The sequence below is a fragment of the Lactuca saligna genome, chromosome 1 (genome assembly GCF_052625555.1).
Source record: "Lactuca saligna cultivar CGN05327 chromosome 1, ASM5262555v1, whole genome shotgun sequence".
In the NCBI taxonomy this organism is placed as follows: Eukaryota; Viridiplantae; Streptophyta; class Magnoliopsida; order Asterales; family Asteraceae; genus Lactuca; species Lactuca saligna.
Window position 1 is genome coordinate 5,063,216 of NC_136417.1, and position 72,089 is coordinate 5,135,304.

Here is a 72,089-nt window from a genome sequence, read left to right on the forward strand (position 1 = left end):
CACCAAAAGGCCGAGTGTCCTCAGCTTACTCAGAGATCAATTTAGGCTTCCACTCTTGTTGCCTTAAGTATTACTGATATCCAGCCGGCGAAGGCCGAGACCCCGAGAGCTAGTGGGAGAGCATTCCAGCTGACAGCGGAGGAGGTTCACGCAACACCTGATGTCGTGGCTGCTACATATTTTCCTTATTCCTGTTATTTTGAGATTTGTTTATGCTTATACTGTGTTGTATATACGTACTTTTCTTGTGAGATTTGTTTATGCTTTAGACTAATGCTAGGTGGAGGGAGATTGAGATAGATTTACAGGCTAAGGAGGATGTAGAGTCTCAGGGGAGAGACCGGAGACCAGTGCAGTCATAGCCTGCGACGAACCGGGCTAAGCCAGCTAATGCGAGAACGGAGGCCAGAAGGGCCGCACTTGTGGCAAGTACGACAAAAGCCACGAGGGGTCTTGACGAGCCACCAAAAGGCCGAGTGTCCTCAGCTTACTCAGAGATCAATTTAGGCTTCCACTCTTGTTGCCTTAAGTACTACTGATATCCAGCCGGCGAAGGCCGAGACCCCGAGAGCTAGTGGGAGAGCATTCCAGCTGACAGCGGAGGAGGTTCACGCAACACCTGATGTCGTGGCTGCTACATATTTTCCTTATTCCTGTTATTTTGAGATTTGTTTATGCTTATACTGTGTTGTATATACGTACTTTTCTTGTGAGTTTTGTGCCTGTTTTGGTGTTATTTTACTCGGGTGCGAGTCGATCCTCGTGTCCTTATCCTTTAGACGACACATTAGTGTTAGATACGAGGAGTTGAGCCGACCTCTGAGCGTTTCTATAGCCGACAAGCATGCGGTTTTTGCCACTGATGTGTTTTGGGGATGTGTGTTAGAGATTTTCGGTGTTGAGTTTCCCATAGATCTGGTGCCGAGAGCGATGGGTGATGTTTGTATCATAGTGGGCATGGATTGGTTGAGCCATTTTGGAGTTGTGATTGACTGCGAGCATCAGTTGGTGACTATACGAGACCCGAGTGGGGGAGTGCTTACTGTGTATGGCGAGGGGACCAGATCTGGATCCGCTTTCTGGTCTGCTGCTAGGGCAAGACAGAGTTTACAGTAGGGATGTATGGGATGTTTAACTTATGTGATGGATACGAGAGTTGCTAGTGAGAGGCCGAGTTCTACCTCCGAGGTTCCGATAGTGTGTGAGTTCCCGGATGTTTTCCCAGAGGAATTGCCGGGCGTGCCTCCCGAGAGGCAGGTGGATATCTGGATTGATTTGGTTCTGGGTGTGGCGCCTATTGCCAAGACACCTTATCACCTTGCACTGCCTAAGATGTAGGAGTTATCCTTGCAGCTCCAAGAGCTGCTGGGGAAGGGTTTTATCAGACCGAGTAGCTCAGCGTGGGGAGCTCCAATCCTTTTTGTAAAGAAAAAGGATGGATCACACCAGATGTGCATCGATTACCGGGAGTTGAACAATCTGACGGTCAAAAAACTATTATCCACTACCGAGGATCGATGATTTACTCGATCATTTGTAGGGGTGTCTTGGTTTTCCAAGATTGATTTGAGATCTGGATATCATCAAATGAGATTTTGTGAGGAGGATATTCGGAAGACGACCTTTAGGACTCGTTATGGGCACTACGAATTTGTGGTGATGCCTTTCGGGCTCACCAACACACTGGTAATGTTCATAGATCTCATGAACCGGGTATGCAAGCCCATGTTGGACAGGTTGGTGATCATGTTCATCGACGACATTTTGCTGTACTCGAGGTCAGGAGAGCAGCACGATGAGAATCTTAGGGAGATTCTTGGGGTATTGTGAGCGAAGAGGCTTTATGCCAAATTCTCCAAGTGTGATTTGTAGTTACGAGAGGTCCAGTTCTTAGGACACCTCGTTAATTAGAATGGGATCTTGGTCGACCCAGCCAAGATTAAGGCAGTTATGCAATGGGAGGTTCCGAGGTCCCCATATGAGATTAGGAGTTTTCTTGGCATGGCAGGCTACTACCGGAGATTTATCAGAGATTTATCCAAGATTGTCATTCCTCTTACCAGATTGACCAGGAAGGGCATTACTTTTGTCTGGGGGCCCGAGCAGTAGGCCTCATTGAAGACTCTTCGCCAGAGACTACGCAAAGCCCCGGTGTTAGCCCTTCATGAGGGAGTGGAGGATTTCGTAGTATATTGTGATGCATCTATATAAGGGATGGGTTTCGTGCTGATGTAGAGGGGACATGTGATAACATATGCATCGAGGCAGTTGAAGCCTCATGAGACAAGGTATCCCACCCATGATTCGGAGTTGGGGGCAGTGGTGTTCGCCCTCAAGATCCGGTGCCATTATCTCTATGGTGTCCGGAGTACCATATGTACTGATCATTAGAGCCTGAAGTACCTTATGGACCAGCCCAACCTAAATATGAGATAGTTAAGGTGGTTGGATGTAGTGAAAGATAATGACTGTGAGATCTTGAATCACCCTGGCAAGACAAATATGGTAGTTAATGCACTAAGACGCAGAGTAGTGAGTGCTCTGATCCACGACGTATGCATGAGGATAATGGTGACGACTTCAATCTTAGACACCATCCGAGAGGCCCAGGTGGTGGACCTAAGACACAAGAACCGAAAGAGAGAGCGGGTAACCGGTTAGATTTCTGAGTTTGGGACGGATAGTCGGGGGCTTATAACTTTCCATGGACGGATTTGGGTGTCATATACGAGTGTAGCTCGACATATTTTAATGGAGGAGGCCCATAGGTCGATATTATCGATCCATCCGGGAGCCACCAAGATGTATTTGGATTTGAAGAGGGATTATTGGTGGCCCTGCATGAAGAGAGATGTAGCATGGGTAGTTGAGAGATGCTTGACCTGTCGTCAGGTCAAAGTGGAGCACCAACATCCACATGGCCCGTTGCAGCCCCTAGATATTCCCCGATGGAAGTGGGATCAGATTTCCATGGATTTTAGCACCAAATTACTGAGGACTGCTGTCACACCCCCAAACCGGAATGGCAGAAACATTTGGGGGCGGATGACGTCATGTTCAGTATCATAACAATTTCATAATAGAAATCAAAGTACAATAACCATTACATTGAATAAAGTAAAGTTCTACAATTGTGTTCAAAATCATTATATATATGACATCAAAATGTATATCAAAAGTTAAAAGACATGAGTCTATGAAGCTCCGTCTTCTCAAAACCTATGGATACCTGCTTATTGTTTTCCTGATAATACAAGTATTTTTGAAAAGAATATTAACAATTAAGTTGGTGAGTTCATAAGCATGTTTGTAGTTAAAAATATGTCATTTGTTCCTTGAAAAAATAAGTATGTTTTTCCCAGAAAATCATATATTCTCTATTGTAAATGTTTTGTAGTCTTAATACCCTAAGACCGAACTGTTTAGTTGATATTGTACTTTGAAATAGTATAATGTAGTTTAAATTTACATAAAACCATGAAATATATGTTTTCTATGGACTGGTATAGCATTCTATATTTGTACTTGTATGAAAACTCTGTAACTATAAGTGCCTGGATTAACCTGTTGTATTGTAGAATATTGTATTACAGTTTTATTATTCAATAAAACAAAGTGAAGTTGTTTACATATTCATACACTAATTGTATTATTCAATACCAATTTATGAGTTAGCATAACAAGGTTTGATGACATAGGTTTGCATAAACACGACGTTCTTCAGGCGATGTAATTGGTACGCCATTTGTCACCCCAGGTCTACCGGCCTAGCTGTTGCAAACAACTCAGGTGTGAGATTATCAGTGTAGTATAGATTTATACACAAGTGTAACGCTCTCCCTCCAGGAGACTCTGGTTATAATTTCAGGACTTGGTTGATACTTGAAGTATGTCTCACAAAGCTATATCAACGGTTACGTGTAGAATAATGAAAAATCATTTTGAAATGAATAAATTGTATGTATGTATCATAAACTATATCTAGCATATGTTATATGTTTGTTTCTGTATTGTAACCTGAACTTGTAAAAGAGTACATTTGTTCCATAACCTATACCTATTATAGTTTATATGTTTGTTTTTGTATGAAATCCCAAACTACTAAAGTAGTATGTTTATCCTAGTAAAAATGACAGTTGAAAATTATTTGAATAGATTTGTTATTAACACAAGATTTACTTGTGTTTTACTTGTATCCCCCCCTCTTAAAATATAAAAAGATATTGAAAACATAGAGGTATGAACTCACTTGATAAAGTGGTGATTTCGGTAGCACTTCGCTACTTGAAATCACGAGTTTCTGGTGAAAATTGGGTTCTACGTGGACGGAGTTTCAATTGAAAAATATTCTTTTCTGGGGGACTTCGAGTGCTTCGGCTTTCTTCTAGTGTTAGGGGGGTTCCCTAAGCTTCGGGGGGTTTAAAGTGGCTTAAAAGAGTGTTTATAGGGAAAAGAGAAGTAAAATTGTAAAAAGAAAACAAGATCCATCGCATGCTATTTATAGTACCAGCCTGGTCCTCGGTACGTTGGGCGTACCTGAGATGACGTGGGGCATTCCAGTACGCTGGGCGTACTTGCGAGGACGCAGGGCATTCCGATACATGGCCTTTGTTCGGTTTCTGAGCTTCAAACGCATGAACATTGCAAGATACGTGTCTTCCGTCCGAAGAAATAAGCGACGTGGTAGACTCCGGGCCAAGCTTCCAAGTACGCGGGGCGTAACCTCGTACGTTGGGCATAAGGCTTCGGACATACCTCGAATTTTTTGCTTCAAACATCAAAAATTCATATCTTTCACATACGATCTTCATTTTTAACGTTCTTTATATTCACACGTAGGTGAGACCGTACCTTACAATTTTCGTTTAGATTCTGTTGGCATATTTTGAATTTATTTTTAAAGTTATATTTTTAATAGGCCGGGATAGGAAAAGTCCGTTAAAAATTCATAACTTCTTCATCCGATATTTGTTTTCATCTGTCTTTTTACTGTTGAACTTCTATTGACAAGATATCTGATTATCGTTTAGGTTATGTCAGCTAAAAATCGCTCGATCTAAAATTCGAATTCCTGGCTGGACACTACTATGCTAAATCTTAGAAAATTTATAACTTCGTCACAAGAAGTCAGATTTGGACGTTCTTTTTATGTACGCTCTCCGTTTAATGTATACTACGACTTTCATTTAGATCGTTAAGGTTAAAAAATATTTTATTGTAAACTCACTTTTTACGACACGCGGAGTTGTGCCGGTTCTGTCACGAAACTTTGATAGGCCATAACTTCTTCGTTATACCTCAGATTTCGGTGTTCTTTATATTTCTGGAATCTTCGTTACGACCACTACTACTTTCCTCATAGATATCATGTTTATGTAACATTTTATTTTAAATTTATTATTCCTTGATTACTTTAAAACAAATTACAAGTTAATCTAAACTATTACAATGATTTGAAATAACGAGTAGTTACATTATCCCCCCGTTAGAGGGAATTTCGTCTTGAAATTGTTTCTAAAGTGGTAGTCATGAACTAGGGAAAAAATGTGGGTATTTTTGTTTAATTTGATCTTCCCGTTCCCAAGTGAATTCAGGTCCCCTCTTAGCATTCCAGCGAACTTTCAATATTGGTATACGACTTTGTTTTGTTCTTTTGACTTCCCTATCCATGATTTCCACTGGTTCTTCTACGAAGTGTAGACTCTCGTTTAACTCGATTTCATCGAGTGGGATTACAAGAGTCTCGTCAGACATACACTTCTTGAGATTAGAGACATGAAAAGTAGGATGAATGTTATTGAGTTCATGCGGTAGTATGAATGTTATTTAGTTTTCCACTTTTGTCAAAACGTATCATTCTTTTCTAGGGTGAGACCTTTAACAAGACGCGGTCGCTAACTTGGAATTCCAATGGTTTTCATCGTTTATCGATATAACTCTTCTGTCTGTCTCTAGAAGCTTTCAATATTTCCCGGATTTGAATAATCTTTCATGTGGTTTCTCGAATGATCTCTGGATGGATAGAATATTGCCGGGTACTTGGTTCTTATCTAGTTGTGTATCACCCACTTTAGCCCAACATAAAGGAGATCTGCATTTACGGCCATAGAGGACTTCAAACGGAGCAACTTTAATGCTAGTGTGATATCTGTTGTTGTACGAAAATTCAATGAGTGGTAAATGGGTATCCTAAGCTTTACCAAAATCTATCACAAAAGCCCTTAACATGTCTTCCCGTGTTTGTATGGTTCTTTCACTTTGCCCATCAGTCTGAGGATGGTACGCTATACTCATGTCAAGATTGGTTCCCAAGGACTTTTGTAGTGATTGCCAAAATCGTGAGGTAAATCTACTATCTCGGTCAGAGATATGGATATTGGCACACAATGAAATCATACTATTTCTTTAATATACGTCCTTGTTAACTTCTCTATTTTGTCAGTTTCTTTTATTGGAAGGAAGTGTGCGAATTTTGTTAATTTGTAGACGATTACCCAAATGGTGTCATGACCACTCGTTGTCCTGGGTAACTTGGTTATGAAATCCATTGTAATCTGCTCCCACTTCCACTCAGGTATTTCTAGTTGCTGTAATAAACCTGAGGGTTTTTGATATTCTACCTTAACTTTGGCGCAAGTTACGCACTTGCCCACATAGGTAGCAATTTCAGCTTTCATGTTCAGCCACCAATAGAGTTTCTTGAGGTTTAGATACATCTTGTCTGAACACGGATGAACGGAGTATTGAGTTTTATGGGCTTCATTCAAGAAAACATTTTTGTAGCCACCAAACTTCGGTGTCCAGACCCGATTCATGAGATAACAAACTTCATCGCCCTTGACTTTCAAGTTCTTTTTCATTCCTCTTATGGCTTCACCTGTCATGTTTTCAGGTTTCAAGGCTTCTATCTGAGCCTTATTGATCTGAGCGGAAAGGTGTGAATGGATTGTCATAGTTAGAGACTTTACTTGGCGACCCGAGTACCCTTTCCAACTAAGGGCATCTGCTACTACATTGGCTTTTTTGGGATGATAGCGAATCTCACATTCGTAATCATTGAGTAGTTCCACCCATCGTTGTTGTCTCATGTTAAGTTCTTTTTGATTGAAAATGTGCTAGAGGATTTTGTGGTCTGTAAATACTGTATACTCCGTACCATACATGTAATGCCTCCAAAGCAAAAACCACTACTCCTAGTTTAAGATCATACATTGTATAGTTGACCTCGTGGTTCTTAAGCTCTCTCGAGACGTAAGATATGACCTTTCCTCGTTGCATAAGAACGCAGCCTAACCCTTACTTGTATGCATCATAGTAAACTACAAAATCTTATGTCCCTTCTGGGAGGGACAAGATTAGTGTGTTGCATAGGGCTCGCTTTAGTGTCTGGAAAGCAGTTTCTTGTTTCTCCTCCTAGCTGAAGGTTACACACTTGAGTCAGAGTGGTGAGTGGATGTGCAATCTTTAAGAAGTTTTCGATGAACCTTCTGTAATAGCCAACACGACCTAGAAGTTGACGAATCTCTGTTGGGTTCGTGGGGTTGCCTAGTTTTCGATAGCTTTGATCTTGGAGGGATCAACATGTATCCCTTCTTCACTAACTACATGACCCAAGAAATCTACCTTCCTGATCCAGAACTTTGAGAACTTTACATACAAATTCTCTGCCCTTAAGGTTTCCAATACTTATCGTAAATGTTGGCTATGTTCTTCCTTACTTCAGGAATAAACTATTATATCGTCAATGAAAACTATATCGAACTTGTCTAAGTAAGGTCGACACACACGGTTCATCAGGTCTATGAACACTGTAGGAGCATTTATTAAACCAAAGGGCATCAATACAAATTCATAGTGACCGTAGCGAGTTCTAAAAGAGGACTTTGGAATATCGGCCTTCTAGACTCGTAGCTGATGGTATCCTGATCTTAGGTCAATATTGGAGAAGAAATTGACTCCTTGAAGCTGTTCAAAACGGTCGTCGATTCGTGGAAAGGGGTATCGGTTTTTTATAGTGAGTTTATTTAATTTCTGGTAGTCTATACACATGCGAAACGATCAATCCTTTTCTTTACGAACAATACCAATGCTACCTAAGGTGAGAAGCTCGGTCTAACGAATCCTTTGTTGGGTAGTTCGTTCAATTGGTTGGACAGTTCCTGCATCTCTGATGGTGCAAGACAATATGGGGATTTGGCTACGGGGGTAGCTCCGAGAATTAGGTCGATTCGGAATTCGACTTGGCGTTCAGGAGGAACTCCTGAAAGGTCTTCGGGGGAAAACATTGGGGAAATCACAAAATTTAGGGATATACTTAATGTTTTTCACTTCTTGTGTCTTATCTGCCATGTGAGCTAAAAAGGCATATTACTCTTTGCAAAAATACTTATGGGCTTTGACACAAGAAATGATTTGAAGTTTAGTTCCGGGTTTGTCGCCATAAATAACGAGAAATTCATTACTTGACAGATTAAGACAAATGACTTTTTCATAACATAGGATATTATCACAGTGAAGACTTAATCAATCTATGTCGATGATGATGTCGAAGCTTTTAATTAAGACTGGCATAAGATCAATTTGTAAGAAATAGTTATTTAGAGTAAGTGCGCATCCTATGTATATGTTGTTTGTACTCTCAGTATTTCCATTTTCCATCTCTATGGTAAATGTATATTTCAATGTTTGGGGATTTTTTTTTAGTATACGTTTGAATCGATGGCTTACGAAGCTTTTCTCCGCACCACTATTGAAAAAATACATGCGTAAGAATTGTTGAGAGGAAACTTACCGGTAACCACAGTAGGATCTGCCATTGCTTCTTCGTGGCCCATTACCAAAATTCCCCCTACACTGCCAACATTCTTTAACTTTGGGCAGTTTCTCTTGAAATGTCCGATTTCACCATACTCATAACAAGCTTGACTTACTCCCATGGCGGGGACTTGAGAGATGGGATGTGCTTGTGCTTTACAGAAACGGGTGGTGTGCCCCTTCTTGTTGCGGTTTATGCAGTATATTTCCTTGAAAACCCCCGTATGATTGAAGTTACATTTATTACACTTTGGAAGATTCCCAGCATATCAAATGGGAGGTGTTAGAGTAGCAGAAATAGTGGTAGGAGTAACAGCAGGAACAATAACAGTATGAACTGCCACTATCTATTGCTTCTTTGAGGGCTCTTGTGACGATTGCCCCTTTTGCTTGTTCCAGAACTTCTTTTTGTTGCCTCTTTCTTTGGGTTTTTTAGAAATGACGGGTATGCAGTCCTGACTAACTCTATGATCTACTAGTATCTATGCCAAACGTTTGGCACTATCGAAAGTAAGTGGATTGGCGGTAATAACGTTCTCTTGAGTCGGGGGAGTTAATCCCCAGATATACCCCTCCACCTTCATACTCTCCGGGTGACCTTCCCGGGACACAGTAGAGCCAGGTTATTGAACCTAGCATTGTAAGCAGTGATATTAGAGCCCTTCATCTTAAGACTCCAGAGTTCCTAATATAGTTTTTTCATTTTGCCGCTCGAGCAGTATTCAGCTAGCATTATTTCTTTCAAATCATCCCAACTCATAGTGTTGGCTATCGGGAGAGTTAGGGACTTGACTTGGCTGTTCCACCAAGTGAGAGCTTTATCTGTGAAGGTACATGCTGCAAATTTCACTTTGCTAGACTCAGGGCATGCACATATTTCGAATATTGATTCGATTTTCCCAAACCAATAGGTTAATGCAATGAAACCTCCCATGTCATCAATGGATCAAGGTTTAGCGTTGGTGAAGTCCTTGTACGGACATTCCCTCGGGTGTCCATGACTATCTCCATGATTAGAAGGATGGGCGCCACTACCCTCCCCACTGGCGCCACTGGCATTGATCTGTGTCATGGTTGCTGTCAAGATGATAGTTACTGCTGCTTGGAATATAGCAGTATCATACTGAGGAGGTGGCGGCGGTGGTGGATTTTTTGGAGGGTTGTTGTTCTTTCTGTTGGACTTCTCTAGAGGCATCTTTCTCTATAATTATTTAAGAAAAATGATGATAAGTACTCTATAATGATCATGAGTCAAGTGATATTGAACAAGATATATCTTAGTTTTAAATGCATCATTTCCTGACTGATATAGTGTTCTATTAAGCGATTTACAATAAAAGTCTACTAATATAAGTAAACAATCACCAATTTCATTTATAGCAACACTTGTAATGAATTTGTATAATGTATTCTGTAGCGGGTCCTTCTAAATTCCATTGGTGTATACAATTTGTATGTAATTAAGATCGACTAGAATGTCGAACATAATAGGTCAGCCTTAAGTCCACAACCAAACAAGGAACAGGGCCTAAAGCGAACCTACCATTTCTAAGTCAATAGAATCTTAATTACATAATACTTTAACATATACACTAAATAATTATAGATTTACCATGAGTAAACAAAATGTTATGAAAATTGTGGTAATTCCCAATGAAATAAAATGCTTGTCATTTTCATTGATATATAGTTTTGTACATACAGTTGGGAAAATTTGACCGTGATATAGGTTATATTATATCAACATAAGGAAAAATTTGAAAACATTACGACCTATGAGCAATGTATTCACTTAATCGCATGGTGGAGTTTTACATATAGATAAAAGTAGTATACGTATCTGAGGTCCTAGTCTATATCAAAAATGGGAGTAGTGTAAACACTACTTGCGGCGGGTACAACTCTGAGCACTAGACTCTGCCACATGGTGCTCTTTTCCCATCAAACGCCTCTCTAATGTAGTTTGATGCTCCCGAAGTACTCTAATGTCGGCTCAAGCAGCAACCATCTCTTCTTGAAGCCTCTCAGTGTGGTTTTTGGTTTGATCCTGACTTCCGTCTAGACGACGAAGATCAGCGGCGTTAACTTGGGAGGTAGCGTTAGCTTCCATAATTCGGTTGATCAATATTCGTGATTGATCAATCTGGCGAGAGATGTGACGTATTATGACAGGGAGGGCCCTATCGACAGAACTTCCTCCTTCGAGGTTGTAGAAATTTCTCTCCATACCGAAAGGAGGGCGTTGACCCTGTTCTCGGCTCAATAATTTCAATTCCTCGGCCCATCGGGGCATCGGGCCCTAAAAGTGTTTTTCAGGAACGGGGAAATGAGGTGGATTGTAGACTTCAGGCTCCTCCTTGGAATCCTCACCCACCTCTTCTTCTCCCTTTTCTTCCTCCTCAGGATCCTCTTCGACATCATCTTCAACCCAACCACCATATCCTTTATAGTAGTTTCCAGGTGTTTGATACCTTGCCATAATGTCTATATGAGAAATAGAGGTAAGAAGCATAAAAAGAATGTAAGCTTGTTGTTTTATAGTATTACAAAATACTCATATAGTATTTTAAATTTGTATGATAAAGGCTCTTTGTATGGTTTGTTGGTAAGTTTTAGACTTGTTGCAATACCAAAATCACTCTCAAACACATGTTGGTCATATCTTAAATAAATATAGTTGATATGGCTATATTTATCCTGGATATAATTACATAATTGTCTAGGTTTGACTGTAGTTTCCAAAATCTAAATACTTCTATTTTGTTCTTCTTGTGATACTTTTCCTAGTATGTAAGCATGTATGTATACTTTTATAAAAATATTGTTATATTTTAACAGTATAACTCTTGGTCGGAGTGCTTTATCCCCATTAAATTTATAGTTGTATATCTTTTATGGTTAGATATACGTAGTTCATTATAAACAATGCTCTGATACCAATCCGTCACACCCCAAACCGGAACGGCGAAAAAGTTTGGGGGCGGATGACGTCATGTTTAGCATCACAACAATTGCATAAGCTTGTGAGTTATCATAACCATGCTTGATGACATAGTTTTCCTGAACACGACGTTCTTCAGGTGTAATAAGTGGTATGACATTTGTCACCCCAGGCCTGCCGGCCTAGCTGTTGCAAGCAGCTCAGGTGCGGGATTGTCAGTCCCGTATAGATCTATACACAAGTGTCACACTTTCCTTCCAAAAGACTCTGGTTATAATTTCAGGACTTGGTTGATACTTGAAGTATGTCTCACAAAGCTATATCGACGGTTACGTGTAGAATAATGAAAAATCATTTTGAAATGAATAAATTATATCTATGTATCATAAACTATACCTATAATTGTTTATATGTTTGTTTCTGTATTGTAACCTGAACTTGTAAAATAGTACGTTTGTTCCATAAACTATACCTATTATAGTTTATATGTTTGTTTTTGTATGAAATCCCAAACTAGTAAGGTAGTATGTTTATCCTAGTGAAAATGACAGTTGAAAATTATTTTAATAGATTTGTTATTAACACAAGATTTCTGTGTGTTTAACTTGTATCCCCCCTGCTCTTAAAATATAAAAGGATAGTGAAAACATAGGGGTATGAATGCTCTTGATAAAGCGGTGATTTGGGCAACACTTTGCTACTTGAAATCACGAGTTTCTGGTGAAAATCGGGTTCTATGCGGGTAGAGTTTCAACTGAAAAAGATTCTTTTATGGGGGACTTCAAGTGCTTCGTCTTTCTGTCTAGTGTTAGGGGGTTCGTTTAGATTTGCGGGGGGGGGGGGGGGGTGGGGGTGTTAAAGTGGCTTAATAGAGTGTTTGAAGTGAAAGGAGAATTGAAATTGTAAAAAGAAAACGGGAGCCCTCGCATGCTATTTATAGTATCACCATGGTCCTCAGGACGCTGGTCGTACATGAGATGGCGCGGGGCGTTCCGGTATGTTGGGCGTACTTGCGAGGACATGGGGCGTTCCGATACATAGCCTTTGTTCGGTTTCCGAGCTTCAAAGGCATCAACGTTGCGAGATATGTCTCTTTCGTCTGAAGAAAGAGGCGACGTGGTTGACTTCGGGCCAAGCTTCCGAGTACGCGGGGCGTAACCTCGTATGCTGGGCATAAGGCTTCAGACATACCTCAAATTTTGTGCCTCAAACTTCAAAAATTCATATCTTTCGCATACAATTTCCGTTTTAACGTTCTTTATATCCACGCGTAGGTGAGACTGTACTTTACAATTTTCGTTTAGATTACATCAGAAAATTTTAAATTTATTTGTAAAGTTATATTTTTAACAAGCCGGGATACGAAAAGTCCGTTAAAAATTCATAACTTCTTCATCCAACGTCTGTGTCTGTCTTTTTACCTTTGAACTTCTATTGACAAGATCTCCGATTCTCATTTAGGTTTGTCGGCTAAAAATCGCTCGACCTAAAATTCGAATTTCAGGATGCACACTACTATGTCAAATCTTAGAAAATTCATAACTTTGTCACATGAAGTTAGATTTGGATGTTCTTTTTATGCATAGTCTCAGTGTTGTGCCGGTTTTGTCACGAAACTTTGATAGGCCATAACTTCTTCGTTATAGCTCAGATTTTGGTGTTCTTTATATTTTTGGAATCCGTGTTACAACCACTACTAATTTCCTCATAGATATCATGTTTATCTAACATTTTATTTTAAATTTGTTATTTCTTTATTACTTTAAAACGAATTACAAGTTGATCTAGACTATTACAATGATTTGAAATAACGAGTCGTTAGAACTACACGAGGTGTCGACGTGAAATGGGTGATTGTAGACTGGATGACGAAGAGCTCACTGTCTGGCTATCAATGAGGGCTCTTTTGCAGAGAAATTGGTCGAGATCTACGTACGAGAGGAAGTGGCGCGACATGGAGTGCCGACATCGATAGTGTTAGATCGGGATGTGTGTTTTACTTCTAGGTTCTGGAATACATTTCATGTGGATTTGGGTACCCGGTTGCACTTCAATACCATATATCACCCATTGAAACATGAGCAGAGCGAGCGGACGATTTAGACGCTTGAGGACATGCTACGTGCATGTGTTATGGACTTCGATGGAATTTGGGACACTTAATTGCCCTTTGCTGAGTTTTCTTACAACAATAGCCACCATTCCAGTATAGGTATGCATCCTTTTAAGCTCTTATATGGGAGGAGGTTTCGGACTCCCATCTGTTAGAGGGAGGTAGGGAAGAGAGTGATGGGGAGCATTGAGATAGTGCTTAAGAGGACCGAGCAAATACAACAGGTTAGATAGAGGATATTGACGGCCCACAGTCCTCAGAAGAGTTACACAGACCGGCAACGGTCCGAGTTAGATTTCCAGGATGGAGATTTTTTCCTCCTACGGGTGTCTCCTTGGAAAGGGGTGATTCAATTCAGGAAGCGGAGCAAGCTAGGCCCCATATATATTGGTCCTTTCAGAGTGACTGCTCGAGTGGGGAAGGTAGTGTATCAGTTAGACCTGCCTGCAGAGTCGAGCCAAATTCATAACACCTTCCATGTATCCCAGCTGAGGAAGTGTGTAGCCGATGAGACGGCAGTGGTCCCTTTAGAGGACATTCAGGTGGATACGAGCCTGAACTACACTGAGAGGCCGATAGGGATTTTGGATAGGAAGGTGAAGGTGTTAAGGAATAAAGAGGTGTCCTTGGTTCAGGTTCAGTGGCAACATCACAAGGGATTCGAGTGTACTTGGGAGCCGGATTCCGATATGCATGAGCAGTACCCTGAGTTTTTTCCGTAGGATGACTTCGAGGGCGAAGTTTGATTCTAGTGGGGGAGAATTGTAACATACCGACTCCTAGGTATGATATTTAAATTATTTTATTACTTTTGACAGGGAAACTCGACAAGTTGGGGAGCACCAACTCGCCGAGTAGAGACTATTATGGCCACGGGATTTTTAGAGTCTACTTGACGAGTCCGAGGACCCCGACTCGATGAGTATGAGTTGTGTGAGGAAACCCTAATTTTCCAGGTTTGTGTCCTATTTAAAGGACCGTAAGCCCTCATTTCTGCCACCCTTTTCACCCCACTACACTGTGAGAAACCCTAATCGAGTTGTAACCTTGTGTGAGGGAAAGAGAGGCTAATTTTTTGGGTTTTAGTGCATTCTTGGAGGAGAGTTGAAGAGCAAGAGACCTTGGACGACAAGGAGCTTTTGGATCGGGTGGCCTTTAGTGATTAGCTTCTGTTTGGAGGTAAAAAGTTCTTACCTTGACCATTTCTTTTGTTATATCTTATTCTAGGGAGTTTTGGGGTTTTCTCCCATCCATCTTTTGATTATTGAGTCATTTGAGCATGTCATGAGATTGAAACCTCAATATGGACTGTATAAAGTCATTTGAGCCCAAAGATCCAAGCTTTATCAAGCTAGAGGCAAGCCTTTGTACATTAAACCCTATAATAGAGCTTGTTTTCGCATTTCGAGCCCTAGGTGCCATGCATGGACGTAAAGCTTGCAACTTTACGTGGTATTTCAGCCTTGGGGAGTTAGATATAGAGTTTGGGACAATTTTTCTTCTTTGAATAGATAGAATGAGAATTGGTCAATAGGGACTCGACGAGTGCAATAGCCCAATCGACGAGTTAGTTAGGGGTTTTCCTCGATAGGTTGGACGATTTACAACTTGGCGAGTTGACGAGACAACTCGACGAGTTGAGATGGAGTTTTTCCAATTCTTATGAGGACAAGAGGAACTCGACGATTCATATAGGTGCACTAGCCAAGTTGGGTCAACAGGGACTGTTGACTCGAGTGTTGACTTCTGTTGAATTTTAGGGTTTGGTCAAGACTTGGATTATGGAGACCATGGAGGGGTAAAATGGTCTTTTACCCATTCCAAGGGTTAGAGAGGTAGGTTGACCGAATTTATTTAGAGTTGTGGTTATAAGTGTTAATTAGAGATGGTTATAACATGTAGGCGAGGATTAGACTGTTCGAGGGGTACGAGGTTCACTTGCTTGCTTACGAGGTGAGTCTTTTCACTATACTTACCATGAGTGGTAACTTTATGTGACCGGAGGCTCTTGTTTGCTATTATTGAGTATTGTGATATCATGCATTATGTCTTGTGATTTATGTTATGTATTATATTGAGATTCATTGAGTTAGGACCGGAGGGTCCAACCCGAGTTGCGGGATCAAAGGGTCTCCACTGAGATATATTGACCAGAGGGTCTTTATTGAATTATAACCATGAGATGCTAATTAGATGTGTGTCGTATTTTGGGGAACTCACTAAACTTTGTGTTTACCGTGTTATGTGATATGTGTTTCAGGTACTTCTCGGGATCGTGGGAAGGTGCTGACTTGATTGTACACACGACATGGAGTTTATGTTTTTGAGAATTCTGGAATTTATTCAAACAATTATGGTTTTGTAATTTTGATAATTTGACACTTTGGGGTTTTAAGAAATATCTTGATAAGAATTATGTGATTTTAAAATGAAAAAAAATTGTTTGAAAATTTACGGTGTTACACCTTGTACCAGGATATGATCTGAGCATTCTAATCCGTTAACACAAGCACCATAATTATCATTTTCTATGTCAATCTCTTTGCATCTCAGTACCACTGCAGATGGGATCTTCCTTTGTATCACTCTCCATATAAAACAATTAACTTTGATCGAAGATATCTTACTACATTTAAAAGTTGGTAAAACACGATTGGGGTATTGTAAATATTCATGTTGTTTTCCTTAGATTGGTTGGAGTTTTGTTTTTAATAAGTAATAAATGATTACTTCAATTTCTTGGTAATGATTCACACAAAATATTCTTTGTCAATTTGAATTACAATGACTACGAACGATCAAACGATGATAAATGGTAAATATGTAAAAAAAAATGATATCATTTTCATGTTCGAAATGTTTAAGAACTAAATGTATAATTTTAACCAAACAATAAGGACGATTTTTGTAATTTAAATAAATTCTGAATTACAGTACGTATCCATAAATAAATTTACATGTATCAATTGGTTATTGGTTCTTAACATAATGCCTTAATTAACCATTTTCCATATAACCTAATTCTTACTTATCCTTATATACTAAATGTTGACCGGATTAGATTTTAAAACATAAAATCATTGTACATGAAGCAATAAAGGTTTGTACCTCTTAAATTTCAGTATTTGACCAAACATGCATTTTAAGGTGTATATATATATATATATATATATATATATATATATATATATATATATATATACTATCTTATAAAAGAAATCTAACTATTTCTAAAAATAGATTGATTATAATAATAATATTTCTTTAAGACGTCCAAATGATGAAGCTGATAGTACAAGTAACCATTAATAAAATAATATTAAATTTTAACCACATTTTGAATTCAAAAATTTATCATCAAATCTCCTTATATTTCTCAACAATTTGATATGGTTCCCTTAAATCCCGGATTCATTCAAATTTTGAACCCTTTTAGATATCCTTAAATTTAGCATGTTGATTCAAAATATTCCTCCAATCGCATATACGTCTTTGTTCCCTCCTCTGCTATAAAGCCCACTGTCCAGGAACAAAAAATGACTTCATCTCCCAAATAACACCATAGTTTGATTATTTTATCTTCGACATGTACTTTCTTTTGTAACATAACATTTTTGTAGATCAAACATATCACCGAAAGAATTTACACGCCCCGCCGCTTTGCGCGGGTACACTGCTAGTGTGTGTGTGTATATATATATATATATATATATATATATATATATATATATATATATATATATATATATATATATATATATATATAAATGAATCAATTTAAACCATAAAATAAAACAATTCATCTTGTCCGTTAGAGAACAATTGATCAACAGCAAAAATAAGTGTTGTATAATTAAAGGTTAGACGTAGCAAAAAATCCATCTCTTTTTTTGTTTTTTTGTTTTAAGATTTACTTTTTATTTAAAGAAAACCGAATATTGCAAATTTCATATTTTTTTTATCCTTTTTCTATAAACATCAATATTGATAAATAAATAAAAACTCGGAAAAAAAAAACTCATTTTATTTTGTTATTATTATTTTTTTCTTAATATTTACACTTATTTTTTATCGAAAAAAATAAAATTAATATTTCAAAATTCATAATTTATGGTAATATTTAAATAGATATTCATATTGATGTAAAAAAAACTTTGGGTCATTTTTTGTCATTTAACTTTTGTTTTTGTACTCATTTTATCACTTAACTCATTTTAAGTCTTAAAAGGTTACTGAACTTGTAAATTTATGCTACAATGTTCATTAAACTTTTGGTTTGGTCACTTATTTCTTGATTTTATACCCATTTAATTACCTAACTTTTAAAATCATGTTCATTTAGTTACTAAACATTTAAAATAAAGTCATAAAAAATGAATTATAAAAAATTTTAAAAACGAAAACGTGACAAAATGATCTCAAATTCAAAAGTTGAGTGACCAAAAAAATGTTTCATGACCATTTTGACACATATTTACAAGTTCAATGACTTTATAAAACTTAAAATGAGTTCAGTGACTAAATGAGCATAAAACAAAAAGTTAAGTGATAAAAATGACCTTGAGTTTTTTTTCACTTTGAAGGTCCTATTCACACTGTGAACAAATTCACAACGTTAATCTGAATTGCAAATAATTTTGTTCTTAGCATTCATAATATGAATACGATTTACTATTTCAACACTTTGATCATTCACAAATTAATTTAGTTAAATTTACATGTGAATCGAAGTATATTTCTTTATAATTTTATAATATTATAACGATTATTCATAAATTAGTTTTGTAAAATTCAGAAGTGAATTTATTCATATTGTGAATCTGAACTGCATATAATTCTAATTTTAGAATTCACAATGTGAATCTATTATTATTCACATTGTGAATCTAACGTGATTATAGTTCGTTTTGTTAATATTTTCCTTTCAATCTTTAGGGTTATTTTTTATCCAAAAAAACTAAATATACCAAAATTCTTAATTTTTTGTCCTCTAAAAATAGACATTCATATTGATATACAAATTTTTTTGTTTTCACTTTAATAGTCAAATTCATACTATGAATCTGAACTGCATATATACTTCAGTTTCAGCATTCAGCGTGAATCTGAGCTGAAATTTCGATTTGTTCAACACATGACATGAGCCTTTAACCCTAAAAAATGAATTTTCAAACACCTAATACCGATAGATCAATGACCTTTTACATATTTTCAAATTAATCATTTAGGCATGTATTCTCCCCCAAAACTATAAAACGTTAGAAAATGGGTCGTGAAACTCACTTTGAGGTTAACATGGCTTTAAAATCGGTTTAGGAGCAAAATTCTAGAAATGTATATGAAAAGTAGCTGATTAGAGCTTCGTCTACTGGATGAATAGTGTTCTCCTGGAAGTAGCAGCACGTCGCTAGGAATACTTTGGAAACTCGGAAAGGCGGATATCAAGGTATGGGAAAGAGGTCGAGAGAAAAGTATGAAATTTTGGCTATTTATAGGATTTCTTTAAAAAGTGTGTCACGCCCTACCACATGGCAGTTTTCTAGTGGACCACGTCGACATCTGGTCGGGGGGGGGGGGGGGGGGTTCCTGTTGGTGCCACGTGTCACCTTTCGCAGGTAAATTTTTGCATTCTTCAAAAATGTTGTAACTTTCGCATACGAGTTTTGTTTTTGAAATTCTTTATATGTATGGATTCATGGTTTTGTGTACTATAACTTTCTTTTTGATCTCAACAACTAATTCATATTCTATTTCACTTTATATTTTATAAAGATTGTAATGCGAATGCTCTTGCGAAATTCATAACTTCTTCATACGAGTTTCGTTCTTGATGTTCATTATATACATGGTTTCATGATTACGCAGACATAAACTCTTGTTTACATTACTTTGACGAATGATTAACATATTTTTGTTTCATATTTTACGACAAATATTAACGTACTGTGTCAAACGCGCAACTTCGAAAAATCACAACTTCTTCATATGACGTTAAATTTTGGCATTTTTTTATATTCATGGCTTTGTAGTTATGTGTAATCTTTGTTTAGTGTATCATCTATGCATAATAATACTTAATTCATATATTTATTTCAATTATAGGTATTACATCATTACTTATGTATAATGGAAAAATATTTGCTCATCAACTATCTACATACATCGAAGATTTAAATGATATTTCGAATGCATCTCAAAGTATATAACTTTATTTGAATCAAAATGATTGGAATATGTTATATTAGGTTTATTACACTAGTGTTGATAGCGATTGTGTTTGACGATTGTTTGCTTATTTTTTAGCAGTTGTCACAATATATATATATATATATATATATATATATATATATATGTGTGTGTGTGTGTGTGTGAGAGAGAGAGAGTGAGTGAGTGAGTGAGTGTAAGTGTGTGCGTGTTTGTGTATATGTGTGTATGATTGAGTTCGATACATGACCAAATAAAATAAGCTAATAAAATCCATTAAATATGTCAACGAGACTCTGATGTCTTCCCTTCTTTTATTCCTGAATCAAATGAAGTATCTGATGTCGGTGGTGTAATAGAGATAATGGTTGAAGATGATGAATAGAGAAAGAGAACGAAAGGAAGGCGTTTGAAGGTCAACAACTAGGTTTAGGATAATGAGAATATGTCAATAATGGAGATGGTAATGGTGATGATGGTGTTAAGATGCAATATGTGATTCCCCATTATTCTGTTGTCTGTATGTGATTCCTTTACAACAGTGTATGATTCTATTTTGTATCAATTTTGTAACGCCTTGTTTCAAATTGTTCCCATGTTGGGGATGGTGATCAGGGTTTAGGTATTGAAAGGATTCGGATCCTTGAGGAATTGAGTTTTGGACCCAGTTGGAGTTGGATAATGTAATTCGGATGTTTCGGGTATTCAGTTTGTGTTTTGGAATCAAACGGCATTTTGGTAATTTGTTAAGCTTGGGCTTTTATGGAAAGTGGAGGTTCGTTCGGGATATCTTATGGTAAGTATGAGTTGATAATAGTGTAGATCATCTCAATACCTTTTTATGAATATAAGGATGGTCGAAATTAGAGTTATATCGAGAAAGTTATGGTCTTCAGATGATTTAGGGTTTGGGGAAAACTCTAGTACGCGGAGCGTACCAAGGTGGTACGTAGGGAATACCAAGGCGAGGGAGATTACAACAGGCGCAGCTGGATGGACGGGTAGCATAGGTGTGAGGTTGGGTCAAGGTGCGAGGTCTCATACATTGGGCGTATGAGGAGGTACGTTGGGCGTACGAGGTCAGGTTGAAAACCCTAATTTTTAGGGTTGTACCCTATATAAGCATAATGTTATCCCTTTTTCTTCATTTCTAAGTTAGCCTCCACCCTCTCAAAATCCTAAATCAATCTTGAAGCCTTTTGATGGTGTTATTGACCTCTTAGAAGGTTTAGTATGTATTTTACCATTTTTAAGGAAAGAAGAGAAACTTGAAGTTATTTGGCTTGGTGGAAAGACCTTGGATCCAAAATCATCACCTTGTGGGGAAGCTTTTTGAGGTAACAAGTTTGCATATTGACTTATGTGTGATTAGATCTCTTCATGGCTAGTTATTGTGGTTTTGGTATTCTTCTTGGGTTTGTGGATGAGTAAGTTTGCTTATGGGTTTGTCCATTCAGATCTAAGTTTATTTTGGTATCATTGGACATAAAGGTGCAAGCTTTATGTGTTTTATGGTGTCATGTATGTATTAAGTCAACCATTAAGTCCCTTTTTAGCTTAAGAGCTTCATTTAGCTATGTATGGACATAAAGTTGGCAACTTTATGTGTTGGTCCAACTTAAGAAGGTCAGATCTATGTTTTAGAGCTTTGTCTTAATAGATTAAGTGGGAAAATCAAGTCGGAGATGATTCAGTGAGTACGATGGGCATACAAGCAGGTACATGCATCGTAAAAGCCTCCAAGCGAGTGCAACTTCTACTACAACAGGTATTTATTGAATCACTGGGGGTTGATTCCTATTCCTATTCGTGTTCCCAGCTCCACTGTGGGTTCTTGTCATTTTGATCTATACACCGAATAAGGTGAATTTAGATCTTTATTTAGGATAGACATTTAAATCATCCTTATCTCTCTGAAACATTTATATGCTAGTTCTAATATCGTAGTCGTACGTTTAGAATCCTAAACATATAACATTTCTAGATCCGATCGGCATACAGACCATAGATCCGAACAAATAATAACATATAGCACATAAAAGCATTTTAGGCATCTTTTCTAAAATAAACTAGTGCTTGTGTCTAAAATATACTAGACACTCCTCTCATAAACATCGCTTAGCATTCTAATGTTAAGTTTAGAAATCCTACAAATTCCTAGTTCACCTAAACTAATGCTCTAATACCAACTGTAACATCCCCATTTTCACGGCCAGAAAAGATCGATTTATTTATGCTTTGTTTAAAAATCAGAGTAACATTTTAAATAAAAGTATTGCGGAATTTGTTCCCATAATAAAATATGATAAAGATTTATCAAAGCATTTCCGTAGAAATGTATTTCATTAAAAACATCGGGATGTCATGTTCGATATAGATCAAAAGAATAAACAATACAATATAAGTCTTACTACATTTATTCATGTCTACAGGCCTATATCCGTAATCTCTCATCCCAAACATCATATCTATGCTTGTGCGTCACTACCTCTAATACAAGAAACTGAGTGGGTCAGGCTTGGGAGCCTGGTGAGCATATAGGGTTATCAACCCACAATAAGTAAGTTTATTAATTTCATCAACCAACAATAACCCGATTACTCGTTCCCGTTATCCTCACATTACGTCCCTAAAACACCTATCATAAGGGACCTAGAGTAAGGATCAACATCGGGATGGACACTAATGCTAAGGGGATTCCTCAGCAATAAATGTCCTTAAGGCAACCATGAGGGGGATGGAGTACACCGGTGAACACATCGCTCACAAACACCTATATGTTGCGAGACTGCTAGCGTTCCACTGGACTGACTAGAAGAGTCAGTGGTCGTCATCCATACTCTGCTAAATGTCTGTAACGCAACTAACTGACACCTTTCTAAAGTAAGGATCCTGTATAACTTCTCGTATTAGATTATATTGATGAGATCTTGATAGAAAAAACTTTTTATTACAAATACAGCGAACTTGTGACCGGTGGTGTAAATAATTTGGAGGTCATGATTTTACATGACTGTGAGCATCTCACACAAGTACACAAATTTGCCCTAACTAAATGTTTTTTCTCTATCCCTGCTCACACATGTCATGTAACGAAGGCAGGTGGCGGTTGAGCATTTTATAGAAGCTCTTATTTCAGGACATTTGAGGTTCCTAAGACATCTTGTACATGTGATTTTTTGTTACTCTTTCCTTCCTAAATTAGTTTATTACTTATTGTTTCAAAATTCATCAAATCTAATAAAAATTTAAATATTATTCAAATCGATAGGACATATCGAATATAAAAGGTCTAGCACTAGATGATGGAGGGACCCAAAGAAGTTTTAGTGTGAGGTATATTATGTAAATTTGCCACCCTTTTTTTGTATGTAAAATTTTCTTACTAGTTAATTGTCTTTTTTTGCTGTCTCAATCTCATACATCAACTATTGGAACAAAGGCCTAATTTATGCATTGTGGCTGAATTTCCCGACCCAAGTTAGTGTATTTATGTTGTTTTGGTGAATCATATTATAGAATTCGATGATGTGTATTAATTGCTCGTTACTAAATTTGCATTGATCAAATGATGACCATGATACTCTTCTGTAACTTTACAGTTGACCAAACTTCAAAGTAACAAACATTATCTATCAATCTACACATTTCTATATTTTCTAAGTACAATTGTACAACACTCAACTCTATTTCATCGTTCTTACTTTTTTCACGGCAGCCTTGTGTTGTGCATCAACATATACACTCATGTTATTAAGTATGAAATCATTATGCCAATTCTTGTCCACAGAATTAGAGGAGACAATTTCGATCGATTAACTAACCTTGGTTTTAAAAAGCAGTGTTTTGGAGAAAAAAAAAGTAGTACAAGTTGTAACTGATCATGTTTCAGCATATGTAAAGGCAAGTAAGAGTTGTAACTTGTATATGCATGTTAATATTATGTTGCGTTTGTTAATGTCTTATAATTTCTAAATTCTAATTTTCTGTCTATAAACTTTGTAGGGAAGTTGTTGGAAGCCAAAAGAGAGCATCTTTATTGGACACCATGTGCTACTCATTGCTTGGATTTGATGTTGAAGGACATTGGAAAAAAGGTTCCTAAGGTGAAAACTGCAATAAAGAAGGCTATGTTAGCAATTGGCTATATATATATATATATATATATATATATATATATATATATATATATATATATATATATATATATTGGTTATACGGAAAATAAATAATTAGGGCGATACATGTTAGAACCAATAAAAGCATGACAACACATCACTTTGGAGTAACTACATAAATAACTTCCATAGTACATTGCTTATGAATAAAAAAAATGGACACGTATCACTTGAAAATTGGTTCCAGCATATGTTGCCCTAATTATTCATTTTCCATTGAACCTACTTTTATATATATATATATATATATATATATATATATATATATATATATATATATATATATATATATATATATATATATATATGAGAAAGTTCACCAAAGAAAGAAACTTGCATAGGCCAACTGTAACTAGATTTGCCACATCTTTTATCACACTTGCCCAAGTCCACAGACAAAGACACAACCTGAAGAATATGGTGATTTCTATAGAGTGGGAAAAGGCAAAGTGGTCCAGCAAAGATTAGATTGCAAAAAAAGTAAAAACCTACTTTATGCAAGATTCATTTTGGAGGAATGTTTTGTATGCTCTCAAGTTAATTGGCCCTTTAGTCGAAGTTCTTAGGTTAGTTGATGGAGAAAAGTATCCAGCAATGGGCTATATTTATGATGTTGTGGATATGGCTAAAGAAGCTATTCGTGATAGTTTTTCCAATGCGGATGACTACAAGACAACTTTTCAAATCATTGATCAAAGGTAGGAATGTCAACTGCATAAACCTCTACATGCAGCAGGACATTATTTGAACCCGATGATATTTTATAAGGATGTTGTTGGGGTGGCTTGTGAAGAAGTGGAACAAGGGTTATATGGTTGCAGTATGAGACTTGTTCCAGATCAGGAAGTTCAAGACAAAATTTCTGCAGAGTTAGATAAATATCGGAATGCAGAAGGACTATTCGGTCATCCTATGGCTATTAAGCATAGAAAAACAAAAGCACCAGGTAACAAAATGATATTATAAGTTCTTAACCAACTTTTTTTGGTAGTTTCTATTTTGATTTTCTTAGTTTATTTTTAACTTTTTATTATTAGCTGATTGGTGGGCATCATATGGATCTTCGGCGCCTAATCTTAAAAAGTTTGTCATACGGGTCCTTATAGTGCTACAAGTTGTGAGAGAAACTGGAGTGTTTTTCAACACGTAAGTTTTTTTCTATCTATTTAAAAAAAATTGTTTTCCTAAATGATAATATGTTTTTTTTTTCTTATTTTAGTTATTTCATGATTTTTCTTACTTTAATTACTTTCGTTCTTGTAGTTTCATACGAAGAGACGAAATAGATTGCACAGTCTAGATTAAATGACATGGTGTTTGTCAAATTCAATTGTGCCTTAGACCGCCGAGTTAAAGATAAGGAGAACGATCCTATTCTTTTACAAGAGATTGATGAAAGTAACGAGTGGTTGATGGGAAGACTTGAAGAGGAGAATGATGATGACATAGTATTTGTTGGTGAAGATCTTGGAGAGATGTGGCTCACGCATCAGCTGCTTATGAACCTAGTTATCTAACTAGATCGAGAGTGCAAAATGATGTAGCCGACCCATCGGGTATTGATAAGGGAAAAGCTCCATAATCTAGTCAACGATCTGGATTTTGTTTGGTGGATGAAGAGATGGAAGAGGATATGAGAAGTGATTGTGGAAGGGATGATGTTGTCCAAGTTGACGATGATGATGACCGTTTCGCGTATTTTTAGTTTTTATGATTAAGGATTAGGAATTTAGAACTTAAGTTCTGTCTTTTTTTATCACCCTGATGTTGCTTTTAACTTTTGAAATTGATTTTTGACTTTTGAAATTGATGTCTTATCCAATATGCAGGATATGGCTTTTACTCCCAAAACCCAAAGCGCTTTACGCTATATAAAACCAAGTAACTAACAAAAAGATTGATTTTGGTTGATTTTATCTGGATTGAATGGTTCGCGCCAATTGTTTCTACATACATATAAAATCTTAAATCATTTTGTTTAAGAAATTAGATCATGATAGACAACCCAACCTAAATTAAACTCAAAATTAGGCTAACAAGTTAAGATTTTTAATCCGATTAATTAATTACATCGGCCTATTTAGTTAAAAGGGTTAGGGTAGCAATGAATTTTTTTGACTAAAATGCCAATAAAAATATGGTAGTTGTTTTTATTTTAATAAGATTAATATTTAATTATCTTATATATGATATATAATAATAAAACCTAGTTTTTAAACATGCCTAATAATAATACCCACTCACTTGTAATTTGTAAAGCCTAATTGACTTATTTAATTTTCCTTTTCCCTGGTGATGAGGCCAACTAAAAGTGAAAATAGACCAGATTAGAAGTGAGCAATTGATGATTTATATTTGTGTTTTTCTTTTCCTAATTTTGAACAATTATTTGTGTTTGTAGCTTATTTAAGTATATATAAAGTTTATTTTGTTTTGATTACATGCTAAAGTTTCAATGAATCAACCTATGTTCAACCCTTCATTACACAAGTGAAACTAACTCAAGAAACTTGATTCATTGGGGTCTCTAGTATAGCCTTTTATTACTATGCTTGATTTATTAAGCTAAATTTTCACAAAATCCACTACGTTTTCAATGTTTGATTCCAAAAGCCATTACTCTTTTATCCCAATGTGAAGAAAAGTGGAATGTGAAATAAGGATATACCTTCCAGCGTAATGATCTTTTATCCCAATGTGAATTTTTTTTCATACAAGCTTCTAAATCGTTTTGTCCATACAATAATACAATTCCTATAATCATATTTAAACCTAACACATCATAACCAAAACGTCTCAATTTTGTTTCAATTACACTCTAAGCTAAATCCATAATAACACACCATTACATAAATTCATCAAATTCGACCCCATAAAGTTCGAGTAAAAACTTGTAATCTCTGTTCCTCCAAAGCTCGCCATAATCAGTCGAACTAACATTACACAGAAAATGACCAAAATATCCTTGCATATCAAGGAAAAAAAAAACAACCAAGGTCCGATTTTCTCTAATCAACGGGGTTATGCCAGATTGTGAAATGTCATTGGTACCCTTGCCTTTCTGCAGCATAGCTTCTACTCTCATCTACATTCAAGTTCATAGCAAGGACTTCATGGCTCTCTGAACCTAAAACAGAATCAAACTCTGAAGAATTATGGTGGCGGGAGTTTATGTCTTTGATGTTGTGGCGCTGAGAGATTTTCAAAAGGTCTCCACCTAAATCCATATCATCTTCAACCTTCAAACGGCGGTCTTCTGGGCCGGATTCCTCACCACCGGATTCCCGAGAGGTGGCCGGAGGTGGCGGCCGGTGGACTTCTTCCATGAAAGCCCGGAACTTGTTTCTTGAAGGCTTTATCTTTGTGCAGAATACTTCTTTGAAATTTCCTGCACAACCTTGATCATAAATATTGATCCTGTTGTCAGCTCGATACCGGAAGTTTTCATAGGTAGTCTGCAAAAAGCACAAAAGTTCAATTATCACTTTTTCTATTAAGTCAATCTTTCTGCATTAAATGAAAAAAAGAATCATTCATATATAGCTAACTGGATTGCGCCTTGTCCTTGTTATTTCCATTAAGTCAAAAAGAAACAGCACCTTATTCTATAGTTGACTTTTAAGAGTCAGAAACTCATAATTTTGACTTCAAAACTAACGCGACGTGAGAAAATCAAAATAGCTACATTATGAGCATTCTTGTACACAAAAGTTCCAGACTTAGAAACTACAAGAAATCTATGTTAGAAAAGACGTATGGGTTTGAATTTAAAAAGTCAAAGTGAGACTCTAATGACTAATAAATATACTAACCTGGTTTGAGCTAATGAGATAAAGATGAAAACCCGTAAGCCCACCAACGAACCAGAGTGCAATAAAACAATAAGCCATCAACACCACCGCGAGAGGAGATTCTCTCATCCCGCTCCAAATCGAGCCACCATAATCCCTCATCAAAACCTTGATGTAAAAAGCCGACATACAAAATACATAGATACAAAGAAGCGTCGAGGAAGAAACGAATAAAAAGAAGAATCGGTAATTACGCTGCAATAAAACAAAAAACAAAATTTGAAATTGGAGTCGAATTGATTAAATACAAACAACAAATACACTATAAATTGCGATAAATAAATAAAGAAAAGGTATACCAATCCGATGCATTGGCCAACCCACGGACAATGGTGATCGAAGCGCTCGACACAATTGTTACAAACGGAACAATGAGAGCAACGAGGAGGTCGATAAAGCATGCACGTGTCACAGTATTTGACTCTAACCGACACTCCGTTCACAATAACTTCTTTTGTACGAGGAAACTGTAAGCTCGGAGTTTTATCGTTTGATACCGAACTTTCATACCGGAGTTCTTCTTCAGGTGGATGTAAGTTACGAGGAACGATTCCAGGGTCTCGAGATGAAGTAAGAAGAAGAAGTACCAATACCTAGCATCATAAACTAAATAATCATCATCAGCTATAAACCATAACGAAAGAATAATTTTAATGTTTCATGTACAAACTACAAAGTAAAAAAGTACTATTCAATAATATGATGAAATAAAAGGAATCTTGTTGATGGAAATCGATGTTAGTGATAAGTAGGTAATTTTTGGCTTGGAAGAATATTGAGACAAGGAAAAGAAAAAATCAATTATACATTGTAATTTTAATTTTTCTTAGTAGGACACTGTACTAGTTTTTAATGAACCCACTTGACCCGTTATCAATAAGATATAACCCGAATTAATGAATTTTTACTGATGTATGAAATGCATAATAATAATAACACGAATAATTGTGTAGTTGGGGATCAAGAGAACTAACATAGATTGTGAACAGAAATGGTGCCACAACAATCATATACCCTGCATTATATGAAGGAAACTCATGGAGAAGATGTCTTCCAATGAAATTGCAGAAAATAACAACAGGAACCATGATCATTGATGCAGAAACAAGTATAGACCTAGCATCTGGACCAAAGATCAACCTTCCTCCAAGAAGGAACTTCTGAATAAACCAAAAAAATGAAAAAGGTTAACATGAGTAATAAAGAAAGAAACAACTTACATGAAGAAACTCATATGAAGTCAGTAGAACTGTAGCATGAAGTTACACAAAACTAATACAAACAATAAACTGTTGCAAAAGATTTGGAGTTACCGAGTTAGATAAAGAAAATGAAGATGTACCAACAACTGACCAAAATCAAGTGGGTTTGTATTAAATGAAAACACTTGGATGAACAAAATTGTAAATTTATCAACAAGTTTCAAAGAAAATTTCATCAAGAAAGGTTAAGAGATACCAAAAACCACTAACAAACTCTACTCGCAAGCTTAGGTTTTTATATCAGACGAAGGGCCAAAATAAACAATGATTAAGCACAATTTAACCTCAATAGAAGTTCTTTATACCGAATATTTGTTCTGTAGGTATGTCACAAAACTTATTTTTGAAGTGCCCCTACCTACTCCAGACATACATATACATCTGCATTTCATATTAATATATAAATATATAGTCCAAATCAAATATAATCTAGTTAAAGAAGGTTCTATAATACAATTCAATTAACAGAATAACGAAAGAAGCTGAAAAAACAACACGAACCGAACATCCAATAAAAAAAGAACCCAAATTCAGGTATAATAATCACAAACCAAGCAACGCTACATGATAAATCAAAGAAACATCTATATTAGAGTAATAATAAGCTGCGAATCTGAAGCCGACCCAGATGATAAAAAGTCAAAGTAGAAGTTCAAAATCTTACATTTCTCCCTTTCCAGACTTCGTATACTCTCTTCTCCATGTAAAACGAAAACCCAACTCACGAAATCAGTAACGAATGTCTGAAACTTATTGTAGCTCATAAGTCATAGCAGTTCGTCTTCTACAAAACCCATAGAAGAAGAAGTAAAATGTGAGTGAAGAGGATCACTGATGGAAATTAGAGAAAAAAGGGGTTTCCTTTGGAACGAGAAGCGCGCTCTTATGTCCCAATCAGTCTGCAAATTAAATTATGAGTCAAGATTTGTCTTTGCTCTTTTTCTTTTTCAGCCATAGTGGAAGTGATTTGGGGATGTTCTTGAATGCTGCTTTCTCCTTTTTCACTTTTCTTTTCTATAAATTCTTACCTTTTTTTTTTTTTTTTTCTCGATCGAAGATTTGCATTAAAAAATAATAACACAGCAAATTTCATGTACAAGAATTTTTAAAAGAGTAAATGTCAATAATCTAAATTCTCTTGTACAAGAATTTAGTTTTAACGTATTTTTCCGCAAGAGTTATTATTTTTTCGTAGAGGCAACGATTACAAGGTCGGCTGGCTTTTTGAGCTGAGCAAATTGGGACCCCAAATGCCATTACGCCAAAAGCCCTCGTTTATTCTTGTTATATTGGGGCATATAGTATATAGTGTTGGCCCATTAATTTATAGTCTAGTGGACTTATTTTGACCCAACACTCTTATCAGGTCCCAATACAAAAGAGGGAGCGAGAGCAAGAGCGACCCGCGTGCGCATCCAACTATCAAGACGTCATCAACTCTCCAGACTTCATGAAACGATTTCTATAGAAAATCTAAACCGGAGGTCGTCCACTTCATCATAAGCCAACGCCCAACGGTTAGTTCTCATTGACTACTTCTTCTATTTCTTATTCAACTTAAATCAATTTCTTCTCCTTCGTTTCTGATTTTCTGAACTCGTGTACAACTCAACAAGGAACCACAAAGTTTTCAGCAATTGAAACTCTATTCTTTCCTTTCTTATTTCTGATTTTAGTTTTTCTAAAATAGCAATCAAACGACAACACCGATAATCGATGACAGTTATCGGCGTTAGGGTGTATATCTGCCGAGTTAAGCTCGAGCTCGGTAGGCTCCGACTTGACTTGTTTAAATGCATGGGCCTTGAGCTCGAGCTTGGCTCGCTTCGAGCTTAACTTTTAAAGCTAAAACTCTAGTTGTGAAGGATTTAACATGCTCGAGTTTGGCTTTGGATCAACTCGTTTGTTAGACGAGCCTAAATGAGCTTAAGTTCGGTTCGAGCTTGTCTCCAATTAGGAGCCAGGATTTAGTAATAAGGGGGCTGAAAGTCTCATATTGCAAGTACCATTAAAAAAGTAAGCAATAAGAAATAAAACTCATCTTCTTAATTAGAGAATTGAAATCGTGTTGATGTAGCAGTGTAGCCGGAAATAATTTGTTAATCGAAAACTAACCTCCTAAACGAATAAAAACCGCTACGCTTGAACTCTTGATAATCTTCAATTAACAAACATTGTCTGTAAATAAATGGGGGTAATATAGTTATAAACAAATGGGGATAATATAGCTACAGAGGGATTAATATAATTGGAATCTTAATCAAAATAGTTGATTAAAAGAAAATTGATAGGGTGAGCGGTGGTTTTAAAAAATTAAAATGAAAGGTCACTATTTTTTATACTTTAATTGTTTTTGAAGATAGTTGGAAGGGGCTCAAGTATCATTAAGTGATTTATATGGGCAAAACTTTACTAATAAACCTTTTTATCTATAATATTGGTGTAGTTTGAAAAGTGATAAGGGGGCAAAGCATCCGGCAGCCCCCTATAACCCTATTCCCTCGGCCTCTGCCTCTAATAATAGTTAAATACGAAGCTCTTCTGTGTTTTTAAGCTCATTTACTATTATTTGATATATTTTTTAGAACAACTTATATACGTATCCCACTACTCTACTCCTAAATGGCTAAATCTATACTTTCGTCTACATCGGGACTTGAATCCTCAAGCTGATGTGACCCTATTTGTCAACTTCCAAACTATTTGATATTATTATTTGATATTTGATTATTTGTGTAGCATGGTATATTTTGTTTATCTTGTGTCCTTAGGTTGTATTTTCCTCGTTCTTAAGGTACCTTTTTTGTACATTTCTTCTTTATATATGTATTTGTTCCCCACCTTTTGGGGTATCCTGTTCATTAAATTGAGACATGAAATCAGAGCACAAACGTTTCTGACCGCTCTCATCCCCATCGATCCCTCTCTCTTCCCTCTATCTAATCGATTTCTCTCTTACCTTCTCCATCTAATTTTTTTTTTCCGGTGATCTCATGTCTTCCTCGACAGCAGATGCCACCCTTCCCATGAACACCCTTCTCCACATGATTACTATCAAGCTCACTTCTTCTAATTACCTCCTTACCTCCTGTGGAAGAATCAAATGCTTTTCGTGTTCTCGTATCAAAACCTAATCTCCCAAATTAATGGTTTATCTACCCCTCCAGAACCTACAATCGTCCAAGGTGAGAAATCAATTGTCAATCCCCTCTTTTCTTCTTGGATGTCGGCTGATCAGAGGGTTGTAATTATCCTTCATGCTTCTTTGACTGAAGAAGTTGTTGCTGAGATCATTGGTTTACCCACTACTTGCTCCATCTGGCTTGCCCTTGAGTCCGTTTACAACAACTCGTCGGTAGAATGGATTCAAATTTTACATGACCAGCTTCGCCAATCGGCCAAAGGTTCGACTATTGTTTCTGATTTTGGTCGGAAATTCAAGGGCTTGTGTGATCAATTAGCTGCGGTTGGCGCTCCAGTTGATGCCTCTGATCAACTGCACCGGTTTTTATGTGGTTTGGGTCCTTCTTTTGAAACTTTTTCTACTTCTGTTCGTATATCTTGTCATGTTCCAGTTTTCCGGGACCTTCTTGCTCAGGCCGAGAGCCACGAGATGTTTTTACGATCTCTTCATGGATCCTTATCTCCACCTGTTGCTTTTGTTTCTGCTTCCGCCCCAAACTAACCCTACGCGCGACTCTCCTAAATCATCTCGTGGTGGTCATACCAGTAGTGGTACACACACACACACACTGTCAACTGTGTCGTACAAATGGACATTTTGCCAACACATGCCCAAATCTCTCACAGTTTGCTTCTAAGGTTGTTTCACCTGATGCTGATATTTCCAAAGCTTTTCATGCTCAATGTCATGTTACTTCGTCTCGCCCAGATTGGTATGTTGATTCTGGGGCCACTAATCACATGACAAACTCAACTGATGCTACCCCGTATCTTGACCAAGCCAACGTCGCCTTTAGAAATGATAATAAACTACCTATTTCACATATTGGTTATTCTAAGGTCTCGCCGAATATCAAATTGAATGATGTGTTGGTGGTTCCTAATATGGAGAAAAATCTTCTCTCTGTTAGTAAGCTAACCTGTGACAATCATTTGGATGTTTTGCTTTCCAATCCTTACTTTTATATTTAGGGTCGCACGTCACAAAAAGATTCTAGCTCAAGGAAGATGTGAGAATGGCTTGTATGTTTTGAGCTCAAGCCCCCATGCTCTCGTTGCTGCCTCACCATTGAAGGCCTCTTTTAAGCTTTGGCATTTACGATTAGGACACGTGTCATCTGACACTATTTTACTTTTAAATAAAATGTGTAGTTTATGTGTTTCCTCCATCTTACCTAAACCAGTTTTATGTTCGGCTTGTCAAATGTCTAAAGGATGTCAATCATCTTTTGATATTAATGTAAAAAGGGCATTACACTCATTGGATTTAGTGCACTGTGATTTGTGGGGCCCATTGTCGGTTTCATCGGTTGATGGTTCCTGTTATTATGCTCTTTTTTGGATGATTTTTCCCGGTTCAGTTGGCTTTACCCGTTACGCTCAAAATCTGAATTCCATATTGTCTTGCCCATGTATATGAACCTTGTGCAAAATTAGTTCTCTACCAAGATCAAAGTGATGGAGGTACAGAGTTTTTGAATCATAATATTCGACGACTGTTTGAGGAAAATGGAACGCTTCACCATTTATCTTCCCCATATACCCCACAACAAAATGGTCGGGTTGAACAGAAACACCGTCATGTGGTTGAAACCGGATTGGAAATGCTCTTTAACGGGCGTGTTCCACCAACTTATTGGGCGGATGCTTTTTCCTCGGCAACCTATATAATCAACCGTCTCCCATCACAAGTTCTGGATGGAAAATCACCATTTGAGGTCTTATTTTCATGCAAGCCTTCGTATAGCAACTTTCCTGCTTTCGTGTGTCAAGTGTACCCTTATTTACGTGACTATGCGGCTAACAAACTAATCTCGAGGATCCTTCCATGTATTTTTTTGGGCTACTCATCTCAATATAAGGGATATAAATGCCTAGATCCTACCACCTCTTGCATTTTCATCACCCGACATTCCCGTTTTGATGAAAGTTTGTTTCCGTTTTTCTAGGAATCCATTAACTGAGGATGCCTCCTTACTACCACTGCATTTATTTTTGGATGAAGGTATAAAGACCTCCACACAACCGCTACCCACAACATCTTCACCAAGTCCTGCCACTAGCCCTTGTGGGTTCTGTTTGGATGATACAAATAGTACTAGGCCATCCCATGTGGATCCGCCTCACTCGCCCGACTCTCCTACTGGGTTATCATTCATGTTGTCAGATGGGTCTGCTGTCCCGATCGTTGGTTCTCACCCTGACACTACTCCTCATCTTGAGCCCACCTCCATTTTTTATCCAATTGACCCTCCTATACCGACTGTCGATCCACCTTCTCCTGTGACCACCTCTCATCCCATGGTGACTTGTTCTAAGTCAGGCATCTTCAAACCGAAACATAGGGTAGATATTGCTCATACCTCGCATCATCCTCTCTTTGTTGCTTTGTTCGCTTCACGTGATCCTAAGCGTTTCAAATCCGCCATCAAAAGTGCACATTGGTTAGACGCTATGCAACAAGAGCTTAGTGCACTTTCTAATAATCACATGTGACATCCTCAATTTCACGGTTAGAAAATACCGATTTGTTTATGCTTTGTTTTAAAATCAAAGTAATCTTTTAAAGAAAACAGTTGCGGAATTTGTTCCCAAAACAAAATATGATAAGAATTTATCAAAGCATTTCTTTAAAGAAATGTATTTTCATTAAATAACAAAATCTCGGGATGTAATGTTCCGATACATACCAAAAGCATAAACAATATGAAATAGACCTTACAACAGTTATTTATAACTACTGATCTATAATCCAAAATCTCCCGTCAAGTCCACCAACTTATACTCTTGTGCCATTACCTGTAATGCAAAGAAAACTGAGTGGGTCAGGCTTGGGAGCCTGGTGATCATATATGGTTTTCAACCCACAATAATATAATTATTATATTTAATCATCAAACAATCAACCCAATTACCCATTCTCATTATCTTATTTATTTTCTTAAGGTTTTATCCTAAGAATCAACTATCATTTCTTCATTCGTTCCTAAGGATTTACCTAAGGAATTGACATGAAGTCCATTGCTGTCAAAGTTTATCTATCAGGTACTAAATCCATAGCTATCAAGCGCTAACTCCATAGTCACCAAGGTTTACTCAACAAGCACGAAGTTACATCATCACCAAGGTTTATCAAATAGGCGCTAACTCCATAGTCACCAGGGTTTATCAAATAGGCGCTAACTCCATAGTCACCAAGATTTATACAATAGGCGCTAACTCCAGAGTTGCCACTATTTCATCTACCCATATTCTACCCAACATATTTTGTAGATATAAAATACATATATAGTTTGAATCATTTAACACCTGTATAAAAACATCAATTCCAAGCCCATCTCAAATAGACAAATAATATATAACACATAGCACGTATTTCATAGCTAATACTTTATATTTATGTGTTAGAAGAAAGTAACCACACACTCACTTGATCAGAAGATGATCGGACAACACTACGACTTGTAAAAGTAGTATTCTTCGGTAGATCTGGAAGATCTTCACAGAAATCGGCTTCTCGCAGGTAGAGTTTCAGCTCGGAAATTTCACTTCTTGGGATCTTCGGACTTCGGGACTCGCTTCGGGTCTCAGGATGATATCGGGGATTCGGGGAGTTAAAATAGGGCTTAGAGAGAACGGGAGTGGGAGAGATGAGATGGAGCAACCAAAATCGGTTGATCCTCGATTTCTATTTATAGGGAAAAAAATGCTAAACTCATCTCGTGAGTTTCTAATATTCACCTCGTGAGCTCGATACGTCATTGCGTCCGTCATGGCCACTTGTCCTGGAAGACGTCCATCATCTGCTCACCTTGTGAGCCACTTAGTGCTCACCTTGTGAGTTCTAACAGGGGTGGAAGTTCGTGCCCTGAACTTCATAAATTCATATCTTTCGTATACGAGCTCCGTTTTCGACGTTCTTTATATCCACGCGTAGGTAAAAACAAGATCTACAACTTTCATTTTGACTTCGTCGGCTAATTTTGAGTTTAATTTTAATATATTATTTTTACTAGGCCGGGACAAGAAAACTCTGCTCGAAATTCATAACTCCTTCATCTGAACTCCGTTTCCGTCTGTCTTTTTATCGTTGCACTACTATTGATGAGATCTTCAATTCTCATTTAGAAAGTTTTGGCTAAATATCACTCGACCTCAATCTCGAATTTCGGGCTGCATACTGTTAATGCTGAAACTTCGAAAAGTCATAACTTCCTCATACGAAGTCAGATTTAGACGTTCTTTTTATGCATGCTCTCGGTTTAATGTATTCTACGACTTTCATTTAGATCGCTAAGGCCAAATATCGCTCTAACGTAAATTCACTATTTACGCCGCGCGGTGTCGTGCCGGTTCTGTCGCGAAACTTCGACATATCATAACTTCTTTGTTATAACTCGGATTTCGGCGTTCTTTATATGTATGGAATCCTTGTAACATATACTACAACTTAGTTAAGATTACCCCATCTAAATAATCTTCCATCAAAAAATCATTTTGGATGCTTATCGTCTCTAAATTGAATAGCCTGGATCTACAGGCGTTACATCACACGTGGTGACTTGTGCCTCGCCCAAAAAATCATAATGTGGTTGGTTCTAAATGGCTTTTTCACACTAAATATCATTCTGATGGGTCAATTGAGTGCTACAAAGCTCGTCATGTGGCTAAATGGTTATGTCGAATACTTGGGCTTGACTACTCTCAAACGTTTAGTCTGGTTGTTAAAGTCTCTACTATTCACATTGTTTTATCTTTGTTTGTCATTAATAATTGGAGACTTCATCAACTTGATGTAAACAATGCTTTTCTCCACGGGCACTTGACTGAACGGGTTTTCATGGAACAACCTCCATGGTTTACTGATTCTTGATTTCCCGATCATGTTTGTCTCCTCAACAAAGCTATTTGTGGCCTCAAACATGGTCCACATGCATGGTTTCAACGCCTCAACAATTTCTTACATCGAAATGGCTTCACGTGTAGTCGGTTTGATCCATCATTGTTTGTCTTCTCGCGCGACTCGTGTCTTATGTACCTATTAGTGTATGTTGATGATCTCATCTTAACTGATAACCAAGAGCATGTTCTTGCATCCTTCGCTTCTCGGTTGCATAGTGAATTTGCCATCAAATACCTTGGTGATCTGAACTACTTTCTTGGACTTGAAGTTACTAGGTCCAATGATGGGTTGTTTCTAAGTCGATCAAAGTATGCTCATGACATCCTTCAATGAGTTGATCTTCTTGATGCTAAGCCTGTCCACATTCCTTTATCCTCTAATGAGGTTCTTAGCACTCATGGTTATCCATTCGAAGACCCGACTCTATAGCGGTCTCTTGTAGAAGCTCTTCAATACTTGACTATTACTCGGCATGATATCTCCTATGTTGTGAACCAAGTGAGCCAGTTTCTACAGTGTCCCACTACTACTCACTACCAACATGTCAAACACATTTTTCGATACATTAAAGGGACTCTGTCTTTTGGTCTAACGTTCTCAAAGTCGTTGCATACCTCCGTCTTGGGGTACTCTGATGCTGACTGAGCTCGATGTCTGGAGACCCGAAGATCCACCTATGGTTACTCCATTTTCCTTGGTGGTAGCCTAGTTTCTTGGAGTGCTAAGAAGCAACCAATTGTTTCTCGGTCCAGCTTTGAATCTGAGTATCGTGCCATGGCGAACACCGTTGTTGAGATCATTTGAATTACTCATCTCTTACGTGAGTTACATGCTTTACCACCTGGTTGCCCACTTTGTTGTGTGACAATCAAAGTGCTCTATTACCCACTCAGAATCTGGTGGCGCACAAAAGGGCCAAACATATTGACTTGGACTATCATTTCATCAGTGAGCTTGTCTCCTCCGGAAAACTTTGCACTCATTTTGTTCCGACCAAGCTTGACGTGGCTGATATTTTCACTAAAAGTCTTTCACGACCGCAGTTTGAGTTTCTACGCTCCAAGTTACGTCTCGGCCCGCCACTCTTTCTCTTGAGGGGGGGTATTAGTGTATCATGATATATTTTGTTGTATCTTATGTCCTTAGGTTGTATTTTCCTCATTCTTGAGGTACCTTTTTTGTACATTTCTTCTCTATATATGTATTCGTTCCCCACCTTTTGGGGTATCCTGTTCATTAAATTTAAGAAATTTATATTACTAATTAATTATTTAATAAAAAGTTAATATATAAAATCAAAATTATAAATTATATTATATAAATACGAATAGGCTCGGTTAGGCTCGTGAACCTAATCGAGCTTTGCATATGAAGCTTTGTCGTTTAATAAACGAGTCAAAAAAGCTCGCTCGAGCTTTTTACAAGTAGTAGCTTGACTCACTTACACCCCTAGTGAAAGAGAAATGGAAATTAGTTGATTTATGTATGAATCGAGGCCTTCTAGAGACTATAATCGAGTTATCAATAGTCATTGCCTCTATTCCTCACTAGAATCGAGAATCCATGTTTTTGTGTAAGTTCTAGCCTTGTTTAAATATGTTATTCTTTCATACGTGAAATCCGATTTTTACTAAATATGTGAAAATAAGAGATGAACTGAATTTCTGAATATTAATTCTTATAAGTTATAGATGAAATTGATTTCTGAATGTTAATCTGTTAAATTTGATCATACACTAAGTTTCAATTTCTTTAAATTCGATCTGCTTAATTTTGATTTCTCTGTCATTCTAATTATTATTTTTTTCTTAATTTGATTTATTGGGCTTTCAGTTTCTTACACTTTGATTTCTTTAAGATAGTTTGCTTAATTCTGTTTTCTTTGTCATTATGAACTTCAAATTTTTGACTTCGTTGTACTGGTATCTACTTAGAGGTTATTAACAACCTACCATCCCCTTACTCTCGTTTTGTTTTTTGGTTAATATATTATGTATGATTGTTAACCAGATATTACTAATATTTGTTAGAAATGTTTCCTTGAAAATATGTCTGGAAGTGAAAAACAGGAAAAGAAAAAAAAAAACAAATCAATTTATTGAAACTCGAAAAAGTTTCATGAATAATTTTACAAAAAAAATTAAATTATTTTCATGTTCAAGAAAAAATAATGCCACACATGAAAATGTTTTTTATGAGTAAAATAATATCATATATCAAAATGTTTTAGAGTGATGGGTATGGACACTCTAATAACGGTATTTTTGTGTGCCACCTAAGCACCAAAAGTTTTCTTAATCTCCATATTTATTTGTTGGGGGTGGTGTTCAATTTCCTCAACATTGTTGAGGTGAAGAAATGCAGAAAAAGAAAAAGCCATTGATTGGCTGGAAATGAGCGTTTCAACTCGTTTTCGTGGCCACGAGATTCAACCAACGAGATGCAACGAGTTAGGGGGCGGTGTTCCCCTCGTTAAGACGACGTTAAGCCGTGTCACGTCACACTCGTCTCTTCTCGTTGAGGCTCATACCGGGTGCTCTTAAACGAACAAGATAATATCATACATAAAAATATTTTAAATGAACAAGATAATATCATACATGAAAATGTTGAACACAAATGATGAAAATATTAATAATGAAGATGATAATATCTAACATGACAATATTAATATTATAAAATGAGAATGATAATGGAAATGTCATGAATGGTAAAAAAATAAGCTATTTATTTCGCCTTTAATATTTATGATCCTTATAATTAACATAATCTTTAAAATAACTTAAAAAAGCTATTTATTTCGCCTTTAATATTTATTTCATATAGACATTTTACGTATGCTTTCTTATAACTAGAAAATTGAGTAATGGCAAGATGAGAGATCGAAAATGGATAATTTACTCAAAACATTTTGATAGAGCATATTGTTTTTGTTGTACATTGTTTAAATGCAATATTTATAAAAATAAAAGTTCTTTAGAGATTCAGTTGTTAATAAAAACAATTCTTTAGTGAAAGATAGAATGTTGTTTTTTGTTGTTTTATTTATGTTTATCTTATTAAAACTTTATTTTATGTTATTTTCACATTTTGTTCAAATACGTTTTAATGATATTTTTTGATATTTTGTTCTTTTTCAAGTTATATATGTCCACAAAGAAAAGAATAAATTTAAAAAATAAAGATATTTATCTGATTGAAAACGTCAAAAAACATGAGCTAATAAAACATCAATAAATATATATATATATATATATATATATATATATATATATATATATATATATATATATATATATATATATATATATATATATATATATATATATATATATATATATATATATATATATATATATATATACTGAATAAAACATTAAGAGTAAACTATAAATTTAATCCATACAATTATAAAAAATGTCGATAGAATCCAAAAAGATTTTGACTTGCATCATTGGTTCAAAATCAAGTATTTTTTTGCGGTTATGGTCACTGTTTAACATAAAAAGACCGTTTTACCCTTTTTATTTCCTTTTTGCTTTTGTTTTTGTTTATTTTAAATAATTTAAAATATTTTAATTAATTAGAAATAAAAATGGATCCTCTCTCTCATGAGCAAACTCCAAGCAATGAGGAAAAGAAGAAATAACATATTGTAACTCCAAACACATTTACTAAATCAAAATTTAACTCAAAAATCCAAACCGAATAGTGATCTAGTATTAATTGAAGATGGAAAAGAATCGTAATCTTTGAAGGAAAAATCAAAGATGGAAATCTGGATATTGACAAAAATGGAGGTTTAGGATGACCATGAACACAAAATGAAGCTTGAGCAAATCTATAGAACACCATATCCCCATCTTCAAAATTTTGTTTTTCGTTTTTCGTTTTTCGTATTTATCTTCTTCAACCTACATATACATTATTATAAACACATAGCTGCAAATTGAAATTGTGAAACAAAGCTTTAAACAAAACTCAAAAACCCAACTTTGAACCTATGAACTTGCTACATTCCCTTTAATCTAATCAGTTAACGCAAGTTCAAATACTTAATAGAAAACTTAAAAAAAATAATTAAATTATAAATAAATAATAAATAAATAAACCTAACTTTGAACTAGATCGAATATTTGATTGTGTTTTCATCGAAGCTTTCAAAAACCTCAAAACTCGGAAAACGCAAAACCTAGAAAATCAAATCGGAGTTGTCAAGCACCTCTGATGATACATGTAAGAAAGAAGACAGAGAGTCTTCGATTCAGGTGCATATTGGCTAGAGGCCAAGTCAAAACCGTTTCAACAAATCGATCATTTAGGGAGTCTTTTGATTCGTAAATCAATGGGTTTCTCTATATCAATTTTGAAATTAAAAGCTTTTTTGAGTTGATGAACCTGATGAAGAACCTTGTTGCAGGAAAACCTTGTCTTGATTTGGAAGAGAAATGGGATGTTGATAGAATTGAAGTGGGTGATGGTTGTGTTTTGATCATCAAGCATCGGTAGGCTACTTCTCTTTCTCTAGAATCTTAGGTTTATTTAAATAATGTTGTTTTTGGGTTAAGAGAATTTCAAGCTTTAGGTTTGTAAACCCAATTGAAGAAGAAGAAGAAAATGGGATGTTTGGAGAAGACGATGTCTAGAATGAGTTGTGTGTGTATGTGTGTATGAGAAGGGGGGGTGGGGGATGGTGGAATGGGGTAGGGTGGGTGTTTCCTTATTTTTTTTAATTATCAAAATATCAAAATAAAAACATAAATGTAAAAACATAAATAAAATGGTATAATAGTCTTTTTAAATTTGAGAGGGACCATATCCACACAAAAAAATGGTTTTTGACCAATGATACAAATTCAAATCTTTTTACTTTCTATCCGCATTTCTTCGATAACAATAGGGACCAAATTTGCAGTTTACTCAAACGTTAAAAAATGCAAACAAACAAAACATCAAAAAAACATTAATGATTTTCAAATTTTAATTAGTAACGTCCAACATTAGAAAAAAGTTATTGATCGAGGTCGTTATCTCGGTCAAAAATAAACTAACTAATCTAAGTAGATAGGGTAAGTTGGTTCGAATCCATGAGGAGTTTGTGGTTAAACTTTGTGTCAAAATAATCAACAAAAAAATGTATTATTAGCGATTGTCATGGAAAAGATTTAAGCAAAGATCAAACAAAAAGCTTGGAAATTTATTAATTAAGACAGAAATCTCAATGAGAAAACTAGAGTACTCTTGGTTTAATTATGGACAGTTTAGATTCACACACTTTCTTCCCTAGAATCCAAATTCAATTACTTAGATGCAATTGATATTTATTAACTTGTAACATATAGTTTTGGGCACACAATATATCCATTCAACTAGTTGTCTTACTCCTTATATCTAAATGGATTGGGAACAATTAGTGAAGTAGCAATAAAATGTATTACAACTACCTATTACCGCATTAAGATTCAATATCATAAGTTGGATTAATATATGTTGATTCAATCACTTGTCTTTGTTCCTAAACTAATTGAACTTAGAACAAATGATGAACTGACAATAAACTATCTTAATTATGATATCAAACAAATTCATACAATCCAATTTCAATTATCATTAGCAAAGATCATCACATGAAGCATAAAACAACAATTGAAATTAACTAGAATCAAGTAATAATCAAATGTATTCATCCAAAAGTCATAAACATCCTCGGAAGTAACCTAATGATTTAGCCTTCCATTGAATTCATAAAAACACTAACTTGAATAAGGGGATTCTAGCCTAGTGGTATCCGGTGTTGCCCTCCCTCTTTGAGGTCGAGGGTTCAAGTCCCGTGAGGGACATAGGTGGAGATTTAAGAGAATTGTAGAAGTAGAATAAAGTAGATTCTCATTAAAAAAACTAACCTGATTGAAATGATTAATAAAATCCATAAAAAAAATTGGAATCATCAAACAATGTAGCCTAATGATTATCAAAGTATAGAACAATTAAACCTTCGGGAAGAAGAAATAGTTATTAAACTTATCCAAGTGAGAGACTGTTGGATTAGGTGTCTAAGCCCATAACTATAATAGGTATACACTTAAATTAATAGTAGCATAGTCCTTTTAGGTTGCCCTAAAGACTAGCAACTAGACAGGATGATTTTGGAGAGAGAGGTTAATTTATTATTTGATTAATAAATTGAAATAAATAATTTGTTAATATATTATGAGAATACTATATTAATTAGAAATCGTAATATTTAATTAATAGTTAATCATAAATTAATTGGAATTAATTTTGGGATTAAATGAATTAATTAAAAGTGCACGGACTAAAGTGTAATTTTTTAATAGTTGAGCAAGATGCAATCTAGAACCCTCCATTAGGATTGGATGGTTTTCTTGTAGCCTAAGGGGTTCTATAATAATCCTTGATGAATAAACAGGAAAATGGATAATTATACAGTTTAAGTTAATCTTAGATTGGGGCTTATCTAGGGTTTCCTAACTGCACTATAAATAGGGATTTAACCCTAGATTTTTCGTCGAACTGGTTTTTGGAAGACATAGCCGAATTTTGGAGCCTCCCTTATCTCTTATCAATCATCTTACTTTGCTAGTGTTACGTGTGAACCATTAGAGGCACAACATTTGTGGCATTTGCTCTCAAGCCTTCAACATCACAAGGTTTTTCATTGTTAGTACTAAATAGCAATCAAAGTATGTTTCTTCTAACCCTATTTGTGTTTTTGAATATATGCTAGTGTTCTAGGGTTTCTATTTTGTTGTTAAATTTGTATGTTCAATTACAGAAATCATAGATCAAGATCCAGGTTTGCATGCCCACATAAGGTTTTATATGTTATGTATAATACCCATCAACTTGACCTTTTGGTTCTTCGGACATGAACACGTGAAGAAACACCGCTTAACATCGGATATCCACCTCATAGTAACAATTGGGTCCATGACCCCATCAAAATCTAGGGGCTTTGTGTTACTAAAGTACTGGTACTGCATCGACCCTCCTCTCTGAAGTCCTGTAGCAGTGGTAGCTGCAGCGGAAGCAACATCAATGATAGAAACATAATGCTCATCAAACATCTCAATCAACGTGGTATTGAAAAACCCGAGCATTATTAGAATCGCCTCCTTGACTGCCAACATCACTGGAGTATTGATCAAATCGTATCTCATCATTACTCAATCCTAGTCTCTTCGAGCCATCAACACATGAACAAGAACCTCTCGTCACCACTATACTGAAAATAAATAGGGAACATGTCAAAAATTACATCATAGCATATCAAACTACAACTCAACTACTCATTCCTTAGAGTTCGTGACTTCCTTCATACATGTACGGGTCCTGTGCTTCCAGTAGTATGGCACCATATTACCTTCCACACATACTCGTATTTTTCCTAAGAGTTTCCACGAAATTCCTTGGTCACTAGGCTCACTACAACTAGGTTTATTCATACACCCTACACACACTCCTAAGTGTGACCGCTAACTCCTAGTTTCTACCACGACTCTATCATCCTTGATCCCATCTCATGAAACCTACATTAACACTATGGTCACCTCATGTATGTTAATTGTACATAATGTCGGATCCGATAGATAGTGAAATAAAGGATTCTAACCTAAACCGATAACCAAAAAAGGAATAGGAAGTATAACTAAATCAAGCATTCTAAGGTTAGACAAATCCTAATTATGTACAATCATGATGCATATACTTAGTTACTAACAACAATAATATCAGTTATCTTTAAAAAAACAACAATAATATCAGTTTCATAATGCACAACAAAGCAATCCCTTAGGCTATAATACATCATAAATCAGACAATTCTATCATGCAATTCATGAATATTCCTTAGCCTATATACTAGCATGCAATTCTATCATTTAACATATCAACAAATATTCATATAACAAGTGTTGGTATGTTGGGGGATAACTTTCTCTTAAGCTCCGACTAATTGTACACATCACATCCTCTTTTTTAAGTTATTTCGAAGACAATTATGATTTTTGCAGCTTTATAGTTTGAGTCAAGAATCACACAAGTGTTCATCCATATTCCTCAAACCATGGCTCTGATACCAACTTGTAACATCCCAAAAACCATAATAAAACTTTTCATTTTCAAAAGACATTTTCATAAAAATCATAAGTCATACAATTCATTGTTTAAAACATAATCATAAAATCAAAGTATCAAATAACATCTATCAAACATAAATACACATATTGTCACACCCCCAAACCAAGGATGGCGGAAACGTCCGGGGGTGGAGGACTTCATGTATAGTATCATAACCACAATTTCAATAGTAATTTAAGCAAACACAACCAACATATATATATAATTGAAAAAGTTACATCACTTGTATGAATTACATGTTTCAAAATCAATTACAATATGTTGACAAAATATGAAAAGTTTGATGCCTTTAACGTCCCATCCTCAAAAGCACTTGATTACCTGTTTAGTGTTTTCCTGAGAATACAAGTTGTTTGAAAAGTGTCAACACAAAGGTTGGTGAGTTCATAAGCTTTTATTAATAAACTTAGTAGAAGTCTTTCACATGTAAATGTCGCGTTTGTTTCAGAAAAATCCGATATTTTCCTGGAAATCCGAAAAATGTAGCCTTATAACCAAAGACTAAAATGTATAAGAAATCATCATTACTTAGTAGAAATGTCATGAGTTTAAAATGATATGGAAAGTAAATTTCTTTATCAACCTAAAACCTACTTCGGTTTTATGAAACCCCGTAAACTTTATGAATTGTTATCTCCCTAGGTGAGTCGCTATAATCATACTGTGACTATGTGAACCTGCCACAACGTTTCTCAGGCGTCGCGAAAATGAAATGACATTTGTCACCCGTAGACCTGCAGGTCCCACTGTAGCTAGCAGCAAGGTGTAGGGTGTCAAACCTAATATAGATCTATATAAAAGTATCACGTTCTCCCTCAAGGAGATTCTGATTATAACTACCAGGAATTATATCCCGCACTCGGACGTACGGGGAGAGAGAGAGTCTCACAACATAGGTTAACAAGTTTACGTGAAATGTGTGTGGATATAAATCTTTCTTGTATGAATGTACCCTTTTTGTACGAGTGTGTTGAGTGATGTATCATAAACTATACCTATTATAGTTTATCTAAAATGTATATAATATGTATGAATTCTTTTATGGAATGTATTAGTGTTGTGAATTTATCGAACTATACTTTTTATAGTTACGTAATACGTGTTCTAAATGAATGAATAATATTGAATATAAATGACTTAGTTTCAGTTCATAATAATAAACTAACAAGGAAACACATTCAAAAATTAGAACTTATGATTATACACTTTGCTCAACATAATACAAAGTGTTATGATATTTACATGTTGTTGGCTAACTTTAGCAATTATGCCCTGTTTTGGAAAAATCATAGAAAAATCATACGAAGTCAAAAACTAGATCCGTAAATTCTGAGAGTTCACAAAATGTGTCTAGTTTACTCATAATTTTTATCACGATTTTTAATGACCTCCAACTTGGGTGAAAAAGTCCATAATCACAGACTGGTCCGGATTGTTGTTTGAAATGATAGGCAGTTTTGTAAAAATCACCATAAATTGTAGAAAAATCGTATGAAGATGTGCAAGTAGTCATTTTAAAGCTATAAACTTGAACTATTTGCAACTTGTACAGTTTTGAAAACAAAAATGTTTAAGATACCCAAAACAGTCCGTGAATGGAGTTGAACTTTTCTGATGAAGGCTGTTAGAAATATTTAGTTATGTTCTTGATGTTTTAACTTGTATCCCCCCCCCCCCCTGAAAACTTGAGAAAACATGAAAATGTAGGGGTATGAACTCACCTTAAGTGATTTCAGTAGATTATTGTTGAAGAATGGAAGTGTTTAATGCAAGAACACTTGGAGATGCCTTGAAGGTTTTCGAGAATCTAACATTATAGTTATGGAGTTTGTGTAAGCAATCAAAGATTTGGGTAGAATGAAGTGAAATAATAATAGGGAGGATGAATTTTTACTTACTAAGTGTGGAAGAACACTTGAAATCAGCCTTGAATCTCGAAAATTTGTGTAGAAAAGTTTGAGAGAAAAGTGGTGTTTGTTACTTAGTGGAATGAGAGAAATGAGAGGAAATGAGGAGTGTGGTTGTTTGTTCCAGCTCAAAAACGTGGGAGTGAGTGAAATTTGAGTGTAAGGGAACATTGAAGTGACATAGGTAAGGTGGGAAGGTATGGCTGGTCATAGAGTGGGTGTGGGGTGGTTGCTTGTGTCATAAGTTAAGGCAAAGTCAACACTCCACCTTAAATAAATCCCCCATTAGATCTTTATTATTTAGATAATGATTTTCATAAAAATATGTTTAAATTATGAATATTTAGAGTTTATTATGTTAAAATATAATTTCTGGAGAAAATCCCGCTTTAAAATCACGAAAAACGGGCTTAAAATGTTAAAAATATCAAAAATGGGCTAAAAGTGACAATTTCCCGAAGTCTGGCCGAGGTTCGGCCTTCTGGTGCTGAACCGAGAGAGAGGGAGGCAGAAACCGAGAGGGGAGAAGAGAGAGGGAAGGAACCGAGAGGGGGAAGGAGAGAACAGAGGGCGCGAAGAGACAGAGGGGTGGAGTAGAGACCGAGCGAGAAGAGACAGAGCGGCGGGTAGAGACCGAGAGGAGCAGAGCGACCAGAAGAGAGACCGAGAGAGGCAGAGACCGAGGCTCGGTCTCGCATGCCTCAGCCACCAGAGGCTCGGTTCTGTTCCTAAGAGGCCTCTCATTTCGGTTTCGGTTCCTAAAGCCTATTTTTCTCGTTTTCGCCCCGTTTTAAGCCGTTTTTGACCCGGTTAAGGTCCGGAATGACCCGAATGATTCTAAAAAGTTACGGGAACTATTTGAGGGAGATTTGGGAGAGATTTCTCATACTTGGAGAGATTTGGGAGAGATTTGACATTCTTGGAGAGATTTCTCATACAGAGAGATATTTGAGAGAGGTTTCACATACTTGGAGAGATTTGGGAGAGATTTGACATTCTTGGAGAGATTTCTCATACAGAGAGATATTTGAGAGAGGTTTCACATACTTGGAGAGATTTGGGAGAGATTTGACATTCTTGGAGAGATTTCTCATACAGAGAGATATTTGAGAGAGGTTTCACATACTTGGAGAGATTTGGGAGAGATTTGACATTCTTGGAGAGATTTCTCATACAGAGAGATATTTGAGAGAGGTTTCACATACTTGGAGAGAATTGGGAGAGATTTGACATTCTTGGAGAGATTTCTCATACAGAGAGATATTTGAGAGAGATTTCAAGTGTGGCATTTGTGGGTGTTTGGCTCCGCAATGCAAGTTTCTTGAGCCCCGTTAAGTCATGATTAAGGATCCCACACCCTCCCAATGAGTATGCAACATGGTTTTCATCAGTTTAGTTCATTGATTAGCACTAGGGCTTAGGAAATTTTTAACACAAGACTTTTCTCAAGTGATGTTTTCCCATTAATATAGCAAGTTATACAGTATGAACATAACACAACCCTAATACACAAGGTTTAATAGAGTTGACCGGCTTGACTTGATGACTTGACTTGACTCAAGATTGACGATTGTCACATCATTCCCCCGTTAGAGGGAATTTCGTCCCGAAATTTAAATTCGGCTGGGACTTCAAGGGTTTGGGAAAAGATGTGGATACTTTTGCTTCATTTGATCTTCACGTTCTCAGGTAAACTCAGGCCCTCATTTCGCGTTCCAACGAACCTTCACTATGGGAATGCGACTTTGTTTTGTTCTCTTGATCTCTCGATCCATGATCTCGACGGGTTCCTCCACAAAGTGGAGATTTTCATTAACTTCGATTTCTTCGAGTGGTATTACGAGTGTCTCGTTAGACAGACACTTCTTTAAGTTGGATACGTGGAAGGTAGGGTGTACATTACTAAGTTCTTGTGGTAGTCGGAGTTTGTACGCCACAGGACCAATCCTAGCAAGGATTTCGAACGGACCGATGTACCTTGGGTTTAGTTTCCCTTGTTTACCGAAACGTATCATCCCCTTCCAGGGGGAAACTTTTAGTAGTACCCGGTCTCCGACCTGGAATTCTAAAGGTTTGCGTCGCTTATCCGCGTAACTCTTTTGTCGATCACGAGACGCTTTTAGTCTTTCCCGAATTTGAATGATCTTTTCTGTGGTTTCCCTTATGATTTCAGGCCCAGTAAGGGTGCTATCAGGGACTTGCCCTCTGGCTAGCTGAGTATCTCCAACTTCTGTCCAACACAGCGGTGATCTACACTTGTGACCGTAGAGAGCTTCGAATGGAGCGACTCCAATGCTAGTGTGATAGTTGTTATTATAAGAAAATTCGATAAGCGGTAGATGGGTATCCTATGCCTTACCAAAATCTATCACACAGGCTCTCAGCATGTCTTCCAATGTCTGGATGGTTCTCTCGCTTTGTCCGTCAGTTTGTGGATGGTAGGCCGTAATCATGTCTAGCCTGGTTCCCAGAGACTTCTGTAGGGACTGCCAGAAACGCGAGGTGAATCTACTATCTCGATCAGAGATAATGGATGTTGGTACACCATGTAGTCGCACGATCTCTTTAATGTACGTCCTTGTTAACTTCTCCATCTTGCCTGTTTCCTTTATTGGCAGAAAGTGCGCGGACTTGGTCAATCTGTCCACAACCACCCATATGGTATCCATCCCACCTGATGTCTTAGGCAGTTTGGTTATGAAGTCCATGGTTATTCGCTCCCACTGCCACTCGGGTATATCCGGTTGTTGAAGTAGTCCTGATGGCTTCTGATATTCCACCTTGACCTTGGCGCAAGTGAGGCACTTGCTCACATAAGTAGCAATTTCAGCCTTCATGTTTGGCCACCAGTATAACCTTTTGAGGTCTAGATACATCTTATCTGACCCAGGGTGAATGGAATATCGAGTCTTGTGGGCCTCGTTCATTACAACATCTCGGTACCCACCGAACTTCGGTGTCCAGATTCGATTCATGAGATAACGAGTTCCATCCCCTTTGACTTCCAAGTTCTTGTCCATCCTCCTTAGTGCTTCGCTTGCCACGTTTTCTGGTTTCAAGGCTTCTAATTGGGCGTCCTTGATCTGGGTGGCCAGTTGGGAGTGGATGGTCATGGCTAGGGATTTTACTCGGCGACCCGAGTATTCCTTCCTGCTTAAGGCATTGGCTACTACATTAGCCTTGCCCGGGTGGTAGCGAATTTCACATTCGTAGTCATTCAGTAATTCCACCCATCTTCTTTGGCGCATGTTAAGTTCTTTCTGATTGAGAATGTGCTGAAGACTTTTGTGATTAGTGAAGATGGTGCACTTGGTGCCGTAGAGGTAGTGCCTCCAGATCTTCAGGGCGAACACCACCGCTCCCAGTTCAAGGTCGTGGGTTGTATAATTAACTTCATGAGTCTTCAATTGCCTTGATGCATAAGCGATGACTTTTCCCCTTTGCATGAGCACACAGCCGAGGCCTTGATTCGAAGCATCGCAATACACCACAAAATCATCGGTTCCTTCTGGAAGAGACAAGACTGGTGCGCTGCATAGGGCTTGCTTTAGTGTCTGGAAGGCGGCTTCTTGTTTATCTTCCCACTCGAACACCACACCTTTCTATCTCGCGAGGTGAATCTACTATCTCGATCAGAGATAATGGATGTTGGTACACCATGTAGTCGCACGATCTCTTTAATGTACGTCCTTGTTAACTTCTCCATCTTGCCTGTTTCCTTTATTGGCAGAAAGTGCGCGGACTTGGTCAATCTGTCCACAACCACCCATATGGTATCCATCCCACCTGATGTCTTAGGCAGTTTGGTTATGAAGTCCATGGTTATTCGCTCCCACTGCCACTCGGGTATATCCGGTTGTTGAAGTAGTCCTGATGGCTTCTGATATTCCACCTTGACCTTGGCGCAAGTGAGGCACTTGCTCACATAAGTAGCAATTTCAGCCTTCATGTTTGGCCACCAGTATAACCTTTTGAGGTCTAGATACATCTTATCTGACCCAGGGTGAATGGAATATCGAGTCTTGTGGGCCTCGTTCATTACAACATCTCGGTACCCACCGAACTTCGGTGTCCAGATTCGATTCATGAGATAACGAGTTCCATCCCCTTTGACTTCCAAGTTCTTGTCCATCCTCCTTAGTGCTTCGCTTGCCACGTTTTCTGGTTTCAAGGCTTCTAATTGGGCGTCCTTGATCTGGGTGGCCAGTTGGGAGTGGATGGTCATGGCTAGGGATTTTACTCGGCGACCCGAGTATTCCTTCCTGCTTAAGGCATTGGCTACTACATTAGCCTTGCCCGGGTGGTAGCGAATTTCACATTCGTAGTCATTCAGTAATTCCACCCATCTTCTTTGGCGCATGTTAAGTTCTTTCTGATTGAGAATGTGCTGAAGACTTTTGTGATTAGTGAAGATGGTGCACTTGGTGCCGTAGAGGTAGTGCCTCCAGATCTTCAGGGCGAACACCACCGCTCCCAGTTCAAGGTCGTGGGTTGTATAATTAACTTCATGAGTCTTCAATTGCCTTGATGCATAAGCGATGACTTTTCCCCTTTGCATGAGCACACAGCCGAGGCCTTGATTCGAAGCATCGCAATACACCACAAAATCATCGGTTCCTTCTGGAAGAGACAAGACTGGTGCGCTGCATAGGGCTTGCTTTAGTGTCTGGAAGGCGGCTTCTTGTTTATCTTCCCACTCGAACACCACACCTTTCTGAGTTAAGGTGGTGAGAGGCTTAGCGGTCTTGGAGAAATTGTGTATGAATCTTCGATAGTAGCCTGCGAGTCCCAAAAACTGTCGGATTTCTGTTGGCGTTGCAGGTGTTGACCAATCTTCAATTGCTTTGATCTTTGAGGGGTTTACATGTATTCCTTCTTTGCTTACTACGTGGCCAAGGAATCCTACTTCACGGAGCCAAAATTCACACTTTGAGAATTTGGCGTAAAGCTTCTCGGTTCTTAAAATCTCCAGAACTAGTCGTAGATGTTGTCGGTGCTCTTCTTCGCTCCTCGAATAGACCAAGATATCGTTGATGAATACGATGACGAATTTATCCAAGAAGGGTCGACACACACGATTCATCAAATCCATGAACACCGCAGGCGCGTTTGTTAACCCGAATGGCATCACTACAAACTCATAGTGCCCATAACGAGTTCTGAATGCCATCTTGTGGATATCCTCTTCCTGAACTCGCAGTTGATGATAGCCCGACCTCAGGTCGATTTTTGAAAAGTAGCTGGCTCCTTGGAGCTGGTCGAAGAGGTCATCGATTCGGGGTAGGGGATAACGGTTCTTGATAGTGAGTTTGTTTAGTTCTCGATAGTCTATGCACATGCGAAAAGACCCATCCTTCTTCTTTACAAATAAGACTGGTGCTCCCCAGGGCGAGAAGCTTGGCCTGATGAACCCTTTGCTCAATAGTTCATTCAGCTGGCTGGATAGTTCTTGCATTTTTGCCGGTGCTAAGCGATATGGAGCCCTGGCGACGGGGGTAGCTCCTGGGATTAAGTCAATCCGAAATTCGACTTGTCGTGCGAGTGGTACACCAGGCAGATCGCCTGGGAAAACATCAGGGAAGTTGCATACTTCTGGAATTTCTTTGATGTCCTTCACCTCCTGTTTCTTGTCTACGATGTGGGCTAAGAAAGCATGGTATTGCTTTCGGAGGTACTTTTGGGTTTTAACACAAGAGATGATTTGTAGGTTCGCACTAGGTTTATTGCCATAAACGGTGAGAACGTTGCCATTCGGCAGATTGAGGCGGACGGCCCTTTCGTAACATAGAATGTCGGCACGATGAAGGCTTAACCAATCCATACCAATGATTATATCGAAGCTTTTTATGGTGACCGGCATAAGGTCAATTTTGAACAAATGGTTGTCTAGAGTGAGAGTACACCCTATGTAAATATCATTAGCGTGCTCAACCTTTCCATTTGCCATTTCTACGATGTAAGAATCTTCTAGTGGTTGAGAATTTTGCTTAAGTATATGTTTGAATTGGTGACTTATGAAACTTCTTTCTGCCCCACTATCGAAAAGTACGCATGCATAAGAGTTATTGAGGAGGAACGTACCAGTAACCACAGAGGGATCCTTGACTGCTTCTCCCTGCCCTAAAGTTAGGACTCTCCCTACACCCCCAACATTAGGGGATCGTGCCTTGGGGCAGTTCCTCCTGAAGTGTCCCGTTTCACCACATCCATAGCAGGTTTGGCTTGCTCCGGTGTTGGCGGTCGTAGCGACTTGTGCGGCGGGTTGGGTAGTCGCTCTACAGAATCATGCGGTGTGCCCCTTTTTGTTACAGTTATTGCAGTGTAACTCTCGACAAGCACCATTATGGTGGTAGTTACACTTGTTGCACTTGGGAAGAGTTCCTGTATACTGTTTCGGCGGTGCTGGAGCGACAGCAGTAGTGGCGGCACGAACAGCAACAATCTGTTGCTTTTTGGTGGGGTCCTGCATTGGTTGTTTCTTTTTATTGCCCCAGAACTTCCTCTTGTTGTTCCCTCCTTTTGTTCGGTCGGTGGTGGTTATCACGGTACCACGGCTAGCCCTGTGATCTATGAGTTGTTGTGCCAATTCCTTGGCACTCTCAAAGGTAGTGGGTTTCGAGGCCAATACACTATCTTGAATCTGGGATGACAGCCCCCAGAGATATCGTTCCACCTTCTTCTCTTCTGGAGTGACCATTGTTGGACAGAGGAGTGCTAGGTCGTTGAAACGGGCAGTATAAGTTTCAAGATCAGTGCCTGTCATTCTGAGGTTCCAAAGTTCTTCAAGTTTTTGTATTTCGCCCCTCGGGCAGTATTCCTTTAACATTAGGGCTTTCAAATCTTCCCAGCTGATTGCGTTAGCTACTGCGGGAGTAAGTGATTTAACTCGGCCATTCCACCAAGTAAGTGCTTTTCCAGTGAAAGTGAATGTCGCATACTTGACCTTGCTCGCTTCGGGACAAGCGCAGATTTCAAAAACTGCCTCGGTCCTTTCGAACCATTGCACCAGTGTGATAACGCCCCCGCTTCCATTGAAAGGGTCGGGTTTGCCATTTGTGAAGTCTTTGTAAGAGCACTCCCTCGTACGCCCCGTGCTGTCCCCATGAATGGAATTGGTAGCTCCGGATCCAGAACCGCCAGAACCATTGGTTCCCATTTGCGACATTGCTGCCGCCACGGCTGCCGTTACTGCAGCCTGGAACATTGCAGGATCAAACTGCGGAGGTGGTGGTGGAGGCGGCACTGTGTTGTTGGAAGGCCTTGGTCTTTTCCTTGGTGGCATGGTTCTGTCATAAAAAAAATGACCAGTCGGTAAGACTTCAATAGTGATAACGAGTCGAGTGTTACTGGTTTCATCCCTCTTGTATTTTATCAAAACTTTATTATTCTTAAACTGTTTGTGTGATCAGGTTATGATGTATAGTGCCAAACATTCAATGAATAAAACACATGCCAAATTTCATTGATACTTTTAGTACATAACATTTAGAGGGAAAAGTTTGGCATTACAAAAACCCTTTGAATAGTGTAATCACATAGTCGCAGGGTCGACCTACATACAAAGAGTAACACCAACGCATACTCCTAAAATTTTACTACCAAAACATGAGAATAGTAATGAGTTCTAATCACTGCGACCCTTCTTTGGCGGAGGCTGCGATGATGTCGATGCGCCCTGTAGTTCCGCCAATTTGCGTTCGGCTGCAACCATTCTCTCTTCGAGAGCCATGTATCTTTCCTGATACTCTCTTGTTTCTGCTTGAGCTGCGAGAAGGTCTTGAATGAGTTGGTTTCTGTGATGGGAGTCTCGTTCCAGGTCTCTGGTGCGATCAGTAGTAGACTATACGATGGCACTTAACTCCCGGACCTGATCGGTCGTCGTCCTACCACGATCATCCATACTTGCTATTCGTTGTATCGTGACGGGGAGAGCTCTGTCAGCCGGTCCACCATGAGTGAGATCATAGTAACCTCGTTGGTAGCCATATGGTGATCGCTGGCGTTGTTGTCGGCTCCATCTTTCAATCGTTGTTACCCAAGGGGGTTCAGGTCCGTTGTATCCAAAACTGTGCGCGGGTACCCTCGCGATGTAGGGAGGGTTGAATACTTCTGGTGGTTCCTCCGCTTCGTTCCCAAACATGACTATCTCATCACCTTCCTCTTCTTCCTCTTCGTCTTCCTCTTCTTCTTGGTCGTCTTCCTCTTCTTCTTCTTGTTCGTCTTCCTCCTCGGGCTCCTCCTCGGGATCCTCCTCGGGATCCTCTTCGGGATCCTCCTCGGGCTCATCATCGATCCATCCCGCGTTTCCCTGATTGGGAAAATAGGGGTCCCCGGGTATGTGAAATCCTGCCATGTCGTCTGCACGAGAAATGGGGTTAAGAAGCACATATCGGAAAATAATAATCTGGCACTATAGAAACGTACAAAGACTCCTATAGTATTTTTAAATGTTTATATTTGGTTCTTAGCGTGTTCTTTATGGAGTGTAATTAGGTTATCAGATTTGTCGCTCATTACGACTATTCCTTAGTGTGCGTAAGTTACTTCTTGGACGGATATAGTTGATCAGGCTATATCCCTCCCAGAACTGATTACACATGCTAAGGCGTACTAATAATGTTCGACTCCTCCTCTTTCAATTTATGTTCTCCTAAGATATGACACCATGCTAGTATATAATGCATGTAAGTATACTTTAAAACAAGAAATTATTTGTTTTCTAAAAGTACAACTCGTTAAAGCATTTTAAGAATCAGAGACTTTTAGTCCCAAATATGTTTATAGTTTGTATATCTTATGTGGTTTGACATACTTAATTCACTATAAACTGTGCTCTGATACCAATCTGTCACACCCCCAAACCAAGGATGGCGGAAACTGTTGGATTAGTGTCTAAGTCCATAACTGTTTTGGTATGTAATTGACCCGATTATGAGCATGGTCCTTTTGGGTTGCCTTCACTATAGCAATATGTAGGATGATTTAAGAAGAGAAAGGTTTAAATATGATTTATTAATATATTATGAGAATAATATATTAAAGGAGAAATCATATTGTTTAATTAATATTGGTCAAGAATTAATTAAGAATTAATTTTGTGGCTAAAAGAGATTAATTAAACTTAGGGGAATGAAGTTGTAATTATAAGATAATTATAATTGGGCTATGGATCACCTAAAAATATATAGGTTGAACGAATTCTATGGGAAGCCCATTAGAAATCGTCCAAGGGATATGTTTAAGGAGTCCATGGGCTGCTTAGGGCCTAAGCAGTCATATTAGGGTTTCCTAGTTGTAAACCCTAATAGCCTACATGTATAAAAGGGACCCTTAAGCCCCAAAAACGTGGACAACACTTCCATTAGGGTTTCCATCCGTTTTTGGTGCCTCTTTTTCTTCTACTCTTCATCCAAGTTGCATATGGTGTTTGTTACTCCATTAGAGGTGCTACATTTGTGGTACTTGCTTTCAAGAGCTAAGGAAATTCAAGGAACTAGTTGTTATTGCTATATAACAACAAAAGGTATGTATTCTAGCTTTATATATGATTTTCGAAAATTATAGTAGCATGCCAGGTTTCTTTTTGTGTTCATAAAGTTGTATAACTAATAGTGAAAACATAGATCCAATACTAGGGTTGCATGCACACATAGGAATGTTTGTATAAGTCCCATCAGTGGTATCAGAGCCATTGGTTTTTGTTTTCAATTAGATTTTATTCAAATTTGTGAACTTGACATATTAGGGTTTATGGCTAATAAACCCTAAAGGCTAGGTAATTTTCGCAATTAGGGTTGCAAAACCCTAGATGGCGATTTTTGCTAGGGTTTCCCAAATCCTTTCCTTAGCCTCCAAGATTTTGAAATCTAGGGTTATCCAACCCTTGGATTTCGAAATTACCTCCTTCCCCAAGGTTAGATCCTAAATTTTATGGATTTGGATAATCCCATATCTTGTAATTATCTTTTAATTGTTAAATATGGTAATTAAAGATCTTGAATTATCCCATCCCTTATTTTCGAGATTTAGAGAGGGATTCAAGGGATTAGGATATCTTAGATGTATAATTGTTAATTATCCTCATAATCTAGATAATCCCTTGTGATTTAATAATTTAAATTAATTGTTTAATTTATGGTAATTATTAAATCAAGAGTTTTAATATTTAAAATTTTAATTTAAATGTCTTAAATTCGAAAATTTTAAGTGTGATTAAAACCTAATTGTTTTGAAGAGTTTCAAAACTTGCCCTCAAGTTTTGAAATTTAAATTGTTGATTAAAAGTTAATTTTGAAAGTCTAAATTCCAAAACCCTGATTTTGAAAAGTTCAAATTAAACCCTTATGGTTTTATTAAATTAATTAAGTGTATAATTAAAAGAGATTTAATAAATCCATAATGATTTTGGTTAATTAAAAGTATAATTTAAACCACCTAGTATTTTAAAAGTGTAAAATACACCCTTATACTATATATAACATTAAAAGTTTAATATTATATATGTATAACTAAAAATTCAGTCTTACCGTTAGTAGGCCTCATTCACGAAGCTAGTCTATAAGGGGTGTTTAAGGAAATTGCCTATAAAATGGCGATTGAATGGGTATCCACTCTTACCCACCGCACTCTTGACTAGTGGAGGGTCGTTAGCCGAACGGGTAGGATATGATAGAAACCTTCCATTATAAGTATAATGAAGTACAATGTAACTAAATGCTTTTTCAAATTCCCAAATCATAGTTACTTTAGGAAAAATGTGAAATTGTATGCTAACCCATGGAATTACACTTCGTACCCTTGTCAAACGTTAGTGGAGCGTGTGTGGTTAACCGGCACACTAATTTGGGGATGACATTGGTGGCAAAGGGTGGCTTGATGCTTATCATAGATCAATGGAGTGTGTGTGGCTAACCGGCACATTGATTAGGTGATAGTAGCATTGGGTGCACCACGTGATTCGTATGGTTATTCACACCTTGTTTGTGATCCTCGGCATCCCAGTCACGAATAGTAGGGCATAATCGAGATTAAACATGCCATTGAAGAGTTCAATGAGTCTCAAAAGATCTAGGAGTTTCAATTCATTTAAAACTTAAACTTCTTTTTCGTTTTTTCATGGTGGAAATTGGTAAATCGTCATTTACCTACCTTCAAATATTTTGCAACTAGATTACTGCATCCCTCTTCTAGGTTGTAGAGTATTGTGTTGGATCCTAGCTTGATGTTTCATTTGGGTGTTGCATCAAGAATTCTAATCAACTTAACTTGAATTTTCTCCCGTTTTGTAGATGTCTGAATCTTACAATGGTCTTCCCAAATCCTTTGGAACAAGCTTTCCAAATGAAGATGACGTTCCGAGATACGATCAAGGAAATGAGAGTCATGCTTCACTTCCTCCACCTCCTCCAATTATTCTCCCTGACCCACAAGTTCAAAGGCTTGAAAAGTTCAAGCTCACTCAAGCCCTTTTGACAAGTAAACACGAAGATGGGAAACCTGTGTGTGCGCACGTCTTAGAGATGAAGTCATACATTGATAGGTTAAACATGTTGGGTGTCGAGATTTCAAGTGAGTTGGCTGTCGACTGGGTTCTTCAGTCACTTCCTGAATCATATAGTGAGTTCGTTAGAGAGTACTATATGATGGACCACGATGTGACCCTAATTGATCTCACCTATTTGCTTATAGCTGCTGAATCAGCAATGATTTGGCGTGCTGGTCAAGCAAATTTGTCTAGTGAATCAAACTCCCAAACTTCAATGGACACTGGCAACATTGGAAGTCCAGAAAGAACTAAGTATGTGATTGTCCGATGTGTTGTGCCAAAGGAGTCTATTTGCTTTTATTGCCAAGAGAAGGGGCATTGGAGACGAAGCTGCCCTAATTACCTGAGAGATCTAAGAGATGGGAGAGTCAAGAAGTATGGCTCTGCTTCAGGTAAAATCCATTAACTAACTCTTTTAAGTTCCTATTCTAGATTCTTAATACATGATGTGATAAGATTACATTTTGATGTTTTGTAGGATCGAGGAAAAGAGAGGAAGCTTGAGAAAAGAAGTGAGCTGAATCTAATCATGAAGAAATGGATTTCGATCGCATTACTTGAAGAATGGATTCTTGAGCTACTACTTGGAGTTAGAATAGATTGTTAAGAAATATGTAATAACATAGTTTTTCAATTGAATTACATTGTAAGGACAAATTTTTCCGCAATAAAATAAATTTTGATTTTATCTTATTTATTTATCCTTGCAATGGCATGTATGAAAAATTGATGTTTGAATGTTTCTATTATTAGAAATAATGGATTTGATTCTTAATTGTATTATTTGTGGAAGTGTCAAGAGTTTACCAAGTAAGGAGAGTTTCTCATCGCCCAAGTTTCAATTGGACAGAAACTTGGAATCATGCAATGTGTATTGTATGATGAATGGAAAACTTTCACATTTGGGAAACTTAGACTAATTCTTTGGCAAAGTGTCAGTTGAAAGACTAGGAGATCAAGTACACTAGGTTGTGCGTTGATCAAGTCCACCACAAGAGTGACAAAGATATTCGTCATGATTTACTAAAGTTTAGTAAATGTGATTATACTTATAAGATTAAGTGTAATTCTGAGATTGATTGAAAGAGTTTCAATGAATAGTAGAACGAATAAAGAAGAATCAAGTAGGCAGAAAGATAAAAGTTTCTCTTTTCTAGAAAGAAGGGAGAGTACCTTTTATTGTGTTTTATGATAAGTCTTAAAGATTAAGAACCATGTCTCAATTGATCCTCTAAGTGAGTCTTAGTGCAATTGCATGTATAAGAAGAGGAATCAAGTATTGTAGAAATGGTTAAATCAAGAAGTCAATCATACTTCGTTCCGATATCAAGTCTTAAAGTCAAAATTGTGACATTGAGTGAAAAGTTTTAAGTAGGTTTATAACACTCATCAAATATGGAACTTGGAAAAGTTTTCTCATTCTTGTACATTTGAGATTAGTAAGTTGTGATGTCTTGGATAAGACAAAGACCAACTAGGACCAACTTGTGAAGTGTTCTTGTCTTGATAATAACTGCACTGACTCTTGAATATTTGATTGTCAAGAAATGTTTCTTGACAAAGAGAATCATATATGTCAAGAGGTCAGTGGGAGTTTTAATGTTTTGAAAAAGTTTCAAGAACAAATCAAATAAACCTTATCGATCATCACTAGCGCACGAGTTGAGGTTTACAACCTACCGTGTTGACATTATTTTGATTCTGTGTCAATCCAATCGAGTTAATTATGCATGTGAGTTCTATGAATTCTCATTTGAATGCATAAAAAGCAAGGACCTTGATCAATGAAAGTACATTGATAAGAAAGGGTGAGCTGCTTAACTACTTGGAAGACGTGGTGGGCAGCTGTGCTACCATAAGGCAAGAAATCAAGATTAAGAAAGGTCAGTCCATATGAGTTTGAATTTGTCATAAACTTTGGTTTTAACAAATTCACATGGATAGGAACAAATACACCATTTAAATCTAAGTGTCATAAGATTTCCTCCTTCATGAAAATGATTGTGAGGAAATGCTTTCACTGAGAAAGATTTTAAGAAGATAGCAATTGTGAAAATTGTATTCTCAAATTCGATTATGGTTACGGCATCCCTTTCCATAGTTTGAATTGTGAGATTTGGCAATTAGTTTCAACATTTGGAACTTAGTAACATAAGTTATGAATTGTTTAAACACACATATGAGCTATCTAAGGCAAAGGTGTATAAGGTTAAGAAGCTTAGATAAAGACTTATCGAAGCATCTGGTATTAGAAATATGAATTTCAGAAATTCAATAGGCATTGTTTTCTAGAAGTTCATTTGTTTTCTGAATACATGTCAAAGCTAGCGGGAGCATAAATGTTATGCTTATATGATAATCATCATGATAGTGGGAGCATAAGTGTTATGCTTGTATGATTGTTATGGCGAGTATTGCAAGTTAGCAATATTAATTATAGAAAAACAAAGATTCCATTTGCAAAGTTGCATGGGTTGAAAAGTTGTTTTGCTATAATTAAGGAGAGAATATTATACTCCGTTTCAAAATCTAAAGCTTAGATTAAGAAATTTTAATATTTTCAGTCAAAGGATACATTGTGTGTTCTTAAAATTCGATTATGATTACGGCATCCCTCTTCATAGTTCGAATTGTGAGAACATGACACATAAAATATTATGGCAAAAGATTGGTAAAGTATCATATCTTTATGTAAGACATTATGCATCGTGTCCCATACGCTTCGGGTATAGGATCGATTGTAAATGCTATAGTATTTTACCATTCTAAAATTTTCCAAATGTCTAGCGCATTAAGAGAGAAAAAGGACTAGAATTGGTTTTGACTGAAAGAATTTAACAACTATCAAAGGACGATCCAAAGTTCGCTGAGGATTGATCGCTTGTAAGTAGTTGGAAGTATGGTATTGGATGGACCATATCGACATTATTATGAATAGATAAGATTCTATTAAGAATGAGTTGTCATATGGCAAATGTGGAAATGTTTCCATATTGGGAGTTGGATATTGAGAGTCTATGCCTAGATTAGAAACTTTCATGCAAGAAGGATGTTCAAAGGAATGTACTTTGAATGTGAGACTTCACATCTATGGAATTGTCTTGTAACAATTTCTAAGAAAGTACTTTGTAATTTCATTAGCTACGTCTTGGTGATTTTTGTGCTATGATTTTGCAAAGGGATCGTTGCATAAAATGTTAGAATCTAGCATATTCTAGTAGTGGCAAGAACCTTGTGTTCTTACACTAATAATTAGGATTAAGGAATTGTGAAATGAGCATCATTGGAAAAGTTTTCAGGTGATCTATTTCACAAAGCATGGACCATAGGAAACACGGTGTGCATGCTTAGAGCATGGGACAATTGTTGTTGTAATTCAAGCAATGAGTTGATTATCCGAAACATTAAATGATAAATAATGAGTAATCAATATGGTGGATAAATAGAAGGGTTTTATTTACTCTCACAAGTTTGGGGCCATATAGGATTAAGTATTGTTGTCATGTTTCAATTTGCATGTTTTGACTTCCAGAATAACTAGGTTATTCAAACATCCACAGTTGGTCATATGTTGGGAGTAGGTATGAATAAAGACTGTCATGAATCTGTCTGTAGATTGTCTGAAGTGTTTAGACATGGCACAAGTTTGCTGCAGAGTTCGTGAGTGCTTTAATAAGATTAAAGTATTGGATTAAACCCACGCTCACTTGGATCACTTCACGGTTTTATCACGAGTGATTAGTGAGACGATAATATTGTATATTCTTGAAACCGAGACGTGTGAGTTGTTATTTGTTGGTCAGTTACACATTGATAATAAGTAAACGCACCAGTAACTTGATGTTATAAAACTTATTGTTGTGTGTGATTCGATCAGGAAATGCAAGCGAGCATTTGAGTCGAAGTTTATCCATTCCTTTTACCCAAAGTGGGATAAAAGTGATATATGTGGGCCTCTCGATGACTTAGTGATGACATCTAAGCGCTTGGCCAAGCCGGGACTAAGTTGATGTGTTCAATTGTAGTCTATTATCAATCGTCATGAATCGGAAGTCGGGAAATAGTATAGAGAGAATGATTGAAATTCATGTCTTTTGTCTATACGATATCTTGAGAATGGAGGAATATAGAATCCCTTATCTAGAGGACACGCTATCTGATAAGATCAGAGTTGACAGCGGCTTTTGAAAGCTACGATTGTTGATCATGTTTTGAAGTCATACGGAAAATAGTTATTAGACTTATCCAAGTGGGAGACTGTTGGATTAGTGTCTAAGTCCATAACTGTTTTGGTATGTAATTGACCCGATTATGAGCATGGTCCTTTTGGGTTGCCTTCACTATAGCAATATGTAGGATGATTTAAGAAGAGAAAGGTTTAAATATGATTTATTAATATATTATGAGAATAATATATTAAAGGAGAAATCATATTGTTTAATTAATATTGGTCAAGAATTAATTAAGAATTAATTTTGTGGCTAAAAGAGATTAATTAAACTTAGGGGAATGAAGTTGTAATTATAAGATAATTATAATTGGGCTATGGATCACCTAAAAATATATAGGTTGAACGAATTCTATGGGAAGCCCATTAGAAATCGTCCAAGGGATATGTTTAAGGAGTCCATGGGCTGCTTAGGGCCTAAGCAGTCATATTAGGGTTTCCTAGTTGTAAACCCTAATAGCCTACATGTATAAAAGGGACCCTTAAGCCCCAAAAACGTGGACAACACTTCCATTAGGGTTTCCATCCGTTTTTGGTGCCTCTTTTTCTTCTACTCTTCATCCAAGTTGCATATGGTGTTTGTTACTCCATTAGAGGTGCTACATTTGTGGTACTTGCTTTCAAGAGCTAAGGAAATTCAAGGAACTAGTTGTTATTGCTATATAACAACAAAAGGTATGTATTCTAGCTTTATATATGATTTTCGAAAATTATAGTAGCATGCCAGGTTTCTTTTTGTGTTCATAAAGTTGTATAACTAATAGTGAAAACATAGATCCAATACTAGGGTTGCATGCACACATAGGAATGTTTGTATAAGTCCCATCAGAAACGTCCGGGGGTGGAGGACTTCATGTATAGTATCATAACCACAATTTCAATAGTAATTTAAGCAAACACAACCAACATATATATATATAATTGAAAAAGTTACATCACTTGTATGAATTACATGTTTCAAAATCAATTACAATATGTTGACAAAATATGAAAAGTTTGATGCCTTTAACGTCCCATCCTCAAAAGCACTTGATTACCTGTTTAGTGTTTTCCTGAGAATACAAGTTGTTTGAAAAGTGTCAACACAAAGGTTGGTGAGTTCATAAGCTTTTATTAATAAACTTAGTAGAAGTCTTTCACATGTAAATGTCGCGTTTGTTTCAGAAAAATCCGATATTTTCCTGGAAATCCGAAAAATGTAGCCTTATAACCAAAGACTAAAATGTATAAGAAATCATCATTACTTAGTAGAAATGTCGTGAGTTTAAAATGATATGGAAAGTAAATTTCTTTATCAACCTAAAACCTACTTCGGTTTTATGAAACCCCGTAAACTTTATGAATTGTTATCTCCCTAGGTGAGTCGCTATAATCATACTGTGACTATGTGAACCTGCCACAACGTTTCTCAGGCGTCGCGAAATGAAATGACATTTGTCACCCGTAGACCTGCAGGTCCCACTGTAGCTAGCAGCAAGGTGTGGGGTGTCAAACCCAATATAGATCTATATACAAGTATCACGTTCTCCCTCAAGGAGATTCTGATTATAACTACCAGGAATTATATCCCGCACTCGGACGTACGGGGAGAGAGAGAGTCTCACAACATAGGTTAACAAGTTTACGTGAAATGTGTGTGGATATAAATCTTTCTTGTATGAATGTACCCTTTTTGTACGAGTGTGTTGAGTGATGTATCATAAACTATACCTATTATAGTTTATCTAAAATGTATATAATATGTATGAATTCTTTTATGGAAATGTATTAGTGTTGTGAATTTATCGAACTATACTTTTTATAGTTACATAATACGTGTTCTAAATGAATGAATAATATTGAATATAAATGACTTAGTTTCAGTTCATAATAATAAACTAACAAGGAAACACATTCAAAAATTAGAACTTATGATTATACACTTTGCTCAACATAATACAAAGTGTTATGATATTTACATGCTGTTGGCTACCTTTAGCAATTCTGCCCTGTTTTGGAAAAATCATAGAAAAATCATACGAAGTCGAAAACTAGATCCGTAAATTCTGAGAGTTCACAAAATGTGTCTAGTTTACTCATAATTTTTATCACGATTTTTAATGACCTCCAACTTGGGTGAAAAAGTCCAGAATCACAGACTGGTCCGGATTGTTGTTTGAAATAATAGGCAGTTTTGTAAAAATCACCATAAATTGTAGAAAAATCGTATGGAGATGTGCAAGTAGTCATTTTAAAGCTATAAACTTGAACTATTTGCACCTTGTACAGTTTTGAAAACAAAAATGTTTAAGATACCCAAAACAGTCCGTGAATGGAGTTGAACTTTTCTGATGAAGGCTGTTAGAAATATTTAGTTATGTTCTTGATGTTTTAACTTGTATCCCCCCCCCCCCCCCTGAAAACTTGAGAAAACATGAAAATGTAGGGGTATGAACTCACCTTAAGTGATTTCAGTATATGATTGTTGAAGAATGGAAGTGTTTAATTCAAGAACACTTGGAGATGCCTTGAAGGTTTTCGAGAATCTAACATTATAGTTATGGAGTTTGTGTAAGCAATCAAAGATTTGGGTAGAATGAAGTGAAATAATAATAGGGAGGATGAATTTTTACTTACTAAGTGTGGAAGAACACTTGAAATCAGCCTTGAATCTCGAAAATTTGTGTAGAAAAGTTTGAGAGAAAAGTGGTGTTTGTTACTTAGTGGAATGAGAGAAATGAGAGGAAATGAGGAGTGTGGTTGTTTGTTCCAGCTCAAAAACGTGGGAGTGAGTGAAATTTGAGTGTAAGGGAACATTGAAGTGACATAGGTAAGGTGGGAAGGTATGGCTGGTCATAGAGTGGGTGTGGGGTGGTTGCTTGTGTCATAAGTTAAGGTAAAGTCAACACTCCACCTTAAATAAATCCCCCATTAGATCTTTATTATTTAGATAATGATTTTCATAAAAATATGTTTAAATTATGAATATTTAGAGTTTATTATGTTAAAATATAATTTCTGGAGAAAATCCCGCTTTAAAATCACGAAAAACTGGCTTAAAATGTTAAAAATATCAAAAATGGGCTAAAAGTGACAATTTCCCGAAGTCTGGCCGAGGTTCGGCCTTCTGGTGCTGAATCGAGAGAGAGGGAGGCAGAAACCGAGAGGGGAGAAGAGAGAGGGAAGGAACCAAGAGGGGGAAGGAGAGAACAGAGGGCGCGAAGAGACAGAGGGGCGGAGTAGAGACCGAGCGAGAAGAGACAGAGCGGCGGGTAGAGACCGAGAGGAGCAGAGCGACCAGAAGAGAGACCGAGAGAGGCAGAGACCGAGGCTCGGTCTCGCATGCCTCAGCCACCAGAGGCTCGGTTCTGTTCCTAAGAGGCCTCTCATTTCGGTTTCGGTTCCTAAAGCCTATTTTTCTCGTTTTAAGCCGTTTTTGACCCGGTTAAGGTCCGGAATGACCCGAATGATTCTAAAAAGTTACGGGAACTATTTGAGGGAGATTTGGGAGAGATTTCTCATACTTGGAGAGATTTGGGAGAGATTTGACATTCTTGGAGAGATTTCTCATACAGAGAGATATTTGAGAGAGGTTTCACATACTTGGAGAGATTTGGGAGAGATTTGACATTCTTGGAGAGATTTCTCATACAGAGAGATATTTGAGAGAGGTTTCACATACTTGGAGAGATTTGGGAGAGATTTGACATTCTTGGAGAGATTTCTCATACAGAGAGATATTTGAGAGAGGTTTCACATACTTGGAGAGAATTGGGAGAGATTTGACATTCTTGGAGAGATTTCTCATACAGAGAGATATTTGAGAGAGATTTCAAGTGTGGCATTTGTGGGTGTTTGGCTCCGCAATGCAAGTTTCTTGAGCCCCGTTAAGTCATGATTAAGGATCCCACACCCTCCCAATGAGTATGCAACATGGTTTTCATCAGTTTAGTTCATTTATTAGCACTAGGGCTTAGGAAATTTTTAACACAAGACTTTTCTCAAGTGATGTTTTCCCATTAATATAGCAAGTTGTACAGTATGAACATAACACAACCCTAATACACAAGGTTTAATAGAGTTGATCGGCTTGACTTGATGACTTGACTTGACTCAAGATTGACGATTGTCACACATATGATGTGTACGATCACGCATTTGCCTTCCCCTGATCCTCAAAAGTACCTGAAAATCTAAATCCACAACTGTAAGCCAAATCTTAGTGAGTTCCCTAAAATACCTCACACATCAATACTCAAACAATGCATCATACTAGGCCTTCAAAACATGGTTGGACCTCCTCCTAGGCCAACAACATATACCTGGACCACTTTATTGAGCCTACAACGTATAGTTTAACCACTCTCCTTGGGCCTACAATCTCAACTAGACCCCCCCCCCCCCGGGCCTCTAGGCTTTTAGCACACAGCTGGACTATCTCAACCTAACCACAATATGCCGACATATGCATATAAACAATAACGGCCACATACAAGTAATTATAACAAATCTACATGCTTAACAGATCACAATAACATAACAACATCATACACACAAGGATACACATTGTAGTACAAAGTATATTGATATTGCCATATTTATTCATATATTTTGTGCATTATCTTAGTACTTTTCACTACATTTGTGCTTAATATAGGAAAAAAGGTTCTTAATATGTTTAAATTTTGTTTTGTAGTGGCAAATACATGCACGAGATTAAAAAGAAGTAAAATGCATAGCTGGAAGCAGGAAGAGTTAGATCAAGTCAATCAAAGTCAAAATCTATGGATTTTAAAGTTCCCACGACATGGATATTTACCTGTCATCCTGTGGAGAGGTGTTTATATGCGATCGTAAAGGTGACTTGGGGAATATGTGATTTAAGTGGGCGCCACCATGTGGTAGACAATTTTTGGCAACTATAAATATATCGTATTTTCTCGTTGTCCTAACTTATGTATTAAGCTATTGCCGACTTTTGAAGACCAAAGACATTCCTTGGAGGCTTTAGAGACCATAATTCGACTAGAGCTTGGTTTGAAGAGAACTAAGGCAATCATTACTTCTAAACATTTGGTTTTATTTGTTTCATTATGTATTGCAAAGTGAATTTCGTTTTTACTTGTTTGTTTGCCGTAGTTATGGGCTAAAAACCCTAACTTTTGTTTAGAGTAAAATGATCCTAGTTGATATATGTTGATCTAAAGCGTTATGGATTTATATTAGTTGCTAATTCATTATGCTTGTTTGATAAAGAACCTATTGTGTAAATACAATCAACTATTCTGTTTATTATTATTGAATTTTATTAGGATTAGATTAACTATCAATCTTGATATACTTGAATCTTTATGATTTCATGATTTATGAAATTATAAGACTAGTGTTTTGATAAAAAAAAAAAAAAACCTAGGGTTAAATAGATAAATTGGTAAATTAATGTGGTAGCTAATATATGATGAACATTCATATATAGATTTGATGTTTATTACATCTACATGTCAATCATTGTTTCAAGTCTTGCATAATTTGAACTTAATATTGGTTTGTTTGATTGTTTATCCACTTGATCATTGAATGGATAATCTTCCTAAATCAAAATATTAGAACTTTAAACATAATTCTAGTCATATTAGGAATAGATAAGCAACAAAACATAAATTCATTGCACTATCCATAAAATCAATCATAAAGATTAGGTGAATCGTATCTAAACAAAATTCTTTTAAAAATCTTGTCTTACAAATTGTTTTTTGTTTCTTCTTCAGTTTAATTTGATTTTGTTAATTTCTCTTAAGTAATCTGGATTTGCAAAACCATAACACCCCCTATTTGCTTGTTTAATTAGTTAACTTTAGTAGATATTTTAGTTGTTAATCATTCATGTTTCTTGTGTTCGATACCCGGCTTACTTGAGCTATTCTATTACTCGATTAGGTACATTGCCTATTGCGTATTGGCTAGTCTAGATTTTCTTGGTTTACAAATAAAAAACTAGTATATAAATTATGTACATATAGTTAGAAAACTCACCTCACAGAAAAAAGTATATATCAACTCGACTCACATTGAAGTACAGACCGGTATATTCTAGTCACATTAGGAATCAGTAAACAACAAAACATAAATTCATTGCACTATCCATAAAATCAACCATAAATACTAGGTGCATTGTATCTAAACGAAAGTCTTTTAAAAATCTTGTCTTAAAAACCGATTTCTGTTTCTTCTTAAGTTTAATTTACTTTTGTTAATTGCTCCTAAGTAATCTTGACTTGCAAAACTAGACCCCCCCCCCCCCCCCCAAATCTTATTTGCTTGTTTAATTAGTTAACTTTAGTAGATATTTTAGTTGTTAGGTATTTTATTACTCGCTTAGGAACACTGCCTATTGTGTATTAGCTAGTCTAGATTTGCTTGGTTTACAAGTAAAATTTCGTACCATATAGTTAGAAAACTCACTTCACAGACGAAAGTATATATCAACTCGAATCACATTGAAGTACAGACCGATACTACGAACCACCTATACGTTAATTAGAGGCAAATCATCAATCTACAACCTAAAACCCTCATGTTGACCAAAAGTCAACGATCAACGGTCAAATTCAATTCAGCTGGCCACTACGTCGTGGCCAAGCATATGTCACGTCGTGGCATCCTCACGACAAAATAGTCGTGAGAATTCCTCCACGAGGTCGTGGGGAGCATGTCACCACTTCGTGGGAACTGTCTTGGAAAACTTTATGGATTAAGCCCTTAATCCATTAAGCCAAACAATCATTCTCTCCAAAAGGCTTCCTTACACCCATAAGCATCATACAATTCCTTTCTTTATGGACATGCATGTCCAATGCATGTATTATACTCTAGTTAGGTCAAAGTGGTAAAAATAAGGTCAAAATACCATGCATGGTCCAAAACTCTATAGAACCTCAGATCTGGAACATGTGACCACATAGAGACCTCAAGGATCCATATAATTGCCAACTTTATGGACTTTATCCACTCAAACCACCTTAAACACGGAGAAAAGTGCTTAAAAGTGTAGATCTAGAAGTGGTGAACAAAAAGATGAGAACTTATAGACTTACAAAGGTCCAAGATGTGCACAAAAAGATAGTGAAGGACTTGGCTTGATGGATCCTTAGACTTAGAGCACCTTTCTTCCTTCTTTAAAACCACAAGTTACCAAAATGAGCTCCAAGATGGATGCAATAGGGCTAGGGATTATTTATGGACTTGAGAGGGTGATGTAGGCTGAGGGTGAGCAAACCTTAGCCATCATATCCTTTAAATATGGCACTAGGCCCAAAAATTAGGGTTTTTACTTCAAACCACGTTCTGGCCGTGGCCTTGTCACCTCGTGGTGCATTATAAATGCACGTTTCATATCAGCTATAACAACACTGTGATGCTTCCCCCACCATGCCATATTCACCATAAAATTCCAAATTGTTAAGGTCTACAAAGACATAACCTTAAAAGATGTATACCTGGAACGAGTGTTACAGAAATCGAACATCACAAGTTGCAATAAGTCTCATATAGTGTAACAACCCAATTTTTCACATCAAAATTTTTTGTTTAAAAACGTTACTTTAGAAAATATTAATAACTAAAACATCATTCGATCATCCATATTATAAACTGAACCATGTCTGAAAACCAAAACATACAACTAATCAGAATATCAGAGTATCAATCCCAGAAAAGCTCGTAAATGCGGAAACCGAAGAGTGTGTGTGTGACATGCTGCTACCGTGCCGGCTCCTTTCCCCTAGCTGAGGAGGTACCTGAAACCAAAACTGAAACCGTAAGCACAAAGCTTAGTGAGCTCCCCCATAATACCCCATACCATGCAAGCATTTAACAAACAACATGCAATTAGGAGATACGGGCCACGCCCACACTCGTGAAGATACGGGCCCCGCCCACACTTTGCTTTCTGAGAGATACGAACCCCGCCCACACTCGTGAAGATACGGGCCCCGCCCACACTTCGCTATCTGGGAGATACGGGCCTAGCCCACACTCCATTCTCGGAGAGATACGGGCCTCGCGCACACTCAACCGCCAACTCAAATCATACAAGTATCGCACAGACAACAAGTGTAAACAATTCTATCATACTGGCATATATCATAATTAACTCAACTAAGAGATACGGGCTCGGCCCACACTCTAATACTAACGTCTCGTCTATACGGGCCGGCCTTGGTGCCTTAGACCCGTTACTACTGGAAGGAAACTCACCTCGAAATAGCTGCTGGTCTGTGTGGGAATTGATCACCTACTACTGCTGCTGCTGCTCCGAAAACTCCCCGGCTGTAATTCCCACAATATACTTAATCATACACTGCTAACTGTCCTTTGGGTAAAAAGACCATTTTTCCCTGGTCTAGCCCTAAGTCAATTCGAAGTCAACTTTTAGTTGACCCGACTCGCCGAGTGGATCTCCACTCGCCGAGTCCCTGTCCAGACAATTTTCCTGGGTCCCTGATTCTACTCGTCGAGTTGGGCTATGACTCGACGAGTTCATCTTCTAAACTGACATTCAACTCCTTCATCCTACTCGCCGAGTTGTATGAACAACTCGTCGAGTTCATCTTCATCCGAAGAACACATATGCTAAGACTCGCCGAGTTGTATGAACAACTCGCCGAGTCTGTTCTTGATCTATGAAGATTGCCTTGGACTCGCCGAGTCAGGGCATTGACTCGCCGAGTCCTAACATGGGTGAGTTCAGCTCCCAACTCACCGAGTCACCCCCCCTGTGACTCACGGCTCAACTCGACACATCATGAAGGGACCAAATCGG

At 37.1% G+C, this 72,089-nt stretch overlaps 2 protein-coding genes and 1 pseudogene across 2 annotated transcripts; 2 read left to right on the plus strand and 1 right to left on the minus strand.

Moving 5' to 3' along the window:
• Positions 1–24,556: 24,556 nt before the first annotated feature.
• Positions 24,557–25,932, plus strand: LOC145047849 (uncharacterized; annotated as a pseudogene).
• Positions 25,933–26,900: 968 nt separating this feature from the next.
• On the minus strand, positions 26,901–30,366 carry LOC145036021 (protein S-acyltransferase 8-like). The gene is made up of 5 exons (XM_078984525.1): positions 30,028–30,366; positions 29,076–29,261; positions 28,401–28,694; positions 28,063–28,296; positions 26,901–27,705 (listed from the first exon to the last, which is right to left on the minus strand). Exons 1-5 carry the CDS (start codon positions 30,064–30,066, stop codon positions 27,292–27,294), a joined length of 1,167 nt encoding a protein of 388 aa, XP_078840651.1. The 5' UTR covers positions 30,067–30,366; the 3' UTR covers positions 26,901–27,291.
• Positions 30,367–32,586: 2,220 nt separating this feature from the next.
• LOC145001942 (uncharacterized) lies at positions 32,587–35,042 on the plus strand. Its single transcript, XM_078961272.1, has 5 exons — positions 32,587–33,024; positions 33,174–33,259; positions 33,699–33,868; positions 33,984–34,320; positions 34,496–35,042. The coding sequence occupies exons 1-5, from the start codon at positions 32,587–32,589 to the stop codon at positions 35,040–35,042; spliced, it is 1,578 nt and encodes a 525-aa protein (XP_078817398.1).
• Positions 35,043–72,089: the final 37,047 nt, after the last annotated feature.

Bases quoted from the DNA above. Each gene is read 5' to 3' on its own strand.
- LOC145036021 (XM_078984525.1), bottom strand. From the start codon at position 30,066: ATGGAGAAGAGAGTATACGAAGTCTGGAAAGGGAGAAAT. The intron at 29,262-30,027 runs GTAAGATTTTGA...TGGTTTATTCAG, and splicing joins AAGTCTGGAAAGGGAGAAAT to AAGTTCCTTCTTGGAGGAAG. The intron at 27,706-28,062 runs GTTAGTATATTT...TGCTTTTTGCAG, and splicing joins ATCTCATTAGCTCAAACCAG to ACTACCTATGAAAACTTCCG.
- LOC145001942 (XM_078961272.1), top strand. From the start codon at position 32,587: ATGTCGGCTGATCAGAGGGTTGTAATTATCCTTCATGCTTCTTTGACT. The intron at 33,025-33,173 runs GTTTCTGCTTCC...AATCTCTCACAG, and splicing joins TATCTCCACCTGTTGCTTTT to TTTGCTTCTAAGGTTGTTTC. The intron at 33,869-33,983 runs GTTATTATGCTC...GTGCAAAATTAG, and splicing joins TTCATCGGTTGATGGTTCCT to TTCTCTACCAAGATCAAAGT.